Here is a 52,768-nt window from a genome sequence, read left to right as displayed (position 1 = left end):
CTTGTCTTCAAAACCTATACTACCATAGGGATGTCAACAGTGTACAAGGGCTAGTCTTATGAAATTCTGGAAATGCATTCGAGTCTAGATAAGAGAATTAATAAACCTCGCCTTGTGGTACTCAGAAGACATTGAGAGATGTGGTGTAGAATATGTTTGTGACAGGAAACAGTAGCTTTCTGGTTCTCTGGGAGAGTGAAGGAGATTTTAGACATCTGTTCATGGAGAAACCAGGCTTGGAAGATAGCTACAGTCCATCCTACACAACAGAGGGAATCTCCCACTGAGAATGAGCTCCTGCAGTCAAATGAGGAAATTATGGGAAAGGTGGTCTGGGGCTGGGTAAGGATAGGAGTCAGGGTTAGAGAGGTTTTAATGGTTCTAGTCAGGGTCTAAGGCCCTGGGTCTAGCAAGCTGTCATTACCGAGAATATTCAAATTAATCAACATTTACAGAGGGCACTGTGCTGGATACAGAGCGCAGTACTGGGAACATAGATACCTCGAGGAGATTAAACAACTGGTGGAGGCAGACAAGGAAAAAAAAATTCCTGCTTATATTCCATTTTAGCCATTCTGGCCTCTTTACTGATTCTCAGACAGTAAAAGTCAGACAGATTCCAGTCTCAGGACCTTTGTTCTAGAGTTCCTTCTTCTTTCAGAAATCTGCAGAGCTAATTCCTTGCCATCTTCAACTCTTTGCTCAAATTTCACTTTCCTAATGAGGCCTAAGTTGGTCACCTTATTTATAATCGCAACTCCCAACTGCACCGCTCAGCTCTCCAACCTCCCATACTCTTCTTTACCTTTTTTTTTTTTCCCCATAGCGTGCACCACCTCCTAATATTCTAAAAACATTATTTAAGTTTACTCCCCCTTAATAAATATTAGTTTCACAATGGCAGTGATTGTGTTTTATTTAGCTATCTCTTCAGATACATCTCAAGCACCAAGAAGAATGCCTGACACAGCAAGAATTCCGCACTACTTGTTGAATTAAATTAGACTGAATATGTGACATGGTTAGCATAGGAACAACGTGTATGGGTAGCAGAGAAGAGTGTGGATAACTTTTGGTGGAGGAAGGGAATCAGAGAAGGTTTATTGGGAAAAGTGTGTTTCAGCTTGGATTTAAAGATGAAGGGGAGCTGTCCATACAGAAGGTGGGCTGGAGTGGAAGGAAAAGCATTTCAAGCAGAGGGAGCATCATATACAAAGACGTGGGGAGTGGCAACAGAAAGGGAAAGGGAAGGGCCAGCCAGGAAGAGGAATCTGGTCAGACCAGAGGAGTCTACTGACCACTGAATGTCTGAGAAGGAAGACTAGAAGTTAGTTATTGCAAGGAAAGGTATACATGCAGGTTCCTCTCTCTTTTCACCTCTGATTCATTCTCTGCTCTTAGCCTGGGAGGCTGACCCCCAACCTCCATCACCAGTTTCCAGTGGGAGTTAATGGGCAAAACCCTGGCAGGTGGAGACAAAGATCAGAGAATGTTTCCTCTCTGCTGGACTGTAGTCCTGGCAGTGGCTGCAAATTTTTGTGACTACAGATCCTATCAAGAGGGCCCAACTGATGGTTCTAGTTTTTAATCAAGCTCTAGTCCCTTTTAAGCCTCAGGGTACGGAGGGCTTTCTGCTGTTGCTAGTCCTTGGGTGCCTTGGTGCCCCTTCTTGGTTCCCTTAACCCTTGCTGCTTCATCAGAAAGCCTCTTACAAAATCCCAGCTGAGAATGCAGACTGAGTCCTGCCTTTTAGGGCAGAGAAAGCAGAAGTCAGTGCCGGCCAGCAGCTGAGTGGCTGCAGTTAGCACGACCCCAGCCAGCAGGCAGATGGAGTCCAGAGTCCAGATGAGCTGGCAGCAGGCAAGAGACAACTAGAGACCCGATATCTAGGCAGTGTCTGAACAGTAGGCATCGAGGGTGCTGGATTTTTGGACACAAGTCGACATCTTCTGAAATGGAGCTGATTTATATGTGCCAGGTCCAGGTCTCAAACTCATCTCAGTATGTATGTTTGTTGGGGGCAGGGAAGAAGTAGGGAAGCAAGCCAGCTCTGAGCAGAAGCTTGAGGGCATCAGCACACCCTGCAGAGCAAACATAATTTCAGGCTCTCAAGACCAGAAGTTCTGAACTATGGACTGTGGATTGTGTGTGGGTGCATATACTTTTTCCTCAGGTTGTGTGTGTGTGTGTGTGTGTGTGTGTGTGTGTGTGTGGTGGTGGTGGTGATGGTGGTGGGGTATCTGTGACTCCTCTTCCCAAAAGTAGATAATAGCCAACGTTTATGAATGTTTGCTATATGTCTGAGTGCTCTGCTGACATCAACTCTATGAATCGGGCAACAACTCCCTTGGGGGGGTACTAACATTATGTCAGCTTTCCAGATGAGGAAACTGGGCACAGAAAGATGAAAGTCCAAGGTCTCACAGGTAGGAACGCTGTGAGAGGGGATTAGTCTGGGCAGCCTGGTTCCTGAGCCTGCTGTTCCCTCCACCACTCATTGCGCTGTCTTTGCCTGACGCTGGACTCGTAAGAGGAAGGATTGTATTCCTATTATGCACCTTCATTGGCTCAGAACCTCGCACGATGCCTGGCACGCAGGAGATAGTTATATGTTCATAGTTATATGTTGATTAAATGAATGAAATTTTGCTAGACAGCGAAAACTGGGGCAAGCCCGTGCAACAGACAGCTCCTCGAGGAGGGTGGAATGTCCATCCATGCCACAGCCCGACGCCCAATCAGGCCCTCGGCTCAGCTTCTGCTTCGTATATGTACAAATAGCACAAGGCAGAGCAAGCAGCGCCCTGAACAAACCAGAAAAACAGCCCTCTTCCGCTGTGTTCCGGAGCTCACAGCAGGCCAAGGCTGCGGCACCTGGCGGGACCTCGGGGCGCTTCCCGGGGTCAAAGCCCGCCTCCAGCCCCCCACGCCCCACCAGGCCACGCCCACCGCCCGAGGGCTCCCCGCCCCGCCCACCGGGGGCGTAGGGCAAGCCAAGCTCCAGGCCACTTTGCACCCTCGGGTGTATGCGTCCTGCTTCCTGGCGGGCTGTTTAATCCTCCTCTCCCCGTCCATGGAGGGGGCCGGGCCCCCATCGCCAGGAGATGAGCTGGAGCTCTCGGTGATCCAGGGGCAGCCAGACGAGCAGACGCCTCTCAGTGGAGCCGTCCAGGGCATCTTTCCTCTGGAGGAGGAGCCCTGCCCAGTTCAGGTAAGGTCGTCTTCGCTCTGGCGGCGTTATCCGACGGGCTCTGAGCCAGGCTGCCGGCCAGGACCCGGGCCTGGCACCGCACAGTTTCCGGTTTCCAGCCAGCTCTCTGGGCGCAGCAGACCCCAAGCGCCGGTGGTGCGCGCTGGAATATTCTGAATGGAGCAGACACAACAATGCCCTCCACCTTGAGCCTGCCCGAGGCCCCTCGGATCCCTCCGGCTCCAAGGAACTTGAGGAATCTTATCCCGGAGGTGTGCGGCTCCTCTCTTCTGAGAGAGAATCCCCAGAGGTAGAGGTGGTTTTAAAAAGTTCATTAACTTTTAATTTGGTTTTTCTTTTTCCAGTAGGGAGAATCAGCGATAACTGGTGTCTCCTTTTCTTGAGAATTCTTTGTCTTCCTTTCCTATACGACCTTGCTACTCGCCCTCACCCTCCACCCTCCCCCAGCCTTCACCCACCGCCCACCATCCCCCATCCCGGCTCGCCATCCCCTGGGTCTACACTTTTTGTCTTCTCTCAGTCTGGCCATTTGATTTCACAGGAAGAGATGTAGGAGAGAAGGGAGAAAAGAGCAAGTACAGAGGCCTGCGGGTGAACTTGCCCTGCTCAACTAAGGGAAATAATTTCCAAGTTCTTGTCTCAAAGAACTAGACTGCCTCATTTGCTTTGGCCTCATCTCAGTTTCTAAGTAAGTCCCTGGTGATGTTTAGGCTGAACTCTTCTGATTCAGCTCTAACAGGGGCAGGAAAATTATTCATTCTGATCAAATGCTTGTAACACAGGAGAGACTTTGAATTCTACCTTCTGATTAACCCTTCTAACTGGCTTGATGTTTACTTGTTATATGGAACTCCACATATATACACATATGGTTCCAACCTGATTTTTCTAGGGCCCTCTCCTCTACTGCCATCCCTTTGGCAGCTCAACTGTTGATTTCGGGGATAAGCAGGAAATTCAGAAGTTGAAAGCATTGCTTTTGCTTCCTCCTTGATTCCTAGTAATACTGTAAAGTCTGCTTTTATAGGTACCCTGGAGAGTAATTTGCTACCTTATATTTGAATGAAAGATCAATACCATAGAAAAATGAAAGTTGGAGGAAGATGATTTGATCTCTCTGCAAGTGGCTGCAACTGTGGACTTACTGTATGGATCCTCCAAGGCAATGTCTAGGAATGGGAATTGGGAGTACTTGCCTCATGTCAGATAGACCCAGGACACCCCACGGACTCCATGGTTTGGAACTGAATCCAGAGATCTGAATTCTGGTGACAACTTCCCCATTAAAAGGTGTGTCCCAAGGCAAGGCACTAAGGTCTATGTTTTCCCAGCTGTCAACTGGTGGTAATGTAATGTGACCAACCAGTCTTCTTTGTGAGGCCTGGGAATGCATGTTGAATACAGTGGAGGAGTAGACTGTGCAGGACACATACAGGGTGTCCGTATTTATTATCATTTAACCTACCTGGTAGAGATTGCTTTTTCATGTTTTAGTTACTTCCTTGTTAGCCAGGTGTATACAGATATCTGAGACTTCCTTGTGAACTAGCTTTCTTTGTAGGAAATACAAAGCTGTGTAGGAAATAGGAAAGCTGTGTGAGGGACAGAATGGCGTGAAGATGAAGGGTTACATCAGCACTTGGAGAACATTCTAGAAATGCTTGAAGAGGAATAATTTTTAAAAAGAGGAAAAAAAAATCCTCATCTAATGTGTTAATCATTCTCTCGTTCCATAGAATCAGCTGAAGTGTATTTTAAATTGAAAAGTCAACTAATGTAGCCACAAGCACAAGATCCAGACTCTTAAGACTTTTGTGTGTAGGTCTCTTTAAACTGTATTTTAAGATTTCCAATTTTGAAATGTAGCATTAAGTCCATGTGTTTTTATTAAACATATGTTTTGTACCTATCATGTGCCAAACACTTCTGCTACATAAATGCATTTAATGAGCACAAAAAACTTCAGAGGAAGGGGGTGGCATTCTGATTTGACAGAAGAAGAAACTGAGTGAAGAACTTGAGTCGCAGGCGGAGTTACCTAAATACTCAAGTTCACCCAGTGGTGGCTCTGAGATTGAACTCAGGCTGTTTTTCAAACCTATGCTGCTTTTGTTGATTTATTTTATATGTCTATATATATGTACATAATTTGAATATATAAATATATATAACATATTTATTTATGTATAATTGCCTGTTATATATTATTACTAATTTCTGTACGTTATGGAACGTAGGTGAAATATGAGGAATTGAGTAGCGTATCTGGCATGATGAGGGAGATGTAAGCAGACGGGTAGATGCGTGACGAGCAGGGAACAGTTTGAGAATCATCGGGAAGAAGACATCCCATATCATGGGTATCTTCCTACTTGGAAGGGCTAATCTGGGAGGGTATTCAAAGGCAGTAGAAAGAACTTTCTGTTTCTTAATTTGGGTTTGGGGCTTGAGGGAAAAGGATTGTAAGCCATTGAACTTCACTTTGCCTGCCATCACTGTAAACATGGCAATGTAGTTGGGTCAAAACTGGAAAAGGCATTAGGGATAATTGAGTAAGACTACTTTTCTTTTATGGCTCATTTCACGGACTCTGACCTCATTTTTCAGGTAGAAGTCCCAGAGGCATTTTAAGGGATGGCAGCATCATTTTAATAATAGCAATAATAATCCATGGGTAGTTTTGAGGCAGGCACTACATATATGAATGGGCTAGCTAAAAATTAGCCCATTGACATGTGTTGTTCAGAATTTTGGACAAGAATCAGCTGGCTCTTTTGTGCTTGAGTCAACAAGTGGATTAAATCCCACAATGAAGATTACATAATATAGATTTTACTGTGTGCTAAGAAAAATTTCCCCTGATCTATATAATAGCTTTTCCTAATTGAGCCAAAGAGAAGAAAAGCTTTTTGTATCCAAGAGATACGTAGCCCTGCCATTGTTTCAGGACCTTATGTCATGTATTTGGACCTTATTTGAAGAGGGATGTGAATATATCTGGGGGAATAGTCAGAGGAAAGTCACAGAAATTCTTGGGCCATATGCTGCCATCATAGAGTGTGAGATGCAGTTTGTAAAAATCTTCAGAAGCCACTCTGGAGAAGAACCTGCCTGTGGCCTCTCCTCATGACCTAGAATTTGGGCAAGAAATGCTAAAGAAGGCAGGGAAGGAGGCATTGTGTTTCCATGACCCAGTGTGCATGGGTAGCGTGTATCTGCTGGATCAGAGGCTCTCTCAAGGCAGGGTGGCCTCTCCTGGGGGCACTTCGAAACACTAGAATTCCTGTGTTGATTCTAGCGTGCAGACCGCTGAGAAGCGCTGTACTCTGTTGATGGGTTGGGTGTGTCTGGCAGACCATTTTACGATGACTTAAAATATGTGAAGATCAGTCATTCAAAGGATAGTGGTCTCTGGCTTCGGGCTGACGGCAGGAGAAGGGGCCAGCCTGTAGGATGGCAGTGATGGGCTGGACAGGAAGAGGCATTTCCTACAGAGGAGGGCTATATAATTCTGAGCTGAGTTCCCCCAGGAAGTCAGAACATTGGTCTCCTCACACCACCAGCGTATCCTAGTTTGTGGTCTCTAAGGGATAGCATAGGCGAAGGCACAAAGGGCCAAAGAGGTGCATTGACCCTCATTCATGGGCTCATTTGAGACTCCAGACCATTTCATTTTGTGCTAATATTTATGGTTCCTGCTGTGTCTTGTACAAGGACTGAAAATGGCATGTGTCTCAGGAGCTCTGTAAATAGGAAGATATGTTTCTGTCCCCTGAGAAGTTCAAGGCTTCTTGTACTGGGACTCCTCTTTCTTATGTGCCTTGTTGAGCCACTAGCTTTGGTGACCTTGGAGCAATGCTCAGTCTGTGGGTAGGGGTGAGCGGTGGTGCCATCCCTGGACTCCACACCCACTTACCTCAGGAGGGTTTCCCTCTGTCCAGATATTGACGGGGCCTTTACTGCACCCCTCATACCCCACCCGAAGGGCCAGTGCATGCAGGGGCTCCAAAGTGTGACCTCTACTCTAGAGCTTCTCAAAGTGCATTCTCAAAATTTTGGGCTCCCACTATAATTAAGCAACACACATTTATTAAGTGCCTGTTACTTGTATGAGGCAGAGGTATGGGATATAAGAGTGGGGAATTTTAAGAGCCACCCTTCCTTCTATGTGGTTTCACTTTCCCTAGGAAGATAGGCCAGTATCTGTTTATATTCGGACCTGAAACCAGACAAGACAGGCAGTGGCAGCGGCAGACGAGCTGTGTGTACTGGGAGATCTCTCCACGGGTGGGCTGGTAGGGAGGCCTCCACGAAAGGAGAGATTTGACCAGGTTCCTGAAGAGCAGGGAGGCTCCAGACCAGGGGTCCACCTCTCGTAAAGCAGCTGATTTACCTTGGGAAGTCTACATTGACAAACTGGGTCTGCTCGCACCTTCCCTGCAGTCTGATCCCCTGGGTCCGGGTAGGGCCTAGGTGTTGTTTAAATTCCCCTTCACGTGATTCTGATATGCAGGCTTGGACCCTCTCATCGAGAAAGATTAAACTGTAGTCCTTACGTGGACAGTTTCTTTTTCTGATAGCTGCCACTAAAATCACGACAGAAGAGAAAGTTAACGAGGCACGGATTCAGGAAGTGCCTGCTGCCGCTTGGTGAGGCAGGTGAATACTCCACGTAACCACTGGCTCCTGTGTGTTGAGAACCAGTGTCAAGTGCGCTCAGGGGCTCCGAAGTGTGACCTCCACTCTACCCTTGTTTAGCAAGTGCTTCGTGTGCGTGATCTCTAGTTTTTATAACAGCCCCGTGAGCTAGATTTATTACTTATGTGTTTTACGGGTGAGGACCTTGGGGCTGGTGAGTTTCAGTAAGGGGTTTGCTGATAGACACCCTGCCTATAAGTGGTATAGCTGGGATTGGGATCCTGATACAGAAACACATTTTTTCCGCATCATATTCCATTGTTTCCCATGGTCTCCACGTAGGAAGTAGGAGGAGAGGAATGGGACCTTTTAGGGGCAGGTGGCAGTACTGAGAGTGGAGGTGGCCGGGCGCACTTATAACCTGGAGCCCCACACAGTGCCTGGGGGACGCTGTAGACCAATGGGAGAGCGAGTGAGTGGGGCAGTGTCACGCAGCAGGGGTTAGTCCTGGCTAATCTCTCCCAACTGCATCTTTGAAATGGGTTAATACCTCCCTTGCAGGGCTGTTCAGATGAAGTGAAACGGTGTTGGTGTTCAGTAGACCAGAGCGGTTGAAATTATTTACTTTAACCCCACCCTCTGCCTCACTACACACATTGCAGCTTATTTTCTGGTATCTCTCCCGTCCTTGTCCTCCCTTTCATTCCCTTTCCAGGCCCTTATTACATAGAGTCTGGGCCCCAGCAGAAGGTTCTCTTGGTCTAAACTATACATCATTCTCTTAATCTTCTCCTCAGCTTTTGTGTGCCAAAAACCTTCAACGAGTTCCCAGTACACGCCAATTTAAGTCCAAACTGCTCTGGCAGCATTTAAGACCCTCTCAGATATGCTTCAACCTTTCACTCCCTCTAATCTTAACTCTCATTACTTGCCTCTGAAACCGACATTCCTATCAGATGCATCTCTTGGCCAATTTCACTGTGAGTCCACACGGAGGATATTCTTTCCCGGGTTTGCAATGCCTTTCTCTGTCCATCCTTCAAAATCCTGCCTGTCCTTCCCACCTCAGAGTCCCCAGAGCATTTTCTTGCTAACTTCTTTGTGAGGTTCCATTTCTGTCCTTCTGTAAACTTGACTCAGTAGGGTGGAGCCCCTCGGGGTCAGGATCCTGCTGCCTTCATTTCAGTGTCATTGGCCCATAGCGAGTATTAAAAAATGTTTGTTGAAACCAAATGCCTGCCTCTAAGTCTCCCTCTGCTTTCCAGGCTGACAAGGAAAGCCCTTGGAACACCTGTAATAAGAACTTGGTTGGAAAGTGCAAACTGTGGATGGTCCTCGCCTCTGTTTTCCTAGGTCTTGTTATAGTCATCATCATAAGCTTATGTCTGATTGGAGGTAAGAGATTTTAAACATGACTAAATTGATGCATTTTGAGAACTCAGGTGATGCTTATGACACTTAAACGCTGAAATCAAAGACGTACTCACTGCTACTTCATCGTTTATAATATGAATTTAAAGCTGGTTTGCGATATGTTGAATAGATGGGAGGTATACATGATTTTTGCTTTTCTTTTCTTTTTTGTGTGTTTTATAAACTCTGGAAAAAGTATGGGGGTCATTGTTTTACTTTAAACTCTACCCATTGGATGTTGAAGATTTCTTAAATTTTTAATTTCCATAAACACTATGTTTTATTGTATCTTACCCATGCATGTTTGAAAAGTTTTAAAAATAATTTGTTTAGTCAAGATAATTATTGTAAAAAGGTAATTATTGTATAACGATAACTTTATCTGATATACCTAGTATATTATTGTAATGGTAAAATGATGAATAATGTATTTGGAAGCATTTAAAAAACTTTATAGAACCATGTATCTGTAAGCTGTCATTATTTTAACTTATTTTAGAAATCACTGTTATATTTGTGTCGTATGTGGTACAAAACAAAAACTCACATGGTGCTACATATATATTTTACATGCATTATCTCATTTTATTTTTTATTATGAATATGAACATAGTACATGTTCAGTTACCCATAAAGCCCATCCACATTATTAATATTTTGTTATATTTTTCTCTAGTCTTTTTCTTACTTGCATTTTAAAAATAATTTGCGATCAGATTGTTTTTTATCACCCTGTGGCTCACCTTTAGGATTTTAATGTTACATTGAGATCATTTTGCCAATTCATTAAAAATTATTTGTGAACATTTTTTTTTTATAACTGCATGATGTACTCTTCCACATTTTTTTTTTTTTTTTGCGGTACGCGGGCCTCTCACTGCTGTGGCCTCTCCCGTTGCGGAGCACAGGCTCCGGACACGCAGGCTCAGTGGCCATGGCTCACGGGCCCAGCCGCTCCACGGCATGTGGGATCCTCCCTGACCGGGGCACGAACCTGTGTCCCCTGCAGGCGGACTCTCAACCACTGCGCCACCAGGGAAGCCCTCCCACATCTTTTTAAAACCTTTTAGGTAGTTGCTAATTTTTTTATGATTATCAGTATTAAGGTTTTTATGATGCATAAATATAGCACACACCCCCACCCCCAGTGGGCAATATTTCAATTTCAAAATAGGAAAAAAGAAAAGTGCCTTCATTTCTATGTGTGGGTGATTGTAGGGTACAGGGGTGTGAGTGGGGCTCTTCTGGAACCGGGATACTTGTGAGGGTGATCCGATCACCACAAGATAAGGGTTGAGCTGGACTCTCCATAGCAAACCAAGTTACAGGATGAGAGCAAGCATGGCAGCCCCTGAGTTTCTCCAGAGGGGGCCCTGGGAATTCTCCTAAGGAACTGCATTTGCCATTCACCTCCTGTTCCTCCTTGTCCCAACCCTTTCGTCTCCTGTCTCAAAGTTTTACAGTACCTGAAGAAACAGGAAAACTCTGATGGGGTGTGCCAACCTCTAGCATGTGAGCTTCCCAGGCAGGCAGCATGTTTGCTTAGTTACTTAAGGCAGTGTTGAGGTGGAATGGCTGTGTCTTTGAGGCCAGAGGCTGGTCCTGAGGCAGGGAGAAGTTGATAAGAGGTGCTGCCCCTGCTTCATCACACTGAGGACAATCGCTTTGGTATGAGTGTTGATACTCCCTCTTCCCATCATCTCCCACATGTGGATATTGAAACTGAAATTGAGTCACACAGCCTTGTCCTATCACAACCAGCCAGTGCTGTCCTAAAAGTTGGCTGAACCATCGGCTGGCATCTGGGGCCTATAACAGGATGATGCCACAGATTTGGTTGGTTTGATATTGAGGATTCTAAAGCTCAAGACCCAGGGATTTCCCTGGTGTCCATTAGTTAAGACTCCATGCTTCCACTGCAGGGGGCACGGGTTTGATCCCTGGTTGGGGAACTAAGATCCTGCAAGCTGATTGGCCAAAAAAAAAAAAAAAAAAAAAAAAAAAAAACAACTCAAGATCCAAGAGCTGTCTTCCATTTTCATTCTCAGAAAGTCATTTGACCTCTTCAGATCACGAAGAGCAACCTGCAGAAGAAGGGATTCCATTTTCCTCCAGTTTCTCAGGGGGACGTGAGAGTTCACAGGATTAGATTCAGGGAAGTTTTTTAACACTTGTGGTGCAAACTTTGTTTTCAGTTTGGTTATAAAATTGTGTTTAAAATATGTTAATGCCATAAGAGAGATTTTCAAACTTTTACTTTTTTTAAATCAGGGAAATACTTTTATTTTACTTGGCATCTCAACTTTCAAGAGTTTGGGCTTGTGGGGAGGGTCATAGTAGGCAGTGGTGGGTTTAATGGATAAAAAGGAGCAGGGACAGGACTCCCTCCATGACAGTCCCAGCCTCACCCAGAGCAGCTCCGCGGGCACTTCTGGGATGACAGTCTGCAAAAATCAGCCATTGTCCAATTGTCAAGCCCGTTGATATGAATCGAGTATTGGTAGAACTTCTGGGCGCTGTGTAGAAAATGCTGCTCTCTGGGAAAAGGGCAGGTGGGAGAGTCGAAGGCTGTGCATTCATTAATGAATGTGGGAGGGGCGATATGTGGGTAGGGGAGAAAGAAATCCAGACTATTAGGTATATTGTACAGCACGGGGAATATGACCAGTATTTTACAATGACTGTAAATGGAGTATAACCTTTAAAAATTGTGAATCGCTACATTGTACACCTGTAACTTATATAACATTGTACAGCAACCATACTTCAATTAGAAAAAAAAGAATGAGTGTACATTCTTTAAGAAGTGATGCTGTCTGGCTCATTAAGAAGTGAAGTTTCTCAGCACCTCCATTTGCCATTCCCCTCCTCCTTCCCTTTCTCCCAACTCCTTACTCTCCTGTCTCGGGGCTCTGTAGTCTCCAGACTGAGGCTCAGAGGTCGAGGTGATAATAAATGTGGAGCTGGAGTGGACCCAGAGGGTACACTAAATACATCCCAGTACAGAAAGATATCCCATTTGGGGAGGGGCCAGTAGGGTACCAGAATGAGGTGCCCAGTGGGGAGCTGTAGCTTGTCACTGACATTGATAGGAATGGCCATGATGTGGTGATAATACAAGCAGACCAACCTGTGGTCAGGTTTATTATTATTAATTCTCTACAGACTGTGCACCCCTTCTTGCCTGCACCTGGAGTGGGCTCTCTCCCGACTGTGCCCATGGTACACCACTGAAGTGATGGCAAATTCAGGATCACGGCTCGGCTTAAGGCATTGAGCCTGGGCTGTGTCCACAGTGTGGAGGAGAGGCTAGCACTCCACCAGGCTCACAAGAGACAATGAAACCTTCTTAAATTGGACAATTTAGGGTTGGCGGAGGGACGCGGGCAGAGCTCAGGGAATCCTTCCCGTTAAATCTAGAGGCCTGGTTTTGTCCCAGATCTTTAGGAAAAAAGTATTAATGGATTTTCTCTTTCTCCCTAAGGAATTATAAATTCCTTTGTGTGAAGGGTAAAGGAAAAAAAAAAAGTTTTCCTCTCTCTCAAAGTCATTTCCTATCTGGATAATTTGGAGAATCAGATAAACATCCTCAAGGATTCTGCTTTCTTTACTAATTTGTCCGAACAGTGACAGGAGAGACCCTAGGAATGCCTTAACTGGTGAAACCTTTCCTTGGTTTGGGCAAAATATTTTAAATGTTACAGAAACCAAACTGTGACAAGTAGGTGGATGGTTAGAAATATGAGTTAAAGGTGACCAGTTTTAACAGTCTAGGAGCCCTTATGTGATGTCCCCCAGCTCTCTTACCATACGGGCTTTTCTATGAGTAGGGGAGGCTCTGGTACTGAGATGCAGGCAGGGACTTCCTATGTGATGCTGTATTGGATGGGTTTGTTTTGCCTTGAGTTGGGAATAAGAATCACATCTTATGACATCACATGGTCCTGGCAGACAAGCAAGTTGCACCGGTTGCTCCCTGGTATAGGGTGACTCATGGGAAAATCCTAGTCAGACAGCAAGCCCAGTATCTTGAAATTTCTTTGCATTTTCACCTGCTTCTCTTTCCCTCACATCTCATATGTTCTCCTGTCTTCCCAAGACTGACCTCTTCACCTGTGCTCTCCATAGAATCCTCTCCAGCTTCTTCTGACCCGTGGACCTTCAGATAGCGCCCTTTCTTTCTAAGCATCCTCTAGGGCCTCTTCAAATGTGCTCACATCGTCTCTCCTTCAGAGCAGTCTTCCATCAGCATCTTGCTACTTCATTTATATATTTGTCTCTCCCTCTTTTTTCACTGGCAGACTTCTAGAAAGAGAGGTCTGTGATCTTATCTCCTGCTCACTCCTAAACCACTGTATCCATTGGTCCCAAATTGTTCTTCCAAAGGTCAACAGCAAGTGTCTGATCATAAAACCCAGTGGCCTTTCTCCCTTCCCCTGCCCTGTTTGCAGCCTTCAGCTCTGTCCACTGTGTTGTACTCTTCCAGGCCTTCAGAACTCTGGACTTCAGGACTTTATTTCTGCCTTTGGCTCCATGTTGTGACTGCAGGAGGCATGTCTTCAGCCTTCTCACTTTTCTCATTCTTCATTCTTTCCCTTGAGAAGCTCATTTAGTCCCAAGGCAGCAGCCATCCCCTCTCGGAGGTGCCCCCTGGAACACTTTTCCTGAGTTTTAGTCATGCACTTTCCTGTAGTTCTCTACCTGGAAATAACTGTCATCATCTTTATCATTATCCATGTGAAACTACTAGTCATGTGTATCCCCTTCTCCACTGAGCTCACCTTTTATAGTTTCATGGTGAGTCATGAGGCCAGGTTTATATCATCCAATTGTGTACCTTTAGGCAAATTCTTCAACGCTCTTGGCCTCAGTTTCCACATTTGTAAAATAGAAATGATTTCTGGATCTGTGTCTATAAATATACCTTGACCCTCCTACTTACTAGCTCAATTGACTGACCTAAGCAAATTATGCATTTTTTCTAAGCCTCAATGTCGTCATTTTAAAATAAAAACATTAATATTTAATTAATAGGGTTGATTTGAGGATTACATGAGGTAAATACAAGTGCATACATGTGCATAATGCTTAATACGGTAGCTGTTGTTCTTCCTGTTACCTAGGCTTGATACTTTGGGACATTTTTGATTTCTTCTTCTTTCCTATAGCTAGATAATGACCAGATCTTATCAATCATTCCTTGGTAGTGTCTTGATAGAAACTTTCAACATTGACTACCTGCCTACTGCAAGGCTCTGTGCTGTATACTTTATATATGGCTGTTCTTATCTTTACCGTCACCTACAGTGTAGGCATTTCTGTTGAGGAAACTGCTTCAGAGATTTAAGTGACTTGCTCAAGTAACATGGCTAATGACTAACTGAGCTGGAATTCAAACTAAGTCTGGCTGCCTTTACAGCCAGCTCTGTTTCCACCATCCTGGTCTTTCTTCTCCCTCCCTTCCTTCCTTCCTCTTCCCACTGCTGTCAGTCGAAATCTGTCTCTCCCATTCTTGTCCAGTGGCCTCTCTACCTCCAATCTCCCCCAGTTCCATTTCATCCCATCTGTCACCAGCAGATTTACCCTCATCTCCTTCCTGGGAGGCATTTAACAACCACCATTATCTCTTGAAGACATCTGGCATTTAAGGCCTACCTCTCCAGCCTCATTTCTTATATTCCTGCCTAAGAGCTGTTTTTGTGTGCTTCCAGTGTCCTCTGTGTATGTACTACAATTTTTTAAAGACGTTTTCTCTACATGAAAACACTGACTAGGTTAAATCCCATTAAAAACATGAAAATTCTGCTGACTGGGTAAGCCTATTTTTTTTTTGCTGTTGTTGTTATTTTAACAAGCATGACTATTTAGCCAGGTCGGGTACAGATTCATTCAGATAATACAAGTTAAGTGTATGTCATTAGAGCTATTATTGGAGACCTCTTTTTGAACTTGGCATTTCTTTCTTCCTTTTTTTTTAAAAATTATCATTTATTTATTTATTTATTTTGGTTGTGCTGGCTCCTTAGCTGTGGCACGCAGGCTCTTTAGTTGCGGCAGGCAAGCTCCTTAGTTGCAGCATGCATGTGGGACCTAGTTCCCTGACGAGGGGTCGAACCCGGGCCCCCTGCATTGGGAGTACAGAGCCTTAACCACTGGACTACCAGGGAAGTCCTGAGCTTGGCATTTCTTAATAAAAGGGATCCAAATTGGAAAAGAAGTAAAACTGTCACTGTTTGCAGATGACATGATACTGTACATAGAAAATCTTAAAGACACTACCAGAAAACTACTGGAGCTCATCAATGCATTTGGTAAAGTTGCAGGATACAAAATTAATACACAGAAATCTCCTGCTTTCCTATACACTAACAATGAAAGAGCAGAAAGAGAAATTAAGAAAACAATCTCATTTACCATCACATCAAAAATAATAAAATACCTAGGAATAACCTACCTAAGGAGGCAAAAGACCTGTACTATGAAAACTATAAGGCACTGATGAAAGAAACCAAATAAGACACAAACAGATGGAAAGATATACTGCGTTCTTGGATTGGAAGAATAAATATTTTCAAAATGGCCATGCTACCCAAAGCACTCTACAGATTCACTGCAATACCTATCAAATTACCAATGACATTTTTCACAGAACTAGAACAAAAAAATCTTAAAATTTGTATGGAAACACAAAAGACCCTGAATAGCTACAACAATCTTGGGAAAGAGAAACAGAGCTGGAGGAATCAGGCTCCCTGACTTCAGATTATACTTCAAAGCTACAGCCATCAAAACAGTATGGTACTGGCACAAAAACAGAGATGCAGATCAACGGAACAGGATAGAGAGCCCAGAAGTAAACCCATGCGCTTATAGTCAATCAGTCTGTGGCAAAGGAGGCAAGAATATACAATGGCAAACCTGGCATTTCTTAGTGCCCTTGAGTTCAGCAGTTCTGTGACTCCTGTATCCATTCTCTGGCATCCTTATTCCTTTCTGAGGCAATGATATCTACTCTGGAAATGTATGTGGTGGGTGTAGAGCTCAAAGATACCCATTGCAGCCGCATTTATAAATTGGAAAGATAAAAACACTAAATGGTTTTAGAACATTAGTGCAGCCATTAAATAATCTTTGCAAGGAATTTTAAACACGTGGGGAATGGCTTTTGATATGTAAACAGCAACAAAAGAATCAAGACAGAAGAAATGATGACAACAAACAACAAAAAGCAGTATACAAATTACCTTCTCATTAAGACCTCAAATATATAATATAAAATATGGGGGGGACCTTTTGATTAAAGAATTATTAGTAATTTTTTTCTTGCTTTGCTACAATTTCCTATACTTTGCAAGTTTTCTGCTTTGAGGGCATAACTTTTATTCTCAGACAAAAATAACATGATGACTTACAACAAATAAGGATGCAGGGATAATTCCCTGTGTTGGGGTCCCCAAGATCACCCCCAGATTCAATGATTTGCTGGTAAGACTCATAGGACTCAGCATATAGTCATAAAGATGACTGATTTACTACAGCTAAAGGATATAAAGGAAAATATGGAGGCAACCAGGTGCAAGCTTCCAAGAGTCTTTGCCCAGTGCAGTCACACAGAGTGCACTTAATTCCTCCAGCAATGAGTTGTGACAACACATGTGAAATGTTGTCCACCAGGGAAGCTCATTAGAGATTCAGTTTTTATTGGAGTTGGTCTCATAGGCAGGCTCTGCCCGGTACCTACCAAAACTCCAGACTCCCAGAAGGAAAGGAGAGGCTCAGCCCAAGCCACACTGTTTCTGCAAACAGTTGAGGCACAGCCAGCCACTCTTTACCAGGAAACGTGGGAACACTCCAGAAATCTAAGCTCCAGATTCCAGCCAGGGGCCAACATTGCGCTGGACTTGCTAAGGCTGGCAGCCTCCGGCCCGCTCTGTTAATTCTCCTGCACATTCCCTTGTTTCTCCTGCCTCACACTTCAGACTTCCTCAGGGAATAAGTACCAGGACTCTTTCTTCCATCATAAACCCAGAATTGATGCCACTGTGGCCTTTTCAGAGTCCAGTAAAAGAGGCTGATAATGTTATGTTTGAGGTGTGGGATTACAGAAAAAAATTCACGACAAACACCTGGTTCCAGTCACCCACACCTTTCTCAGGGCCGGAGAGGTTGTCCCCGAGTGACCCCGGCAGGAAGCCAGGGGAGCATAATTAGTGCCAGCATGCCAGCTTTGAACTCCTGTCTCCGACTTTGTGTGTTTTTCCTTTGGCTCTAACTGCTTAAGAAATCAATTAGCTCGTAGTCCTTAGAACAAAGCAGCCAACTGTTGTCCCAGGAATGTAAGTCCTGTGAGCCCTGGGGCTCTGAGTGCAAACAGAGTGTGTCAACATCCCCGCCGTGGGACATCTTGGAGAGCGATGACGTCATGCTCACGCTCTCAGATTCTAATCCCCAAGCTGTTCTGCTGGAGGATGGTCACTTCCTCAGCATGTGTACAGAAACGAAGAGGATTCAGCAAAGTTCCTTGCTCTACTCCTTGTCCCCCGTCCCCCATGGTTTTTTGGCCCCTCCAGAACGTCTCCAGCGTCTGCCTTGACACCTGTGCATGTAGCTAAGCTACAGGGTCAGTTTAACAAAGGAGTTCACGTTCTTCCCGCTTCCTCCCACCGCCCTTCTCCCAGTCTGTGTTCAGTGGAATCTGAGCCCCCCGTGGCGTCAAATAAAACAACAAAATTTATATCATGATAGAGGTGAGCCCTTGTCTTTATTCAGCCTTACTGAGAAGAGAAAACATTTCTGTTTATTCTTGCTTACTGTGTCCAGGCTTTATCCCTGATGAATATTCGTTGTTTGTTTTTTAAGTATAGCAGCCAATGAAGTAAATAAGTTTATTATTTTATGCATGTGTTTACTTTTACTTTTTATACCCCCCTCCATTCTCTTTAGTAACCTATGTCGATGAGGATGAAAATGAAATACTTGAATTGTCGTCTAATAAAACATTCTTGGTCACGCTAAAGATTCCAGAGGAGTGTGTTACTGAAGAGAAATTGCCTGACCTGCTCACGAAAAGGGTAGGATACCTTATGCATTGTTACTGAGTTCTTAGCATTAGAGTATGAATTCTCCTGGAACAGTTGGCTTAGAGCTAGCCGGTAGCTTCAAGCTTGGATTCTTTGTCTGGGTAGTGGCAGAAACCGGTGCTTAGAAATAGATTTTCTGTAGTGCAAAGCCAGAGGGAGGAGCCCTGGCCTCCAGCTAAACGCATCCTGGAGGACAGTGTTCGGTTTCTCATTCTGGTCTTATACTTGATTCAACCTGAAGTTTCATTGAGGGTCTGCGATGTGCTCAACGACGTGCCCGGTGCTAGGGTCACAAAGTCTGAGCGCTCAATGGGAGCTCACGGTCCAAGTAGAGGAAGCAATTAAATAGTTATAAACAGTGTGATGTGTTCCATCACTGAGATACGTACAGTGTGTTTTATATAAACATGGAGGTGGGGATGGAGGCACGCAGGGCCTCCTGGAGGAGGTGACACTCAGGAAGAATCTTGAAATATGAAGTAGGGGTGTTCCAGATTAGAGAGCAGGGAATACTAGAGGATGTGCCCGGCAGTGTGCTATGGCCCCTGCATACTGTGTAGAGGACTTGCAGAGGTGAGGCTGAACAGGAGGGGACGGGTCAGCTCATGAAGGTTTCTGTGTTCTTTGACGAGGCCCTGAAAGATTTTAATCTGCAGGCTGACATGGTCACCTTCTGATTTCAGTTGTTCTGTGTGATGATGGAGAAACACTGGAAATAGAGCACTTAGTTAGAGGGTGTTGTAATAAGTTGGGTGACAAATGAGAGAGCCTTGAACTAGGGCAATGTCAGGGGGAGTAATTAAGGTTCAGGTGAGATTTCAGAGGTCTTCTCCCTCAGTAGGACTTCATGGCTGGTTGGATGTGGGTCTGAGGGAGAGCATGGCTCCAGGCTCTTGGTTGGGTGGCCACGTGGGTGGACGGTGACATCATTCACGGAGCAGGAAATGCAGGAGAATGAGCCTCTGTGCAATATGGGGGCTCTGCAGCCAGACCACGAGGGTTGGTGGGCAGCCCTGGTCACCTTGTCAAAGACAGGGTGGTTCACGGCCAGACCCAGAAAAGTTTTTGATAAGAAAACCTAAGCAAGACTTGCCTGCTGTCTGTTACCCTCTTCCCTGCAGTTGATAGTTTGAATGGAGTGAGCCCTCTTTATTTGGCTTCCATCTGATTCCATCTAGGTCACCCCAGAGTCAGTTTCTGGGCAGCCAGGTGCATACCGTTTGATTGCCCCTTTGATCACAGGAGTTTGTACCTTGCGAGGATTAGTCCAGGTTTCCCTTCCTCCTTCGTTTCCTTGTTTATATCTTATCTGCAGCTCCCTTTTTTCCTCCTTTCCTGCCACCTGCTTCCAGAGCAAGCTGCTGAGTGAATAGCCTATTGCTACTTTCCTCTTGGTTGCCTTTTTTTTTTTTTTTTTTTAATTGTTTGGCCACGTCGCGTGGCATGCAGGATCCCAGTTCCCCTACCGGGGATCAAACCCACACCCCCTGCAGTGGAAGCTCGGAGTCTTAACCACTGGACCACTAGGGAAGTCCCTTGGGTACTTTTTTGATTGAGGGGTTTTGCACTGGCCGAGCAGAAACCAAGTGAGTCAGCATCCACATGTGTCACCTGTTACAGACTGGACACTATGTCAAAGGGAACTGGATATTAATCACTCACTTTAAAGCCATAGCTCTTTTGCACAGAAGCAGGCATTAGCAGATTCTACAGGTGTTTTTAACTCATCACCGTGTAGTGGCTGAGGAACAGGGACTGGCAGATCTCTGGGGCAAGTTCACAGGCCTCTTTGAGCTTGTTCCTGCTCTGATAAATGGAAATCACTGCACTTTCCCTGTATACCCACAGGTGCATATGAGGTGCCTATACAGAACTTTGTAGAACATATTTTTTTCTTTTCTTTTTCTTTTCTTTTTTTTTGTGGTATGCGGGCCTCTCACTGTTGTGGCCTCTCCCGTTGTGGAGCACAGGCTCTGGACGCACAGGCTCAGCAGCCATGGCTCACGGGCCCAGCCGCTCCGAGGCATGTGGGATCTTCCCTGACCGGCGCACGAACCCGTGTCCCCTGCATCGGCAGGCAGACTCTCAACCACTGCGCCACCAGGGAAGCCCTGTAAAACATTTTTAAAAAGAATTATCTGACTTGCAGATGATAAAGGTAAGGTGCAGTGAGCTGAAATGACTCCTGCCCCTGGCTTCCCAATCAAATATGTTCAGGAACAAAAATGAGGAACTTAGAGATATTACTATCTAATTACTATCTAATTATCAGGTCAAGAACCCCTTTCTTCCACTTAGGCCAGTTTCCAGAAGCTTCTGGACGTGGAAGGTAAATGGGAGTCGATATTGAAACACTGTGCCCTCTCTTTTGCTTTACTGTCTTGCTTTTCTAAACACAGTTTTCCTGGCCCCTCTCATATCTCACTGCCAGTTTCCTTCTCTTAGGGTTGGGGCCGATACTCTGCTTAAGCCAGCCCGTTAGCTCTGTGGTGTCATAGCTCAGTCCACGTGCTTGTTGCCGAATTAGCGTTGACCCCTCTGAAGATGCAGGGAAGGCATTCCTCTTCCTCTGAAAGCTGTTTTCTTTTCTTTCTTTCTTTTTTTTTTTTTAACACTATCACTTTTTAAAAGGTTGAGGTATAGTTGATATACAGTATTATAAGTTTCAGGTGTCCAACATAGTGATTCACAGTTTTTAAGGTCACACTCCAATTATAGTTATTATAAACTATTGGCTATATTCCCTGTGCTGTACAATATATCCTTTTAAGCTTATTTATTTTATACATAGTAGTTTGTATGTCTTAATCCCCTACCCCCATCTTGCCTCTCCCCGCTTCCTTCTCCCCACTGGTAACCACTAGTTTGTTCTCTGTATCTGTGAGTCTGTTTCTGTTTTGTTATGTTCACCAGTTTGTTTTATTTTTTACATTCCACATATAATTGTTATCTTACAGCATTTGTCTTTCTCTGTCTGACTTATTTCACTTATTTCATAATACCCTCGAAGTCCATCCGTGTTGCTGCAAATGGCAATATCGTATTCTTTTTTAGGGCTGAGTAGTATTCCACTGTCTCTATACACCACATCTTCTTTATCCATTCATCTGTTGATGGACTCTTAGGTTGCTTCCATGTCTTGGCTATTGTAAATAATTGGAAGCTGGTTTTTGATGAGCCACTGTACCTGACTCTGGTGATCCGCTCACCGGGCTCTGAGCTCAGTTTGTACCCAGCCTCATAGGCGTAGTGTGAGAGACACCAGAGCAAGGGGTGAGGAGCCCCTCTTTTCACTTTTTTGGTCCCAAAGTGGGTAGTGTGGTTAACAGCTCCTAAATATGTAAATATGTCCTAATTATAGCCGGGGACCATGCCACCAAAAAGAACGTTAGAGTGGACACTGAAAGTGATCTAGTGTACCACTCCATCTCTTAACATAAAATTTTAACTTAACATTTTTTCTGAGTACCTACTATGTGCAAAACACAGTGATTAGGGCCCTAAGGGTTAATAAAGGAAGGATGAGAGGGAGGGAAAAAAGAAGGAAGGACAAACATACCTCCTGACATAAGAAGCTCAATCTTAAAGGAAGAGAGTGGCATTGTTGTTATTATTGCTATTATTTTCAGCTCTTGAAAAATAATCCCGTCTGTAGCATCCTCATCTTCTTCCCTCTCCTTCTGAGCAGCCCTGGGAGAGCCACTTTCCAACCTCCCGGGTTTTCTAAATGACTGTCGGCCTGTTGGCAATATTCTTTTCTCTGGGGCTCAAGAACTATAAGATGACCCAGTCGTTTTCCCCCAAAGTTCTTAACACTTAATGCTACTTTCCTCCTTGATATTCAGAAGGATCCACTTTCCTCCTTGCTTCATCGCCACTGCGTGGTTTGATAAAACATGAGGAAGCTGGCCTTAGTGTCTGTAACATCTAGGATTGAATCCCTTACTAGCAGAGTGGCCTGGGCCATGTTCTGTAACCTCCCTGAATGCCTGGAATTTTTTTTCATTTTTGATCTGTGAGAAAGGGCGAGATGGCAGAGATAGCAATGCCTCTTATGTCAAGATTCTTATGCAGATCATAGCAATAGTGACAGGATTAGAGGAGGTGCTCTAATCCCATCTGCTCTACCTGGGAGGGAATGAATTGTCACCAGTGAGTTAAGTGGGAGCGAAATATGGATGCAGCCTGCATGAGATTCCGCTTGGAATGGGTGAGAGACAGGTGGGCAAGTTTTCCTCGGGGGTAGTTCTGCTGCTTGCTGCCGGATAAAACAGTGAGGCACCGAGCTGTGATGGGTGCTGCAGGGCGTGCCAGGCTCAGCATGGGGGAAACCATAGGTGTGGAATTTCTAGAACAATGTCAGGGCTGAGGCTTTAGGCCGGCAGGAGTGTCTCTGGCCGGGCTCTCAGATGCCTGGCCGTGGGCTTGCTTCCAGCCTCAGAGCTGGGTCCATGCTGGGGGGTGTACCCAGATCCCAGCACTGTCCTCCTGCCTGCTAAGAACAAGGCAATTAACCGTCAAAGTAAATTTTAAAGAGATGCAACGTAAATACATTCAGCCACAAGTTCTCGGGTACTATAGGTGAGAATTCACATCTCTGAAACATGATGAAAAGACTAATCAAAGACTGGGAGAAGATATTTATGACACAAAACCAACAGCTAGTGTCCAGAATGTAACACCAATCAGTTTGGATAAGACAACCCAAGAGAAAGACAGGGCCCTAATAGGCAATTCAAAGGTGAGAAATCCCACAGAGTTAATAAACACACAAAAAGATACTCAACCTCACTAGAAAGCGAGACATTGCCAATGAAAATGATGTAAAACACGATGTTATACTCATCAGACTGGCAAAAATGGAAAAATCTGGTAACATTAAATGCTGGCAAGGCTGTGGGAAATAGAGCATTTATACATTGCTGGGAGGGGAGTGAAATGGAGAGCAATTCAGAAGGATTTAGTTAAGGTAGAGATGTGCTAACTCTTGGACCCAAGTCCATCTCTTGGTATATGGCCCAGGGAAACTCTTACCTGTATAAGAAGAGAGGCTCAGAGAGGTTCAGGCGGGATCACCTCGGCATAGTTTGTAGCAGGAGAAAATCGGAAACAAAGCCCATGGCCACCAGTAGGGGAAGGGATGAAGTGGAGCAATCATTTCATGGAATCTCTGCAGTTAAGAGTCACATTGAATGACCTCCATCTAGATGTACCGTTATGGGTAAACCTCAAATATGATTTTGAGTGAAAAAAAAAGCAAGTCAGAGAAGATTATGTAGAATATGGTATGTTTTATTTGAATAAAAATGTGCATTAAATTTATGTATGGTTATGATTACACAGGGGAGTGTTAGGCTTATAAAAACATGCATGGAAAGGATACATGCCAGCTTCAGGACAGTGGTTAGTAGTGGGGAGGCAGGGAGGAAAAACAGAAGAGTGTGTAGGAATAGCTTTAGCTGTGTTGGGTTTCTTCACGTAAAGGGCTCAACTAAATACGGTAAAATGTGAGGGCATGAAACCTGGGTAGTTGGGAACACAGATGTCATTATTTTTTATGGTTGCAACACTTCATGGATAAAATAAGAACTCTGACTCTTTGCCATTGTTCCCCCACTTAATCCCATTATCCAGAAGCCGCGTGGCTGTTTCTCCTTGGAGTGAAGCTCTGGAGAAAAGAGAGAAGAGGCCCTTGTTTGGTTATAAACGGGGCCCTGAGCGGCCTGTTTTGCAGTCTTCCTAGCCCCGCGGGGGTTCCCTCCTTCCCATGGTGCTTCGGGTCTGTGTGGGCTCAGGCTGCCGACCAGTAAGGCCACAGGTCTCAGCGCAACATACGAGATGTTGAAAATCCCAGCCTGGTCACTTGATCCTTACAAATGAGATCCCTTGAAATGAATGCTAACTTGAATTTTGGTTGGTGAGGGGCCCACCCCTTTCTGTTTATTCATCCAGAGCCTCTAAGTAAGTTGATTCCTCCCTAGAGTTGGGTCTCCTTTGCTTAGGAGTAGTTTTGCTTTGTCAGGTGATATGCAGTATGACCTGGCAGTGATGTGTGTGGTTGTTAATTTGGCCCTGTTTGTTTTAGCTCACAGATGTGTACAATTCATCACCAGCTCTGAGCCGTTACTTTACTTCAGTTGAAATCATAGACTTCAGGTAAGAATGTGGAGCATTATGTGTCTCTCGACACTCATCGCTAGTTACCAAAAAGGACTTCCCTAATCCGAAAGCACGGAGGGGACCAACGGAAGATAGAACCATAGTGTCAGTGCCGGGAGGGTCTTTGGAGGCCAACTAGCTCAATGCCCTTATTTTACGAAGGAAATAAATGAAATCCAGATAAATTATATGACTCAACACAGTAACAGGGAATAGAGCAAAAGCCCAGACAAACCATTTCTGTTTCCCAGCAGATGCTCGAATAAGCTAAGAGTAGAAATAGAAATAGATCTCAGATAGTGCTGGATTATGTACTGGCTTTTGCTTTTGAGGAACACAAGTCATATACAAGTTCATTCTCCTTGTATAATATTAAAAAATAAAGATACATGCTACCAGCAAAGTACACATCCTGCCTTCCCCTGCCCCACTACCCCTGGACACTTCCTGTGCCAATCAATTCCGCAGTGAATTCCAGTCCCTTCTACAAAATGAACAACAATCACTGGTCTGTGTGATTTCTTCTGTGCATGTATTTACCATATATACTTTGTGTATTATATATGTGTAACATATACACACGCATATGTATTGTTTCCTTTCCTCCTAATCTCTTATGTTTTTGTATATGTCTGTAGACACTTAGGTAAAAGTGTGTATGTATGTAGAAGAGTCATTTGATTATCCTTTTATATTGTTAGGACAAGATTTACAAGGCAAAGCTTTATTACCTGCTGTGCCTAAGATAGCCCTGGAATGTGACCATCAAAGGCAATTTTACATTGAGGTTCCTCCACTCAAACCATAAATTTCCCAAACCTGGGAGGTGAAGCACCAGTGCACAGTGGGGTAAAACCAAAGGGATTTGGAGTCTGAAAACACAGTGGCAGGTTGCCTTGTCAACAGCACTATTCCTCCTTCTTTATGGACCGCCAGTGTGCATGCTACCTTATGGTGACACTTTTGACCTAGCCTATTTTATTCATAAATTACTGGTATTAAAACGCCAATAGAAAAGGGAGAAATGCATAATCAGACCCAACTTTCCTCTTAGTGCGCTTGCCCTAACTTACAATTCAAAGACAGGTGAGAGAGGAAGGATATTCAGAGCGTAAAGGGTCTTACCAAGAATCCAGCCCCTATTACGGGTCTAGAGGAGGTGGGATTGCATAATGGGTTGGGGTAAACACTGAGAAAACCCATCAGAAAATTGAGTAAAACAAAATCTGAAGAGTAATGTGAGAGAATCTATTTTTAAAAGTTATTTGAAAGAAAAACCTAGGGGTTTTAGGATTTTCGGATAAAGAAATTCTGCTGGGAAACATTTCTGTTTCATTTTTTAAAGTCCAGACAGAGTTTCAACAGTGTCGAACTGAGAAACAAACGCATTGCCTCCAAAGCCTGCGCATCAGTCCGAGTATTGGTGTATGTGACCTCTGGCCACAAGAGGGAGCTCTTTGCCAGTCGTTGGCAGGGACAGTGTTCCGATTCACTCCTGGGACTGGCTTGTCTGCAAAACTTGCCCTTATGTAAAATAGATAGCTAGTAGGAAGCAGCCTCATAGCACAAGGAGATAAGCTCTGTGCTTTATGATCACCTAGAGGGGTGGGATAGGGAGGGTGGGAGGGAGGGAGATGCAAGAGGGAAGAGATATGGGAATATATGTATATGTATAACTGTTTCGCTTTGTTATAAAGCAGAAACTAACACACCATTGTAAAGCAATTATACTCCAATAAAGATGTTAAAAAAAAAAAAAGAAGAAGAAAAAAACCCCAAACTTGCCCTTGGGTGAGGGTCTCAGATGTGGCCACTCTTAAATATTTTATTGCTGGCTCTTAATCTGGACCTTTTTAAAAAATCTAGGCCTTCTTGAACCAAAGGATATCTGTTGAGAAATCTAAATGTTCAGGTAGCATTTAACAAGCTGTATAGACTGTTGATTAGCTGAGGATAGCCTCATGTTTATTTTTATTTTAGAAATGGGAAAGTATGTTCTAAGAAGATGAAAACTCCCTTTCCTTAGGTCTCCTTACTGAGAGTTGTAAAACCTTAGGAAGTGGAAATGGGACAGAAAAAGTTTCTCACTTTGGGGACAAACCAGGGAGGTATGATTTGCTGCTGGTACCCAGGGTCATCTGTGAGAGTTTAGGAGTCTGCATCCAGCCGATGGCAGGGAGCTTTGGGCCCTACCTTGAACATTTTATAGGTTAAGTAATGAACTAGTTAAACTGAGTAGCTCTGACACACGCTTGTTGGGGCAGGGAGAGGCTGTGGTGTGAGAACAGGGAAAAAAAGGGGTTCCCTGGCCTGCCTCAGGGGTAAAGCCTGGTGTTGGGCAGCTCTTGGAGCCTCGTTGACAATAGCCGAGTCAGTATCTCCCCTGCATGGCCTCTCCTGGCGGACTCCAAGGGGATGGGTTCTAGGTGGAAGGAGGAGGTTAGGACCACCTCAACTTTGTGTGATGGATGCATTGATGAGGGGGCTTCTAGGGCAGTACACTCTTTGCCCTTTTGTCCTGGGAGGGAATGCAGAACTAAAAAGATGTTTTTCCTAAAATCAGTTTCATGAGTTGCAGTGTGATTCCGTTGATTTTTTTTTTTTTTTTTTTTTTTGGGGTATGCGGGCCTCTCACTGTTGTGGCCTCTCCCGTTGCGGAGCACAGGCTCCAGACGCGCAGGCTCAGTGACCATGGCTCACGGGCCCGGCCGCTCCGCGGCATGTGGGATCTTCCCGGACCGGGGCACGAACCCGTGTCCCCTGCATCGGCAGGCGGACTCTCAACCACTGCGCCACCAGGGAAGCCCTCTGTTGATATTTTTAACTGTCTCTGGTTTGCCTTTCAGTGGTGAAAATGCCACAATAACCTACCACCTGCACTTTGGGTTTCCGTCAGAAGACCACAACTTTATGAAGTATGTGATGAGTGAAGAGTTGGTGCTGGGCGTTTTGCAACAGGATTTCCATGATCAGAACGTGTCCGGTTGTGAGACTCTGGGGCTTGACCCAGCGTCCCTCTGGTTCTCTGGTAAGTGGAGCACATCAGAAGGCAAAGCTGTGATGATAAACAAGTGAACCAGACAGGGCAGATGGCTCGATTTGCTTTCTGAGCAGGTGATGTTCCACGCTCCGCGGAGGTCACCCAGTCCCTGCCCTCCGTGAGCAGACAGAGCGACTGGAAAAAATGTTACGGAAACAACTAAACTATAAACAGGAGGGTTGCTATGTGTTTCCTTGCTGTGGTTCACCCACCTTCTAAGCCCCATATCCCACATCAGAATATCGTTAGAAACTTTCATGGAAACACTGTGATCTCACAAGAGAAGCAAGTGCTGAAGAGTTTGAAGTAAACAATATAGTTAAATTGTTGAAAGATGACCTCGGTATGGGGAATCTATCTCTTTTTCTATTGAAGGCCACTGAGTCCATTAAGACAGGGGTCCCCAACCCCCCAGGCTGTGGACCGGTACCGGTCCGTGGCCTGTTAGGAGGCGGGCCGCATAGTAGGAGGTGAGCGACGGGCGAGCAAGTGAAGCTTCATCTGCCACCCCCCAGCGCTCCCCCTCGCTCCCCATCGCTCGTATTACTGCCTGAAACACCCGCCGACTCCCACCTCCACCCCCAGTCTGTGGAAAAGTCATCTTCCGTGAAACCGGTCCCTGGTGCCAAAAAGTTGGGGACTGCTGCATTAAGATATTAATCGAGGGAAATAAAAAGACAAGTTCGTCTCTTTCCATAGAAGATTGTAATACATTTACTCGTCTACTTTTAAAACTAAGAAAAGGATGGGGAAATGGATATGTTTTTTAACAAGCATAGAAGATACCCGACTTGTCAGAATCTGAGAACGTTGTACAAAACCTGCCAGAAAGGAAGGTGGAAAGGTGAGATGACCACCAGCCTTCGAGACCTCCTTCCCTCACGTGTGTCTGCACTGAGCTTTGGCCTTACTTCCCATTTTTCTTCTGATTCCTCACTTGGAGAGGTTTTAGCTCTTGTTTAATGCCAACAGTCTTGGATGGTTTTTCAGCCACAACCCATGAGAAACACTGCACATCAGCAGTGGTAAATGCTAGTTGAAAGAATGAAAAAGGTGAACGAGAAGGATGTGTGGTGAGTGGCAGGCACGGGGCCAGCAGCCAAGGGTCAGGAGAGTGCAACAGATTATAAAGAGCACACGTTACCACAGGCTGTGAGAAGAGGCGTTTATTGTGATGACGCTTGATTCTTGGGAACGGAAAGTGGAAGTGGACTGATCTCGGCCTGGGAAGGCAGAGAGTTTTATAAAGCAGTTCTTAAAGCTCTCTTTCTCCCAAATGAATAAAAGGAATGACTTTCAGAGGGCCAACTTTTAGCTCACTGGGAAAGTCACATAAATGAATAGTTTCTTCACTGAGCATCTAAATAAATGAAGTGTGTGTCTGGGCCAGGCAGATAACATACTGTGTGGAGCGAAGAGGTTCTGCCCCCTGTACAGGAATTTTAGAGAATGAAGGGGGTGAAGGAGAGGGAGAGAAGGAAGGAAGGAAGGAAGGACCTTTCAGCCCACTCCTGTGCACGGCAGAGAGAGGGGAGGCCCACCCTGCCTGCTGTGTGGTGACTGACCTTGACTTTCTGAGCCTCCTCTTTGAAGCTGTGGTCCCCAGCACTTTCTAAATGAAGACCATGGGGTGGGAGGAGGGTGAGACAAGGTTGAGGAGGATTATGAGGCCGGCAGGTCCGCGTTATGAGGGCAGGTGGCTTATGAGGTCTGACAGAAGACCTGGAACTGAACCTCAGACTCTGCATCGGGGATGCAGCCTGAGCAACACTGTTTCTGCTCCTCAGGAGATGGTACTCTTTCTCTCAGGCATTTTTCCTGGGGACGGGGATTTCTGTGACCCCCGCACCAACCCACCTTGCAGAGCGTGAGCAGTGTTTGATATTTTCAGGAGTATGAGTATCGGTCCCTTCTCAAATAGAGGGGTAGACAGTGACCACTTGGGAAGCGAGGAAGGAAGAAGAGAGATGCAGAGAAGGCAGGGAGGCAGAGGGAGGGGCAGCTCAGAACCAAGCCCAGAGGGAGGGAAGAGAGGGGTGTGAGGCCTCTGGGAGGGACCAGTGAGACTCGGGGGTACCGACGCCAGCTCCCTGTGTTCGTAGGCACGGTGGGTTCCTCCCAGACCAGGGCTCGAACCCGTGTCCCCTGCATTAGCAGGCAGATTCTCAACCACTGCGCCACCAGGGAAGCCCTGTTTTTTGTTTTTTTTTTTAACGTTTTCCTCCTTTTTAAAAAAATTTATTTTATTTAAGTATAGTCGATTTACAATGTTGTGTTAATTTCTGCTGTACAGCAAAGTGATTCAGTTATACATATATGTACCTTCTTTTTCATATTCTTTTCCGTTATGGTTTATCGCAAGATATTGAAGACAGTTCCCTGTGTTATACAGTAGGACTTTGTTTATCCATCTTATATGTAATAGTTTGCATCTGCTAATCCCGTACTTCCTGTCTATGCCTCCACCACCCCCATCCCCCTTGGCAACCACAATTCCATTCTACAAAGAGCAAAGATTCTTAAAATTCTTTGGCTCATATGCCCCTTAGAGAATTTGGAGACAGCCATGTACCTTCTCCCAGGAAAAAATGCACACACTCTTCCCCCTAGACAGAATTTTACAATTTCAGGAATTCCAAGGATTCCCTGGAGCCGGGCTGTAGTTCCTCTGGGGTTCCTATGTGTGTGCTAAAGAGTCAGAACCTTAAATTAGCTTGTAATTTGGACTCCTAAGGGATTTTGTGTGTATTTCTTATTCTCTAATTTGGACATAGGACAACTCTTTGGCCTAACTGCAGGCATATTGATGCCTTCTACAAATAAAAACTTCCCTTAATATTATAGTCATACGTGAATTTTTTTTTTTTTGGCGGTACGTGGGCCTCTCACTGTTGTGACCTCTCCCGTTGTGGAGCACAGGCTCCGGACGTGCAGGCCCAGCAGCCATGGCTCACGGGCCTAGCCGCTCCGCGGCATGTGGGATCTTCCTGGACCGGGGCACGAACCCGTGTCCCCTGCATCGGCAGGCGGACTCTCAGCCACTGCACCACCAGGGAAGCCCATAAGTGAATTTTTAAATTTATATTTTCTTGCAACTTTATTGAGAGATAATTAACCAATAGCACTGTGTTAGTTTAAGGGGTACAGCATAATGACTTGACACTCGTATTAGGAAATGACTGCTGTGATAAGTGTAGTTAACAGCCATCATCATCACCTCGTATAGTTACAAAAGTTTCTTTTCCCTCATTACGAGAACTTTGGGGATCTGCTCTCTTAGCAGCTTTCAAAGGTACTGTGCAGCAGTGTTAGTGATGGTCACCATGCTGTACACTGCATCCCCAGGACTGATTTATGTTGTAATAATAGGAAGTTTGTGCCTTTTGACCACCTTCGTCCAATTCCCCCTCCTCCACACCCCACCCCTGGCAACCACCAATCTGATCTCTTTTTCTGTGAATTTGTTTTTTTAAGATTCCACATATAAGTGAGATCCTGCAGTATCTGTCTTTCTCTGTCTGACTTATTCCACTTGGCACAATGTCCTCAAGGTTAAGGGAATTTTTTTATTGGATCACTGCCCCCACCTCCCTTCCACCTTTGAGCTTCTTCACCGAGTGGAGGGAGGGGTCCAGAGACAAGGAGGGGAAATCTGTTTTACAATGTAAAACAGCTGCATGAGTTATTTTGGACGTGGGGTAAGTTATTTTGTCGTGTTTTCTGACATGTGAAGGAGTTAACCGGTAGACTGAGTAAAGAACAAAAGCAAAAACTGATTAATGTGAGAGAGAAGAGGAAAAAGCTCTAGGCATTGAGAATAGTGAATCTCATTTGCACAGATTTGGGGTAAATGGATGGGCTGGCTGCTGGCAGAGAGGCCAGTGTATGCATTCTGCCCTTGAAAGGACTGCCTGGGTGTCAAGGGAAAACATTTAGGTTGTTGGTAGATTCCCCGGGAAACACAGAGTTTGGCCAAAGAGCGCTGCTTCTCAGCCAGGACAGTTTTGCCCGCTCCGAGGTATTTGGCAAAGTCCAGAGACATTTTAGTTGTCACAATTGGGGGTGTTGGTGGGAAACTAGCATCTAGTGGGAAGAGGCCAGAAGGATTTTTCTAAACCACTTACAATGCACAGGACAGTTCCCGATGGCAAAGAATGATCCAGGCCCAACATCAACGGCCAGAACCGTGCTGTGGCGCACGTGGGTCCCCTGTGCCCTGTCCCGAGTCGTTGCCTGGGTACCTAGGCTTTAGTCAGGCCAGCTGTGCGCCATTTCCCTCATCAGAATGTCTCACTGAATATTGCGCTGTATTAAAAATGAAAATTTAGAGGTATTTTTATGGTTAGATTATGCAAAAAGACTGTTAACATGTCCTCTGCATTCAAAGGGCCTCGTCAAAATGTTATTTATCATGAATTATACCGAAGCAAATAAGCAAACAATGTCATTTGCCTTTTGAAAGGAATTCAGAGTTGTGTGCCTCTGCGTGCATGCGTGTGTGTGTTTGCCCACGCGTGCCACTGTGTGTATGCACGTGTACGCACGTGTGCGCCTGTATGCTTGTGTGTGTGTGTTGCCTGAAGAGTAAACCTCCTCTGTTAGGAATTTACAGATATTCCACTTTTACATTAGAGTTTATAATCAAACCCAATGAAATAAAATAAAAACATAAATGTTTAGAATAACCATGCTTTTTAAAAAATGGTGACTTTGCATTTTCTTTTCAGAATGAAGCGGTCGAGGTCGCTCTGTGTCTGAAAGCAGCACTCCAGTGAACTCTGGGATGAGGAGAATTCATTCCGTTTTACAGAAGGGATCCTGTGAATTAACGTAGAAGGACGCACAGTGACTACAGGGCTGGAGACGGCCCTTTTTCTCCTGATTCTGCACAGAGTCTGGCACTACGTCCAGCAAAACAGCACCCAGGGCTGCCCCGGCTGGGTCCAGATGGGGCGGGGTGACCAGGTGGCGGGTGGACCTGCAGGGTCAGGTCGCTGCTGTTCTTGAAGCACTCTCTGCCCCCACCCACACGTGGACACGCTCTCTTCAGGGTAAGGGTGGCCTTTGAGGCAGGATCCTGCCAGTCTGAGCCCCTGGCGAGAGAACGGGGAGAGGCGAGGTGAGGGAGAGCTGAGCCAATCGCTCCCTGAAATCCTCCGTCCCACCCAATGTCTGATCTACCTCCAAGCAAGGCTGTGAGGAAAAGGCAGGCGTCTCACCAGATGTAAGCAGCATTGTCTGTGTCTCCTTCCATAGCCGCATATCTCAGCAAACTAGCCTTGGCACTCCATGCAATGTTATGTAGAGCTACAGAAATGAGGTGTGTGTTTCTTATTTCCCTTCTGTGTATAGTTCCTGCGACGGCTGAACACCTCTTATGGAAACACGGGTCCATGTTAGTTTTGAACACACGACTCTCATTTTGGATAGTTTCTCCATTTATATTTTCATCAACTTTCATCAGAGAATCATTAAGACTGCTTACCGTCTGCTCTAGGTAGTACATGTTGGTTTTTGTTGTCCAGAGTCACTAGCCTTCCTGTAGGATTCAGTGTCTTCAGGCACTGATTGTGTATCTTATTGAAGATGGTTGTGAAACAGGAAGAACCACGCTCGGAAATAAACTGCTGGAAGTTCAACGTCAGATCCTTTTGGAGGCGTGAGGGTGGAGTGAACAAGAGGGACTCTACTGGTCGTCTACGGATATAGAATTACCTGTCATGAGGGAACAAAGTGTCTTGTTAGGAAAATGGCTTTGCTGGAAATTTCCAGGAGAGTTTTGTGGTCATGTAATGAGAGTTTCTCAGCCTCAATATCTCAGTTAAATTGGCCCTGAGTGGACAGTCAGGCTGGGGGCAGCTGCGTTCTGGGATGTGTTGGAGTACGAGTCTCAGGTCGTAAGTTGGTGTTTCATTTTGAGGATAGTTCCTCCAGCTAGTGAAACAGGTGCATTTCCCTTCTTCCTTTTATTTTATATGTCAAACCTAAACCTTCACGTTCGTACTTTTAAGAAAATAATGAAGAACTTTATTTTTGCCTCCGCATTGCCACGTTGACCTTTGCTGCATAGGGGTTGACTCTCCAGGGCCAGGATTTGGGTTGGCATGTTCTCACAGTAAATGGTATTGGAAGTGACCTTTTCATTTCCCCAAGGGCAGCTTCCACTTCTGAGTGAATAAGATTGAACTGGGCTGGCCTGTGTCTTCCTCTCCCTGTTCCTGTTGCCTGGGGAGCAGGGGAGCCGTCTGCCCTCTCCACTCCCCCCCCACCCCCGCCCCGGGGCCCCTCAGGCAGGACCAGGTGTCTGAAGAGCCTGGGGCTGGAAGGAAGGGCTGTTTCCTGTCTGGAGGCAGGACCGGGTTTGGTTCTGATCTTCCCTTCTCTTTTGGAAACCACCAAGATGCAGGCACCTTGTCTTGGGTTCTGACCACTTGAAAGTCATAGAGAGGATTTTCCGTTAGTTTTGACTCTTCTGCCCAAATGGTGTGGAAAGAACTGAACTTTGTGACTAAAGCATTTTGAGGTGTTTGGGGGGAAAATGGCACTTATATACTGTCGTGCTATAGGGGATGAATTGATTGGCCATCACACATCTTCATGACGAGCATAATGAAGGTACATAAGAAGGTTTCAGCAAATATCTGTGGTATCACTGAAAGGCTTTTTTTGTTTGTTTTGTTCTGTTTTGTTTTGTTTTTTTGGCCACGCGGCCTGTGGGATCCTAGTTCCCCGACCAGGGATCTAACCCAGGCCCTCGGCAGTGGAAGAACCACTGGACCATCAGGGAAGTCCCTCACTGAAGGATTTGAGGAGAAAAAACTGGTCTTTTCTGGGAGTCACTGAGGTACAGGCAGAAAGGACACAGCCAGATCAGTGGAACCTGCCCCTCCTCCCATTACTGACAAAAATTCTAGCCACGTGTCCTATTCTTTTCTCCCTTTCAATTTAACTTAGTTCTGCAGATTTTTAATGATCTGTGTTGCAAAAGGCTATAGAATATTCCAATGAAGAAGAGGATGATAAGGAAAAAAGCCACTGGTTTTATTAGGGAGTCAGGCTCTGCACAGATGAAACAGGAAACAGCAGGAAAAAATAGGTGTTAAAAATAAGTAAAGACAAACTGCAGGGCTGCGTGATGGTCAGAGAAAAGGGTGAAAAGTATAGTTTAATTGGAGAAGGCTTTGCCTAGGAAGTAGGACTGGCGCTGAACCTTGAAGCAATGGTGGGATTTGAATAAACAGATTTGCTTTCCTTTACACGTGTTTGTGTCTTAGGATGAGCTGCATGTTTTCTCCTTTCCCCTTTAGATGTGGACTCTAGACATGGATTCTGCCCTATTCAGAGTCTGATTAGTGGTGAGAAAAATGGGAGAAATCTCTATGTCTTCCCTTCTCTGCTCCCATTACTGTTTCATTGTTTTAAAGTAAGCTAATTCACACTATTACTGCATTGCTAGCAGCAATCTTTCCTTTATGATTAAAGTTCATTATCCTCTTAGTAACAGAAGGCAGCCCTCTCATCTTATAGTTAGGAAACCAGAGTCTGGAGAGGTGGAAGGACCAGCCCAGAATTCCACAGTGTTGGGGAGCAAAGTCCAGTCTAGTGGGCAACCACACATGATCAATGGCCTCCAACTGGTGGGCACCCCAGGGTCATGCTCAGTTCAGGCTGGGCTACCATCTGGGAATCCATGAGGAGCACAGGTGGTGAGGGGGAAGGGATGGGTGGAGAGCTGTGATTATCAGACTGTACAAGACTCTCTGGAGTGATAATGACCACTCAACGCTTCACCCAGTGCCTCGCAAAGGAACCCTCTGTTAGGAAAGGGGGAGAGACTTACGCAGATCCATTTAACTGTTGACAGAACCGAGGCACACTCAGATCAAGTGGCTTTCTGAACTCAGTAGGTTGGCTTGGAAAAGAACAGAGTCAGATAAATGTAAACAGAATCTCCTTTTTCTCTGAAGGCTCCTGTGGAATCTTGGGGACTCAACTTTCCTGTTCTACCTATGCCTTTCCATTCCTGAGCATATTTGAAGCATCTGTCACCCAAGGTTGTCTTAAAAACGCGAGGATTTGAATTTATTTGTTGTCAACGGTAGGTTTTCCTGACCTGTCTTTGTCTTTTTCTTGTACCTCTCTTCTGTTCTATGTAAGAATTTATTCACAGACTAAGACTATTTATAGCTACTAGTATGAACTTAAAGCGGAAACCACAAAGCCTGCGGGTACTGCATAAAATATGCCTCTGTGAACTTAGGCTATGTATAGTTTTAAGATCAACATCAGGGAGGGGAATTTTCTGATTATATATGTGACTTAAGGGACCAATTTAAATCCTCAGTCTCAGTTTCTTATCAAGAACAAGAATTCTTTAACTTAGGGGTTGCATCCCCAACCCCTTGAAATTGTATACAGATATTTGTGTGTGTGTGTGAATGTACATTTTCTGTAAAGAGGGTACCCTGCTTTCATCAGAAATCCTGAAATCTATGGAAAATAGATCAGCATTATATACAGCCCTAGTAGGTATTTCAAAGCACTCCCAAAGGGTTCTCCCGCTCAAAAATAATTCCCTTTCAGAACCCCTCTAAATTTCATTATAAGAACAATTTTCTTTGTTTAAGCATTTATACTTAACATGTTCCCTATAAAACATATTTGGGACAAGTAATTCTTTCATGGGGTAAGACTCAAACAACTACAACTTATCATGTTGTACCAAGAATATTTAAACCAATCAACTGCCACAGTGGTCCAACGTCCAAGTGAAAAATCCCAGTGTAAACCCCAGCAATTTTGTGTTTCTGCCTCTCTGGAAGACTGCCAGGTGGCCCTGCATCACCAGGCCCATCAGCACATGTTCTTCTATAGACATCATGAAGAGTTTTGTATCTCTTTACTCTTTGATATCATTTGTTCAGAATCTGTGACAGATGATGTACATACATTGAATATACTCCTCCTGCTTATGGGTGATGGAACTGAGCCTCCAATCTACATGTTCAAGTTCTCAGAGGGAGGAAGAATGGGAATCAGGATTCGAATCATTGATTATCTGACTCCAGTATCCACATTCTTTGCCCTAAGCCATGTTACGTCTTGTACTGTATTCCCTGCTATCATGCATGTCTCCTTTTGAACTTGAGTGAATCCTGGCCAAAGGTCAAAGTTAGGATTCCATGTTGAAGGATTTTGCAAAAAATTGGAAGTTAGTGGAGTATAAGATATTAAGATGTGATTGGCTCTTAGATCAAGACCATCAACTGGCTGAAGTCTCAGCAAACCTGTGTTGACACATCCAACCTTAAACCACTGGATTTATCCCTGCTGGGCCCCTAGCACACTTTAAATAGCAAAATTATTTAACTTCGGTTCGGTTGGGGAACAAAACAGTAATTAAACGCCTAATGCATCTACTGCTTATCTCAACAAACTTTTTACTATTTGAACACCCCTAAAAATTCGGACAATAGCTATGGGTTAAATAAAACAGGAAGTTGAGAACGCAGGTGTGCATATAGAAATAGTCTAATTTGCTAATTCTTCTTGCTCTCACCCTAATTTTTGGTTTAATATTTCCATACCATTTTATTGGTACTAGCTCTTACGGGTTACATCAATACCCAAACACACTTTTGTTTAGTTTATCTATAGTTATGATTATTTAAGGAAGGGGTCTGCAAACTTTTTTTCTGAAAAGGGCCCCAAAATAAATATTTTTGGTTTTGCAGGACCTACAGTGTACATCACAACCTTTCACCTCTCCTGAGGTTGAGAAGCCACAGACAAATGAGCCATAGACAAATGAGCGGGCTGTGGGCCAGTGACGTTTTATTTACCAAAACAGCGAGTCGGCCACATTTGGCCTGTGGGCCATAGTGTGCTGACCCCTGTTTTAGGGGATAGGCATAATTGTAGAAACACTAAAAGAAAGATAAGGGAAAATAAATAATATGGGCATAGGGAGAAATGCTCATTAGAGAAGAGGGGTGTGTGTGTGTGTGTGTGTGTGTGTGATTTTTCCAGTGTGGACACTATTCATAGTTTATACGTGGCATATTATTTAACACATACATGCACCCTGTAGTAGAGGCCCTTCTATGTAGTATATTGGCAGAGCACTGAATTGGAAGCCAGGAAATCAGGCTCTAGGTAAAGTTCTGCCACTCACTTGAAATGTTGCATTGAGCTAGTTATCCTCTTTGAGCCAGAAAAAATAATGGGATTAAAGGATCTCCAATGATCTATTCTATCCTTCTCTGATGCTATGATTTTCCTAAGATTTCTAGGGAGAAATACAAAGTTAAAAATTATGGATTAAAAATATATAAAAAATATATTAAAACTTGGCCTGGAACTTACTAATTCAACCCATGTAACCAGCCACACCACCAGAGCCAATGAGTCAAAGGACGCTCTGTGAAGGCCACTGCTTAGAGGTGTGGAGTAAGAGCAACGCCACAGGTGCCCACCCGGAAGGCTATGAGTGAGAAGCTGGGTCTACACACATGTGTGGAATGAGGACTCCCCTTTGGGTGCACTTACTATGATGGGTGAAGCTTCCCTGTGACTTCAGAGGACAGTCATGTGGACATTTTATAGGAAGAACCTGAACAGAGGAGCAGGGGACCAGGGAGTTCTTCCCACCACTGAGTAGAATGGCCCATTTCTTAAAGCACTTAGAACCAAAGATGGTCACTTCCTTCTCAGAGAGTGGGTGTTTGGTATAGTTGGTTGATCTTTGGATGTTGGACATCGAGAAGGATCTAGGAGGCCCTGAGGCTTGCAAACTACATTCTCCAGTGACCCCAGTAGAAAGGGCCGTTGTGTGTGTGTTGAGGGGGAGATAAGCTGAAAGAGCTTTGTGCCCCATGCCTGCTTCAACCAGAGCTCCCCAACCCTGGCTTTTATTTGCTGGTATTAAGTGCTGATCCAATCACTTCATTAGAAATGAGAAGATTGAGCCTGAGAAGGGGGCATAAGTGGATGTGGCTATATCAGGGAGTCAGAGAAGATTCTACTGGGCATAAGAAGTTTATATTCATCTTCTGGGGAGGACGGACGCCTAGGGGCGGAAGGCACACGAAGAAGCGAATACTCAGTCCCGTTTCCGTCCAGCGACTCTCTGGGTCTCTCAGCCTCGAGGGAAACGTTCTCATAGCACCCCTCAGCAGCGTTCCCTGATGGCCTTTTCCCGAGGACGCTGTGGTTGATGAGGGTGTAGCACAGATCCTCCGAGGAGCCCTGGTCAGCCTCCTCCTGCTGGTCAAAGGACAGCCATCATCAAGACCTGGCCTCTTGCCATTCCCTTTATACTTCGTCTCAACAGAGGTTCAGCCTTGGGCAAAGTCTGTCTTCCACAGCCGCTTCCCTTCCATCTCCTGTGTCTGGTTTTCCTAAATGGCTGCCCCAGCCCAACCACTAGCCCAAGCTGCCAGAGAGCTCAGCCTACTCAGGCATGCATTCTCTGCCCCACGTCCCAGAGTGACCCCAGACCACACTACGTAATTCCCAAAGTCTCAGGACCCTGGGGCTGCTCCTTCTTATATAAGAGAACAATCCGAAGACACCTTAAAGTGCTTGGGTTACGATATTTAACCACCCATTCTAGAGATATCTGCATTATTAAAAAGAGAATCCACTTAAGAAAAGGTCTCATTCAGTGAAATCTCAGGAGATAAAAAGCAAAACAGCAAGGTACAGGAGAAAGAGCGTGGATTTGGGAGCGAGACTTGTTTTTGAATCATGCCCCTGCCATCTTGTCGGCTGTCCGGCTTTGAGGGAACATCACTTGATGTCTCAGTTTTCTCATCTGTAAAATGGGTAGGAAAATAATAGTGCAAATCTTACAGGGTCGTTGTGACAGTTACATGAGATGATGCGTGTGAAGGGCTCAGCCCACTGCATGGCATAAACCAAGTACTCACTAAATATTAGTTCCTTTCAATAAATTGTGCAACAGAGATGGCTGTTGCTTCTGCCGTCAGGCTCTGCATATGTCCCTGGGCTCACAAGCACTGGTGTCTAAAGAACTCAATATTAAGGTCAGAAGGGGTGTTGGAGGTCTTCTCCTGCTAGCTGAGGTGTCTGCATTTCTACTGTCATCTCAGAAAAAGTCTCAGAAATGTTTGCATTACCTGGATGGGAGCAGATGATGTTTCTTCATCTGGAGAAAGAAAACACACTCAATGAATTTCAGGTCATGGGGAGATTTCTGGGAGGGGAGGAGAGGAACACTGAAAGAGAAGCAACCAGAGAATCAAGGAACAGCAGGGGTAGTCTTCCTCAGGCTAGCCTGATCTTCAACTCCCTGGGGAGTGACAGGGCCATCCAGACAAGAAACAGCCAGAGCTGTGCTGAGATGCTGAGTGGACGGAAACACATTCAGTGGGTCTTTGGATAGGAAATCACACTTCCCTCCCTTCCTCACTCCTTTCCTTCTCTGTCCTTCCTTCCCTAAAATTTGTTGCGTCTACCCTGTACCAGGAACTGGAGAGACAAAGAAGAATCAGACAGTCCCTGTCCTCAAGGGGCTCACAGGCAAGCATAGGAGGCAGACAAGGACCTAAGAGAGATCCACAGTGCAGAGGAAAGCTGTCGTTTCTACTGTAGGTGACAGGGGATGATGGCAGTGTGGAAGCTGGCGCTCAGGGAAAGCTTTACAGAGAAAGAAACTCTTAAACTGAGCATTTCCGTTTTTGAGACTGCTGGCAGAAACAAACATAAGCAGACCAATTTTTCAAAAGCCAGTGTACTTAAAACCAGCTGGCTCTGGCCACTCAGCAAAGAGGCAAACACACTAGCTGAATAAGCAAACATGAGAATTCACAGAGAAGCCTCAGGATATCACCCTACGTGGGAGGTGGTTGTGCTGATGCAGGCCACCTTGCTGTGTAAAGATTTATATTCCCTCAGTACTGACGTTCCAGATTCTCACATCTCTGTAAATTCCCCTGGCTATCTAGGACTTCCGTGACTATCGCTGTAAGAAAAGGGTCTGTGGGGATCCAAGATGGTGGCGTAGGAAGACCCTACAATCAGCACCTCCCATGGACACACCAAATCTACACCTACATATAGAGCAATTCTTTCTGAAGAAGAACTGAGGGCTGACTGAACAGCTTTGCACAATGACAGAAGGACCAAATAGAGACGGGTAGGAAAGACGGTACGGACAGGAACCCCATCCTTGACACAGCAACTTGCAGGAGGGAGGGGTATCACTGAGGGGCCCATGCGTACATTCCCCTCCCCCTCCGGGGGGGGCACAGCAATAAGAATAGCGGTTTAAAAGGCACCTAGACTCTATGTGAAGAAATCCATTTACTACCCGTAGAGCATCTGCCAAATGGGCAGGCAACTACTGGCACACTCCTCAGGTTCAAAGGCACTGGAGAGCACCATTTTTTGCATTCCTCCACCTTGATAGCACAGTTGGGAATGTAGTCCAGGTGCTCCAGCCAGGCTGCCAAGATTGCCCCTGCAGACTCCAGGCCCACAGAAGCTCCAGCCATCCCCCAAAAGCAACACCAGGGGGGTGCACTCCGGCTCTCCACCCCCGACTCCTACCCCAGCTCCAGCCATCCCACCAAAGCTGCCCAGCACATACAGTCTACACAGAGGCTACTCCTGCACAAGGCCATGACTGCAAGACTGGAAGAGGTAGCTGTTTTGACTAATTCATAGAAACAAACACAGGAAATCAAACAAAAAACGGGGAGACAGAGAAATGTTCTAAATGAAAGAACAAAATCACCCCCCCGATACAAACCCTAATGAAATGAAGATAAGTCATTTACCTGATAGAGTTCAAAATAATGATCATAAAGATGCTGACCAAGCTCAGGAGAAGAATGGAGGAACACAGTGAAAACCTCCACAGGGAATTCGAAAATGTAAGAAAGAAAACCAATCGGAGATGAAGAATGCTATGACTGGAATGAAAAGTACACTAGAGGGAATCAACAACAGATTAGATGATACAGAGGAAAGGATCAGTGATGGGAAGACAGAAGAGTGGAAATCACTCAATGAGAACAGCAAAAGGCAAAAAAGAATTTTTTAAAATGAGGGTAGTTTAAGGAATCTCTGGGAAAAACATCAAGCAAACTAACATTCACATTATAGGGGTTCCTGAAGGAGAAGAGTGAGAGAAAGAGGCAGAAAATGTATTTAAAGAAATAATGGCTGAAAACTTCCCTAATCTGGGGAAGGAAGCAGACATCCAGGTCCAGGAAGCAACAAGATGAACCCAAAGAGATCCACACCAAGACATATCATAATTAAAATGGCAAAAGTTAAAGAGAGAAAAGGCAGCAAGAAAAAAAACAAGTCACATCAAGGGAGCTCTTATAAGACCATGAGCTGATTTTTTAGCAGAAACTTTGCAGGCCAGAGGGGAGTGGCATGATATATTTAAAGTGATGAAAGGAAAAACCTTAACAACGCAAGAAAACTCTACCCAGCAAGGTTATTATTCAGAATTGAAAGAGAGGTAAAATTTCCCAGACAAGCAAAAACTAAAGGAGTTTATCACCACTAGACTGGCCTTACAGGAAATGTTTAAGGCTCTTCTTTAAGCAGAAAAGAAAAGATTATAACTAAAAATAAGACACTGTATGAAAGAAAATATCTCACTGGTAAAGGCAAATATATTTTAAAGCCAGTGGAACAGCCGCTTAAGAAGCTAGTATGAAGGTTAAAAGACCAAAGTAGTAAAATCGACTGTAACTGCAATAAGAAGTTAAGGGATATACAGAATAAAAATGTGAAATATGATGACAATAACATAAACATAGGTGGGGAGCAGTAAAAATGTAGTGCTTTTAGGATGTATTCAAACAAGTAACTATCAATCAGCTTAAAACTAACGAGATATATATATATATATATATATATAGAGAGAGAGAGAGAGAGAGAGAGAGAGAGAACACACACACACACACACACACACACACAAACAATCACAAGAGACAACTACAAGTAAGCCAACAAACTGGACAATCTAGAAGAGATGGATAATTCCTAGAAACATCCAATCTTCCAAGAATGATTCAGAAAGAAAGAGAAAAAATGAACAGACCAATTACTAGTATCAGTAGAATCAGTAATCAAAAAACTCCCAACAAACAAAAGGTTAGGGTGAGACGGCTTCACAGGTGAATTCTACCAAACATTTAAAGAAGAGTTAATACCTAGTCTTCTCAAACTCTTCTAAAATATTGAATGCTTCCACGCTCATTTTACAAGGCCTGCATTACCCTGATACCAAAACCAGACAGACACCACAGAAAAAAAAAAAAGGTACAGGCCAATATCCCTGATAAACTGAGATGCAAAAATCCTCAACAAAATATTAACAAACCAAATTCAACAATATGTCAAAAGGATCATATACTGTGGTCAAGTGGAATTTATTCCAGGGATGCAAGGATAATTCAATATCCACAAATCAATCAATGTGATACACCACGTTAACAAAATGAAGGATAAAAATCATATGATCACCTCAATAGATGCAGACAAAGCATTTGACAAAATTTAACATCTATTTATGATAAAAACTCTCAACAAACTGAATATAGAGGGAATATACCTCAGCATAAAGGTCATATACATCAAGCTCACAACAACATCACACTTGATGAGAAGCTGAAATCTTTTCCTTTAAGATCAGAAACAAGACAAGTATGCCCAACACTTACCACTTTTATTCAACATAATATTGGAAGTCTAGCCCCAGCAACCAGACAAGAAAAAGAGATAAAGGGCTTGCAAATTAGAAGGGAAAAAGTAAAACTATCACTCTTTGCAGATGATATAATACTATATATTAAAAAAAAAACTATTAGAGCTAATAAATTCAGTAAAGTTGCAGGATACAAAATTAACATACAGAAATCTGTTGCACTTCTATATATTAGTAACAAGCTATCAGAAAGAGAAATTAAGAAAACAATCCTATTTACAATTGTATCAAGAAGAATAAAATACCTAGAATAAATCTAACCCAGGAGGTAAAAGACTTGTACTCTGAAAACTATAAGACATAGATGAAAGAAATTGAAGACCACGCACAAAAAATGGAAAGATATACTGTGCTCGTGGATTGGTAAAACTAATACTGTTTTTCACAGAACTTGAATAAATGATCCTAAAGTTTGTATGAAACCTCAAAAGATGCAGAATAGCCAAGCAGTCTTGAGAAAAGAAAAGCAAAGCTGGAGGTACCATGCTTGGTGATTTCAAACTATATTACACTACTATAGTATGCTATTACTATAGTAGTACTATGGTACAAATACTATACTACTATACTGGATATTATTAAAAAGACAACAAATAACAACTGTTGTCAAGGATGTGGAGAAATGGGAATTTTTTGCACTGTTGGTGGGACTGTAAAATGCTTCAACCTCTATGGAAAACAGTATGGAGTTTCCTCAAAAAATTAAATATACAACTACCATACGATCCAGCAATTCCACTTCTGAGTATTGATCTGAAGAAAACAAAAGAACGAATTTGAAAAGATATATGCACCCCAATGTTCATTGCAGCATTGTTTACAACGGCCAAGACAGGGAAGCAACCTAAGTGACCCTCAGTAGATGAATGGATAAAGAAGATGTGGTATATGTATATACAATGAAATATTACTCAGCCATAAAGACAATGAAATCTTGCCATAGCAACATGGATGAATCTAGAGGGTATTATGCTGAGTGAAATATGTCAGACAGAGAAGAAAAATATCATATGATTTCACGTATATGTAGAATCTAAAAAACAAAACAAATGAACAAACATAACAAAATAGAAACAGACTCATAGATACTGAGGACAAACTGGTGGTTACCAGAGGGGAGGGGGCAGGGGTGTGAGTTAATAGTTGGCGGAGATTAAGAGGTACAAACATCCAGTTATAAAATAAATAAGTCATGAGAACGTAATATGCAGTATGGGGAATATTGTGAATAGTACTATAATAATTTTGTATGGCGATGGTATATTATATATATTTGATATATATGGTATATATATCAAATCACTACGTTGTGCCCCTGAAACTAGTGTAACGTTATATGTCAATAGCTTCAATAAAATTAAAAAAAACTAAAAGGGTCTGTGAGTTTCAGCATTAGAGGTCTTATTTCTACCATTAGAGGTTTATTTCTATTCCTGTTTTGCTGTGATGGAGATTGGGGTTTCCTGCTCCCACAATTCCCCTGGGTGAAAAGGCTAGGGGTGGGAGGGCTGTATGATATTTTTACACACCAATAGGGCTCGTTTTTCAGAGTTAGAGTGAATGAACCAGGCTCTCCTCTTTAAACCCAGGAAGGCAAAGGCAAAACTCATTTGTTTTTCTTCTTTAGAAACGTTGTGGCCTGTCCTCAGGCCTGTACTTCCTTTGCTTCCCCCCTTACACGTGACACTCTTCACCACCCTCTCCTTCAAATGCTTTTCTTTCCTTAACTTTAGCCCTGTTCAGTCACCAGAGACCGTTGCATCAGCCTCCTAAGTGGTCTTCCAGCATCCGCTCTTGTCACTCCTTCCTACAATCTGTTCTCTGCACAGCAGACTGGGTGATGTCTTTAATGCAAATGTGGTCATACTTGGCCCTTGTTTAAAGCCTTTCAGTGCCTCCTGTAGCTCTCAAGACAAAAACCCTAACCCTAAACTTGACCCCAAGGCCCTGCCCCTCCTCTGTGCTCTCTGTGCCCACACTGGCCTCATTGCAGTTCCTTACATGTGCCTCACACCTCCACCTTTTGCTTTTATTGTTCCCTTTTAACTCCTTCAGCCTGCAGACCTCGGGAAATAACAGAAGGCTATGGAGATGGATAAGCCTGTTCTTGCCTCAATGAGCTCCCAATTTAGTGGAGAAAAAGAGACACGCAATTGAACAAATTGCAGCAAATCTGTGAGTGTTATACTAGAAATATGCCCAAGGAGCTTTGGGAGCAGAGGGAAGGGGCAGCTTGCAAACCTAAGTCTATCAAAAGTAAAAATGATGTGAAAGCAATGACTTACTTTGCTTTGGGGAGTCTTGTCTCACTTTAAAAATGTGCATTTTTTTCCTATAAAAGAAAAGGAAAAGAAATCAGTTGCTTTAATATTCAGAAACTCTCAAAGGGAGTTACACTCGACTATAAAAACTTATGCTTAACTCATTTGTTAAAGTTATAAGCCTCTTATAATACCACCTTCAGCCAGAGAAATAAAAGGATAGGAAAAAGAAAAAATTAAAGATAAGACGGAATAGAAATCTACTCCTTTGCGTTTCGCTCTCTCCCTTTTTCTCCTTCCTCCTCCTTTTTTTGAGACTGGTATGGAATTGATTTATAGATGGAGAACTATGGTTATGTTATATATAATTTTTTTTTTTATTGGCTGCTTTGGGTCTTCGTTGCTGTGCGCGGGCTTTCTCTAGTTGCGGTGAGCACGGGCTACTCTTCGTTGCGGTGCGCGGGCTTGTCCCTGCGATGGCTTCTCTTGTTGTGGCTCATGGGCTCTAGAGCGCAGGCTCAGTAGTTGTGGTGCACGGGCTTAGTTGCTCTACGGCATGTGGAGTCTTCCAGGACCAGGGCTTGAACCCGTGTCCCCTGCATTGGCAGGTGGATTCTTAACCACTGCGCCACCAGGGCAGTCCCCTCTACATAACTTTTTGGAGAGGTTTTTTTCTGACAAAATTTCAATTTCTTTTATATCAAGGAGCCATTGTTATATCTAATCCCAACCTCAGTCCCAATCTATGATATCCAAACAAACAAGCAAGCAATCAAGCAATCAATCAAACACCTCCCGTATGAGCACAGAGGTGACTTCACTGTACTGATGACCCTTGGAAAAACACATTATAAATATAATGGCAGCCAGTTATCATCACAGGAGACAAGGACAGCATCTGCTCTAAGGAGAATGACCATATGTCCTGGTTTATACAGACAGTTTAGTTAACGTTGTTATCAATCATTTAGTGACACTTAACTATTTTTAGCCTCCTTTTCACTCGCAAAAGTTTCCCAGTTTGGACAATGAATTATATGGTCACCCTGGCTATACGTTCTCTGTGCAAGGGACAGAAGTGCATGCTTCTGTCCCAGGTAGACGCTGGGATTTGCAGTGTAATTAAGGGGCTTTTCTCTACATTGATAGCCAGTTTCATCCTTGCTTCTGAGGCTTTCCCGTTTGAAGAGTGTGTAGCCACCCATGAGACTATTGTTCCTGTTTCTTACCACACTCGAAGCATCACTTCCCTGACTGACTCTCAGATGATGGTGGCTGGGCTAGTGCCCAGCTTCCACTGTGGCCACAGACAGTGGATAATTCACAGGTAACTTACAGCAAATACCACATTGAAACTACACTTATAGGGAAATAAGCCCTGAAAACAGTTCTCCACTCACCATGGAAGGCAGAAACACCCGTCAGCGATGTGGCAGTCCCAGCATCTAAAATACCCAAGAGATGACACAAATCACAAGTTTAGTTTCTGTAGCTTTGTTAGGGTGACTCTCTTCCCTTTGTCATTTCTGTAAAAACCCTTTTTTTTTTTCTCCCCCAAGAGAATATTCATTCTAGGTGACTTGGACACATCTGTCATACTAGAATGGCTTCGTCCTCCCAGGACATTAACTGGACCTTTGGAAATATGACATTATCAACTCCTAATCAGAGAAGGAACTTTCTGCTGTGTTCCCAGCAAAGAAAAAAAGGCTTGCTTATCTCCAATTCCAGCGATTTATGTGGCCTCTTGTGATGAAGGACACACAGAGTTATCTCCAGGAGATCAACGTAAAAGTGTGTGGACATTTGAGAAATTTCTTCTAGGCATCGATTAGGCAATATTTACGTAGGATCCCGCTGCACTCTGAATTTCTCCTATTTACACTCTTATAATTTTCTGCTCACTTGTCTATATCCTACACTAGAAGGTGAGTTTCACAAGGTTGGGGACCATATTTGTCTGTTCATCGTGGTATAGATTACCAGCATATGCCACAGTGTCTGGCACATAGTAAATATATTTTCAATAAGTATTTGATAAATGAAGGAGTGGCTAAGAACAGAGCAACTCTAACTGGCTCAGATCATCAGATCTGCCTTATTGACCTCAAGGTATAGCTATATAAACAGGACTTGTTATCTCTTTAATGGCAGAAAGGCTCAGGGTCTCTCTGCAGTCAGATATTGAGGCTAAGTCTGGGCATCTTTCTGAACTGAGGCATGGTTAACTACCTACACGGTTGACTGGGAAAGGCCTTTATAAAGTACTGCATGTACCAGTAACACTATGCAAAAATGTTTGGAAAACACAAAAATATCTCCCCCAGTGTCTCTTGGCAAGGGCAGTGGAAGAGAGGCTGCTGCACTTGAGCTTGGCTGTGGGCGCCATTGTTCTGAGTCTTCTGACAGCTTCTGGGGTCTGTGTACCATTAGAGCCTTTGGGGCTGAGAGGTATAGCTGTAGTTCTTCCTCCTCTTCAGGCTTCGTGCAGGGTTCTTTAGCCCATTTGCTTATATCTCCTATTTCTGACATTAAAGAAACACCGGAAGGAAAGCACTAAATCACACTCATGCTAAGAAATCAGGTTCGCTTAGGAGATATGGGAGTAAGATGAAAGGAGATGATTAATTTTGCATGACTGGATCAATATCCCTGGACTCCCGGAGCCACAGTTTCTTTATGTGTAAAATGAGGATACTTATACCGCTTACTTCATGGAGTTGTAAGGGTCACATAAAGTTAAATATGCGCAAAAGCTATTTTCAAACTGACTAATTCCCCCAGTCAACTTTTCTGCAATATATTCTTGCATTTCAGTTTGGAGTTTTGGTCTGGGGTAGGTTCAGTCTACGTGCCAGCAATTCCAGGTTTCTGTCTCTTACACAAAGCTTCCCTGGCTTCAGTCTGCCCAGCACTCTCCCTTCTTCTAATGCCCAAGGCCCTTCCAGTCTGTTTCATCCTTTGGACTGTATACTTTAACCTAGGTCCAATGATACACACCAAATATTTGATCCTTAATTTGCACCGAAGAAAAGCACCCTGTTGGGGGGATGCCTGTGTAGGCTTTGGCTGTGTAGCTGCTTTTTAACTGATACTCTTTCAAAAGCTTCTCCTGAAACCATGGGGAAAGCGTAGATAACCCTTCAAGCCACGGAACAACTGGCTTTACCACACTTCGGGATTCTTGGATTCAGGGACGCTCGTTCCATATTTTAGCGATTCCCTGACACTCAAAAGGCCTGGTCAGAAAGGATTGATGAGGAAGACTTTGTTTAAGAGCATCAGGGTAACCACAAGTGTCTCTCTGCACAGCCCTTTCAACAATTGTAGCCATGTGGAGGATGTGATTACCTCAGGAATAGAAACTCAGAGCTTAAAGTGAAATGGCCAGGATGGAGCTGGAGCAGAAGGGTACATGAAATCGACAGACAAAGAGACAACAGGAAATAACGGTCTTCTTTCCAGCTGCTAGGAGTTACACTAGATTCCTAGCAAAACGGCACATCTTCTGTCCAAGGTTTCAGAGTGTTTTTGTCTTGTCTTCATGTTTACTATCATTACAACTGCTGCTGCATCTAAGCAGGGTCCTCTGTTGGGGCGTATGTGAAGTCCAGGACCTGACAGACTTCATTCCTCACAGGCAAAGCCTGGGAGAAGTTTTGCTGGATTTGCTCTCACCTGGATGTTCTCTGTTTGGGGCTTTGATTTCTCAGATTCCAGGGTGTCTCTTGAGAGATCTGCTGCCACCCAAAACTCAACATATCAAGAATGAGCTAAGTCTTTCCTTTCCAGGCTTCCCACCTTGCTTGATACTTTTTCCAGCTTTCTTCATTTCTTCTATTTGTGTGTAACCCCAATTGCCTCGGCTTCCTCTTGTTGCCCTCCCATCTGTTAATACGCCCTTCTAAAGCATATACCTCAGTCTGTCCTTGATTTGACCTCCCCTCCATTGCCATAGAACAGCCCTCGCAACGTTCTCCAACAACTGCCGACAACCACCAGGCCCCAATCATTTGTTCCCAAATGTCCAGACAGCATCATGACAACTGCAAGAATATCAGTGTACAGAGAGGCTTATCCGCTCTATGCAGTTTCAGGGACTGTACACAGGAACCGAGAAGGGCACTGGCCTTGTCTCATGTAAATTGAAATTTTCACAGAAAGCACCAAGGCAGAGAACATGGGATAAAAGGGAAGGAAAGAATTAAATAAAGAAAATAAATTGGCTCACTCTTTGGGTTTCTGTATAACTATCTTTTTATTTGTGGGGAGTTTAGGGTATAGAGAAAAAGAAACTAAAAATTAAACACAATTTACTATGTGCTTACTATATATATATATATATATATACACACATATATATGCACACACACTATAAATGCTACTTACTATTATATATATATTACTTACTATACATACTACTTCCTAAATGTAAATAACATATACATTTTCTATGTTATATTTCACTTAATCCCAGAATAAATCCATGAGGTAGGTATTATGGTTCTATGTCTTACCCATGAAGAAATTGAGGTTAAAAATTTTATGCAACTTGTCTGAGGACAAGTGGGAATAAGTGGGAGAAGCTGAGTTTGCTTCCGGCAGATTCATCCTCTGAAACTCTGAGCTCCTCTCATGAAGGGAATCGGTGCCATTCTGCCTGATGGTGGGAATTTCCCTGCCTTTTGTAACAAATTTGATCTGGAGAGACATGGTGGAGTGTGCTGACTGGATGATAACCAGGTGGTAAAGGTAAAGTTGAAAATAAGATCCAAGTAAATATAAGACTTTTGAGTATAGTCAGGAAGACATTTTAAGTCAGCATAGAAATGAAGATGCTGGGCCAACTGAGTAATTATGTAGAAAAATATGTATTTCTATCTGACACCATATAATGAATGTATGATGCTAAATGTAAAGCAATAAAACTATGAAAATTATACTGTGGATTTGTCTTATTTTGGGATGGGGAAATAATTTTAAGCATAAATTGGTAGAAACCAAAAAGCTTTCTAGATTTAATTCAATTATGTTTAAATATATAAGAAAAACATAAAAATTCTGTATGGTACAAGACACTCAGATTGGACAAAAATATTTTTGGTAATATTTATGAGAAAGGGCTAATTTCTTCAAAGTAAAAATAGCTTTTACAATCAATAAAACAAAGTAGACCAAAATCCAAAACAAAAGTGGGCAAAAGGCATATTAGCTCTTCACAGATGAAAAAATACACATCTCTGATACAGACAGTAAAATAAAGATAATGCTTCTAATGTTATAAGTAGTTATAACTGTGACTTCCCGGTTTATTTTCTTGTTTATACTTTATTTATTCTCCAATTTCTTTTACAACTAACATGTATTAATGTCACAATCCTTCACAGCCTCACTAAAGTTCTAAAATACAAAATTACAAATGTAACATCAATCATAACTTTCTCAGTCACATCATACCTGTATTTTGTTTTATTTTTCTTTTCAAGACAGTATTTATTTAGGTTTCCAGTCATTCATTCGGTGTTTATTGAGCGCCTACTATATGCCAGAAACAATGTTAGGAAACAGAAATTCAAAGATGAATAAGAAACAGTCTCTACTTTTGAGGACCTCACATCTAGACATAAAAATAGGGACTTATAATCTGATAGAAGAATGCTAGAGTTTCAGACTGAGGGCTGTAAGGATCTGAGGAAGAGAAGTCCCAGACAACACTCACCCTCAGGGAGGGCCGGGAGACATTCCTCGGGTTCACCAAACCTCCTTTTGGCAGGTGGCTTTTTAGATTCTATGTTCTAGCTCTCAATGGCATGAACTGAGCTCTGAGACACCAAACACAATCCTGTAAAGACCACCCCCCAACTCCCCAGCTAGCTCATTTTCTCCAAACCACCTCACTTTGTACCATAAGGATTCCCTTGTTTTGGATGGTACTAATTTTTAAAATGGCAGCTTTGACATTAATGAAGGTGATGGTCCAAAAGAAGAATATCTTCTAATTATTGAACCCTACTCTGTATCAGGTACTATGCTAACATCCCACACACCAAAACCCTCCAGCATAGGTATTGTGTTATTATTTCCAGTTATCATGAGGAAACTGAGGCCCAGAAAAGTTAAGCCAAGTTCTCTACCAATTTCAATGACCTCTGCTTACCTGTTGCAGGGAATGTGCACCAGGTAAGGTCTTATGCTATCAGGAAGCTTGCTGTTTATTTCGAACTTTAATAGTGACGAAAAGGGTGGTGGTGTCTTTAACCTCAGAAGAGCATACCCTCCGGGCCCCCAGAAAGTTTTTCCATTTCTTAGGGGGTAGTCTGTTGCACAGAACTTCCTTGATAAATTCTTGCCTTTCAGCTGTCCTCCACCAGCTGCTCATTGTGATTCTGGGGAGAAGGCCAACCTATAAAGAATTGAATGTGTTCTCTGGCACATAGTAGGCACTTCATTCTTGTCAGTCCCTCACCCAATTGCTTTCTCCCCAAGAGTAGACCTCTTTTTCTCTTTCTGGCTACATTGCCCAGACCCATCTCCTCTGCTCCCCATTAGGGAGTCTGGGCTCACCTGTTTTCCCTCAGCAGAGAGTTCCCCATCCTCTCAGTCCTCTTGGTGCCTTCCCCTTGGCTTGCCCTGTGTTCTGACAAGTGCTGCTCCTGACTTAGAGACAGGGCTGCATTGCTCAGCCACCAGGGCAGAGAGAGCTGTGAGGAGAGTATCCCTTTGAAGAGGAGAGGAGGAGCCCGGGGGGGAGGAGATTCAGAAGTGCACACATGCACAACTTCCTAAAATGTCAGAGGCTGAACCAACTGGGTTATTGCCCTTAACCAGAAGTTGTTAGTCAATGAGAGTTTTGAACAAATGGGGAAGCCCCAACTGCAATTGTAAACAAGCCATGGGGGTTTTTCACCTCAGATGCCTGAGCTCATTAAAGCACTTTGTAGTCCTAGAAACATCAGACGGGGAGAACTTTGTTTTAAAACAAAAAAGCTTAAAAATCAAGCCATAGGGCTTCCCTGGTGGCGCAGTGGTTGAGAGTCTGCCTGCTGATGCAGGGGACACTGGTTCTAAAAAAAAAAAAAAAAAAAAAAAAAAATCAAGCCATAGACCAGTAGAAAATATTAGCAAAACATACATCTGGTAAAAAGATTTTTATCCAAAGTGTGTAAAGAACTCTCAAAACTTACTAAGAATAGAACAAACATCAAATAACAAAAT

General features: G+C 43.9%; 2 protein-coding genes across 2 annotated transcripts; one reads left to right on the top strand and one right to left on the bottom strand.

Moving 5' to 3' along the window:
* Window positions 1-3,042: 3,042 nt before the first annotated feature.
* On the top strand, window positions 3,043-33,180 carry CUNH3orf52 (chromosome unknown C3orf52 homolog). Its single transcript, XM_024735361.1, has 6 exons — window positions 3,043-3,211; window positions 9,115-9,244; window positions 18,206-18,333; window positions 24,428-24,498; window positions 27,348-27,529; window positions 32,269-33,180. Exons 1-6 carry the CDS (start codon window positions 3,074-3,076, stop codon window positions 32,271-32,273), a joined length of 654 nt encoding a protein of 217 aa, XP_024591129.1. The 5' UTR covers window positions 3,043-3,073; the 3' UTR covers window positions 32,274-33,180.
* A 5,274-nt stretch (window positions 33,181-38,454) lies between these two features.
* Window positions 38,455-52,146, bottom strand: GCSAM (germinal center associated signaling and motility). Its single transcript, XM_024735418.1, has 6 exons — window positions 52,118-52,146; window positions 49,232-49,306; window positions 46,954-46,998; window positions 45,578-45,624; window positions 39,682-39,710; window positions 38,455-38,806 (listed from the first exon to the last, which is right to left on the bottom strand). The coding sequence occupies exons 1-6, from the start codon at window positions 52,144-52,146 to the stop codon at window positions 38,537-38,539; spliced, it is 495 nt and encodes a 164-aa protein (XP_024591186.1). The 3' UTR covers window positions 38,455-38,536.
* Window positions 52,147-52,768: the final 622 nt, after the last annotated feature.

The sequence above is a fragment of the Neophocaena asiaeorientalis genome, unplaced genomic scaffold (genome assembly GCF_003031525.2).
Source record: "Neophocaena asiaeorientalis asiaeorientalis breed wild unplaced genomic scaffold, Neophocaena_asiaeorientalis_V1.1 scaffold136, whole genome shotgun sequence".
NCBI classification, from domain to species: Eukaryota; Metazoa; Chordata; class Mammalia; order Artiodactyla; family Phocoenidae; genus Neophocaena; species Neophocaena asiaeorientalis.
This window is presented reverse-complemented; position numbering and strand designations above follow the sequence as displayed.

Bases quoted from the DNA above. Each gene is read 5' to 3' on its own strand.
- CUNH3orf52 (XM_024735361.1), top strand. From the start codon at position 3,074: ATGGAGGGGGCCGGGCCCCCATCGCCAGGAGATGAGCTGGAGCTCTCG. The intron at 3,212-9,114 runs GTAAGGTCGTCT...TCTGCTTTCCAG, and splicing joins AGGAGCCCTGCCCAGTTCAG to GCTGACAAGGAAAGCCCTTG. The intron at 9,245-18,205 runs GTAAGAGATTTT...CATTCTCTTTAG, and splicing joins AAGCTTATGTCTGATTGGAG to TAACCTATGTCGATGAGGAT.
- GCSAM (XM_024735418.1), bottom strand. From the start codon at position 52,146: ATGGGGAACTCTCTGCTGAGGGAAAACAG. The intron at 39,711-45,577 runs GTAAGTCATTGC...TTCTTTCTCCAG, and splicing joins ACAAGACTCCCCAAAGCAAA to ATGAAGAAACATCATCTGCT. The intron at 38,807-39,681 runs GTAATGCAAACA...TCCTTTGACCAG, and splicing joins CATCATCTGCTCCCATCCAG to CAGGAGGAGGCTGACCAGGG.